Here is a 72,089-nt window from a genome sequence, read left to right on the forward strand (position 1 = left end):
AAAATCTTTCACATGTTCAGTTCCGGGCAAATTGTTCTAGAAACATCCAACCGCTTTTTGACAGGGGAATAAGCAGTAAAACTTTATACATATTTCACAGCCTTAGACGCTTCTACGGGATTAATGTCTATGTTTATGATTATCTAGATTTTGTGCGCGCCTCAGCTTGGCTAAAAAAAAACGAGATGAATGAGTACTCTTCCAATATATAGGAAGAATACGAGAAAGGCATATTACGTTAAATATATAATTATTATATAAAAATTACGTCAAATATTACCAAAATCCGTTCTGCAGTTTCATCCTTTACATATGCACAACAAACATATCTTCGTCGAGTTTCAAATTTATAATATTACTAAGAAATAAAACTCTGTGCTTATTGAATACGAAATCACAAACATTTGGTGAAACAAACTTGACACAAAATCCAAAGAAGATACGTCACAAAACACCGGCTGGCAATCTGTACAAACGACATGTAAAAACGGTAACAGCCCGGCTACAAATTATGCAAGCCCCGCATACATTAACTGGGGAAAGTGAGTGAAACCTTAGTACGTGCCGCGTTGGTTTCATGAAAGTACTTTTGTTTAAATTTTGTCTATTGTAACTGGGATTTCATTGTCGATGAGTACAGAGGCCTCGGTGGCGTGGTTGTACTGCACACGTACGGCAGTGCTCTGAGGTCCTGGGTTTGAAGTCAGGCAAAGTGATATTTGGGTTTTTTTGCTCAGTATTCCCGGAGTCTGGAATTTATGTTCGATATGCAGATAGACTCGCCCCCATGACATCATGGGTCGGAACACACTTGGCGGAAATTGGGTGCCCTGGTTACGCCTTTGCATACCCTTCAAGGATAAATGCGTGATGATTTGTATGTGAACAGACGCCTTAGGCAAGTTACAAGCGTTTCTATTTTATTTTCTTTCTAGATCTCTCATCAACTCGTTCATATGAATACGTGACTTATCCCTAGGATGTCATTTCCAATTTTTTGCTGTAATTACCGCTAACGATTTTCGAAAAGGCATATGTCTAATACTTAACCAGACGGTCCCTCGCATACGAAAGACCAACCACAAGTAAATTTATTTTATATTTGACTTCATTATATAGATACCATGCGTCCATCGTGGTCTATAATTAGTTATTCACGATTGAATAGCATCGTACAATGTTAATGGAGCTGAAGCGGTATAAACTTAATCCAATAATACCGTGGCCTCGTTTATAATTCATCAACCACATTAATTACCATAACATAATGTTATATTTCCGTACCTACTGTATTGGTATTTGAATATATTGATTGATTGAAAAATACTAGCGAGTAAGTCTGCAAAATCCGTGTGGGTAGGTACTTTCGTTTTATCTATTTTCAAGCAGCGGTTTGACGGAGTTAGAAACAGATTATAACCTAATTATTATCTTAGAATTACGTCTCTAAGATTTTGTTTGGGTCGGTATCTTCGCTATGTTTAAGTCGACTACCAAGCAGTAGTAGGTACCTATGAATTGTCTGATTTGAAAGATATTCTAACCAATGATATTCTCAGGGATAATGAGCTCGGGGTATTGACCTTGCAGTTACTCAGTACTTTGAAGTTAAAAGTTCTACGTGGCATGACAACTATTTATGACAAATCCAAGAACGAGAAAACTGCTTGGGATCGTTGGTCAGTTTCAAAAAAGAGTGCCATCAAATCAAAGAATTTATATAACTAACTTCTGCTCGCGGCTTTGTCCGCGTGAGTAAGTTATATCACATTAGTTAGATATATCACGAGATAAAAAGTAGCCGATGTCTCAAACTATGTCCATACCAAATTTTATCGAAATTCGTTTAATGCTTTTTAAGTTTATAACGTTCTGATAGACAGGCGCGACCAGAGACTTTGTTTCAAAATAATAATGTAAAAATTAGGAACGAATGTATAGGAAAGTACATCAAACAAAATTGATTAAAAAAGATTAGAGGATTTTCATAAAATAGAAGTGGTTTTCGTTTCCAAACAGTAATTAAATATAGCAAAATTTCAACACCAAATATTTTATGTTAAATATAATTGTTGGTTCCACAAACAACCTTTTACCTTTAAACAACAAATTCCTAACAATTCCCGTTCGAATCGACCATCGGCCCTCATTCAACCTTCGTTTCAAAGCAATCAATTAATATCGCCTTAATACCACTATTTTCCGCTAGACAGAAGTTACCCTTGCTACGGGAATATCCACCCTACCTCCTCATAATAAGGGATAGATAACAACGTATTTAGAATATAATAATTTTGAAATGACAGTTCCAAAACTGGCAACATCCGAATTGTTGTGGAAAAGTTTAATTTATGCGGTAAGTTTGTGATAAAATTGTTTGGGACACATTGCTCATTGGAGTGGTTAAAGTTATGTCGAGCAAGTTGTTCAATAGATAGTACATTATTACTACTACTCAACTTATTTATTTCAATGGATGGTAAATGATTACCGTTATCCAACTACTATATCACTAAAGCAATTGAAAAGGCGGTACAAATATCATCTAATAAATTGACGCTGCGTTAAGTACGGTTTAAGATTGGAAAGGGGAAAAGATTCGTTAGGTCCTAGGGACTCTTGTTTTTAGAAAAATGAACAACAAAGCCGCAGATCGTTTTTCTATGACCTAGATTTTATTTCAGTACATTTTTGTATTCACAACTGTCCGCAGTATGGTTCTTGCATTTGCAAATTCTCCCATTAGTTCTTATTTTCTCTAATGTTAAGTAGGTGCGATACTTCTAAGCATGTTGCGTAAAGTTTTGAATCAGTTTTTACGATCCGTCGCCCCCCTGTTAGTGCCTAATCCCAGAAAACATATTTTAACGGTGCACCAGGACCACCGTCCCCCCAAATTGGTACTCACCCTAAATTAAAGCTGTAGCTGTAGCTAAACCAAGCAGATGATGATCAAAGATGTAAACATTACATACATTGGCAAAATTATATTGCTTACATAATGTAAACATCCAATAAAATGTATTATAAAAAAATAAATAATAGTGAGTAATTTAGAAAACTAAGCATCCATTAAAAAACTTTGTACACAATTGAGATAATGGAGTGCACAATTTGCGAAGATTGTAAAGCTATGAAAGAGGTCTATGAATAAAAGAACACGACAACTTTAGTGTCGCAAATGTGATATATTTTGGTGTTAGCGATGAAAAGAGTATCGTTTTCACTTCACTCGCGCTGTGCATGCTCGAGACTAATGAGATAGGGTGAGTGAAGTGTTTGGATAAATGTTTAATCACCTTTTTGATATTATAAAAGTTGAGTTATATTTGAGAGAACTTTAGTTTTTACACGACGTAAAAAAATCATTTTTGGTGGCGAGATTGCTCATTAGCAGTAACGTGAGCTTGCAGAAATTTGAAATATAAAAAAGTGTGGAATTTATACTTGTTGCTGGAATAATCGATGTTAGGTCATCACTCCCAGTAATGGCCTCTGACTACAATGTCTATCTAACTGGAGCACAATACTGCTTGTACTCAGAAGTTAGAAGAATTAGATAACCTAAAAACTTTAAACTCCTAAGCATCTAAGCTTAAACGATTCTATTTGTTATCTGTCAAGAAAAAACACGCAATTACGCTAGTAATGTACTATGAGCCTACTTTCACACGAGAAGAAACATTACCTTTATTACCCATAAAATTTTGTAATGGCGTTTAATATTTCAACAGAATAAAGGTCAAGGTAAGACGGTATTAACGAGTTGTTGAGATCAAAGTACTAAAAGATTAAATTCAAGCACAAAATAGCGAAATTGTGTCGTGAATTTTAATTAGAGGCTGATAGAGTGTTGATACATTGCTAGGGATTGGTGGTCGTTGCGGCGAGAATTCTTGCGGTAGAGATATTCGGTTCAACTAAGTACAAATAGATTTGCAATACATATTACCTATAGGTACATACAGTATTACAAATGGATTAATAGGGGAAATATTCTCGGAAGGGTAGGCCGAATCGGAACCAGTATATCGACTTTTCACCATGCCTATTCCGTCCCATGATGTGATAGACTGTACTTGCTAGAAGTAAACGCATAAACCGCTAATTTTGATGAAATTTGACATACAAATATGAAAAGACTTAAAAAGAAGCACAGCGTGACTTTGTTTGCGGAAAAATATCCGAGCTCGCATGGAAAGCTAGTCCATACTTACATAAGTAAAACAGCAGTATGTTAATTAACTCGCGTATTACGTAGATTGCAGCGGTATCTATGTATTTCCCAAGGGATTCTAACCCCGAGCTTATTTCTAGTTATAGTTATGTGGATCAATTAAAGTTATATTTATTAATTAGTAAAGATCGCTGACTATGGTAAATTGGTAGGTGATTTATTAACAAAATAATTCCTAGTAATTTATATAATATAGTATTTGATTCTGCTGTTTTAGAATGAAAAAAAAATTTGAATTCAAATTGAACAAATGAATTCAACACCATATTTAAATCAGGCCAAGCAGTTATCTAAATTAGGATTTGTCGTCGAGATAAAAGATGACTTAGTCCTAAACAGAAGCATTCCTCATTTATTCCACAGTATTCAACCCGAATCCCAACCCAAAACACTTCAAAACATCAACTGCAACCCTCGTAATGATATACAGTGACACATTTCTTCCCGCACGGTCGGAAGCGGAATCTAATACGAGCGACCTTAAGCTATTTACATTTACTTTGCCTAAAGCGTTTGCTTCAGCGACGCTAAAATTTCGCTCGTGGCTACAGTTTGGTGTAGAAAGAAAACGTTTAGACTAGATAGTATCTGGTGACGGTGTATTTGAACTATGAACTGGTTTGCTTCGTTGAATTCTGTGCGGTGTGTTTTGATCGACTTCCAAATACAAAAAAAGTTTTTCATTCATGTTTGTAATTTAGTAAGTAATCTATACTATTATATAAAGCTGAAGAGTTTGTTTGTTTGTTTGTTTGTTTGTTTGTTTGAACGCGCTAATCTCAGGAACTACCGGTCCAAACTGAAAAATTCTTTTTACGTTGGATAGCTCTTTGTTCGTGGAGTGCTATAGGCTATATATCATCACGCTATACCCAATAGGAGCGGGGCAGTAATGGCTAATCTCAAGAACTATCGGTCCAAACTGAAAAATTCTTTTTGCGTTAGATAGCCCTTTGTTCGTGGAGTGCTATAGGCTATATATCATCACGCTATACCCAATAGGAGCGGGGCAGTAATGGCTAATCTCAGGAACTACCGGTCCAAACTGAAAAATTCTTTTTACGTTGGATAGCCCTTTGTTCGTGGAGTGCTATAGACTATATATCATCACGCTATACCCAATAGGAGCGGGGCAGTAATGGCTAATCTCAGGAACTACCGGTCCAAACTGAAAAATTCTTTTTGCGTTGGATAGCCCTTTGTTCGTGGAGTGCTATAGGCTATATATCATCACGCTATACCCAATAGGAGCGGAGCAGTAATATCTAATCTCAGGAACTACCGATTCGAACTGAAAAAATATTTTTGTGTTGAATAGTCCCTTTGTTTGTGGAGTGCTCAAAGTGATATATCATCACGCTATGACCAATAGGAGCGGAGCAGTAATGTCTAATCTCAGGAACTACCGGTTTCAACTGAAAAATTCGTTTTGTGTTGGATAGCCCTTTATTTGTGGAGTGCTATAGGCTATATATCATCACGCTATGACCAATAGGAGCGAAGCAGTAATGGCTAATCTCAGGAACTACCGGTTTGAACTGAAAAAATCTTTTTGTGTTGGATAGCCCTTTGTTCCTGGAGTGCTATAGGCTATATATCATCACGCTATGACCAATAGAAGCGGAACAGTAATGAAACATGTTGCAAATCGAGGAAAAATTATTAGTTTTGTGAGCTTCCGTTGCGTGCGCTGCGTAAACGGTTAAAGTTATGCAACAATGATGTATGACGGGATTGTTCCTCTTAAAAAGTTCTAAAAATATATTATAAAACAAAAGTCCCCCGCTGCATCTGTCTGCCTGAACGTGGTAAACTCAAAAACTACCCAACGTATTAAGATGAAATTTGGTATGGAGACAGTTTGAGACCCTGGGAAGAACATAGGCTCCCGGGAAACTACTACTTTTATAACGGAAAACTTTAGCCTGAAAAACTTTATAACGCGGGCGGAGCCGCGGGCAAAAGCTAGTGTGAGAATATATCTAACAATGAGTTCGATAACCACTGAGTTCTCTAGAGTACTAAATTTTATATTATTAATTTATGTTTTGTTACTGGTAGCACTTGATATATTTATTCCTTTATTTTTAATGTTCGTACTTACGTCTATATGTGACAAATAACTAAGTTTTCTTACTTTATTTATTTTAAAAATTATTGGATTAATTTCTCTTTAAGGATACGGGAGTAGTCATAAGCAATGTTCTATGTAAACAACATATTATTATACTGTAAGTACTTTGGCTGGTAGTATAAAATGTAATATGATGTCAGAGATTGTAGTGACGAAAGCAGTGTATTGTACAAAGATCTCAATTGTGCCATTGCTGTTCAAGGGAATACATAGCATTGAGACAACGCGTAGACGCTGTTAACTTGTTTCTGAGAGACATTACTATGAATTTTACAGTTGTATATATTGCTCAAAAATTTCTTGGTTTCATTGCGGTGCTTGGCAATACGAAATTCATATCGTATTGACGAGCTTGATTTTTATATTAAAATATAAATTATATTTATATTATTGTATATATTATATTTCTCACCAGCTGTTAGTAGCCAAACTGTGTGGCCGTGTGTAGCGATTATCATGGCAAAGCAAAACAATTACATTTAATAAACTGGTCCAAAGTTACACACAGTCGGTTGATGTTATTTATCAGAATCCATTGTTGTGATTTGTTTTGTTTGGATCGTGTCACGGATCATGCTGGGACAATGGTAAAAGCAAAAATGGTAGGTATAGGAGTGTTAAAGTTGCTATGGCAATATGGATCCTCAATGGTTTGATAATATGGTATTTTTTATAATGTAAATTAAGTTAACGTGCTTACCAGAGAGTGGATTGCAGAAATTGGGAATGTATTCTTCGATAAGGGTACTTGGATTAAGATTGAATATAGTGATATCATTTTTTTATATAAAGGAGATGAACTAACGTAGATGGTTTGAAAATAAATAATATATTCCCATGAGGACTCCCATTTACATGGTCTCCCAAAACAGTTGTTCTTCATCAGTTTTTTGATAATGTTTCAAGATCCTTAGGAAATAATAGACGTGAATACAACCTTTACAATAACAATCCTTCGACATGTAGACACTCCTTGAAAATTGACGTATAACAATCCACAAATCTCAATTGAATTTCATTCCTATATACAATTCAAATGATTGAACACGCGTATAATATCCAAGTTTATTCTTCACCCCGATGCGGGAACCTTCAGACGCAGTTACGGTTCAAAATCGTTTACACCCAGGATTCTGACGAATAATTTGGAAACTCCATGTAACTTACCTAGGAGTCAGGTGGCGTAATTTGTACAGGGTTCAAATAGAATAGCTATATTATGCTGTTAGTTTCCTTAATGGTTCCCAGTTAATGTAACCTCTGGTTTTGAAGACTAAAACTTTAGATGCTAGATGGGTAAATGGTAACATATTTCTAAGACATTTGAAAATAAATAGCTATGCAATTTTGCTCTTACGTGGTTTGAGAAATGCATTTTAGATACAAAGAGAATCTAGCATAGTGATAACGGTTATAATTTTATTTAATTCCAACGGTTTATTTGGAATATTGGTTGTTAAAGAGCTCCCTAAATGAACAATTTTGTTAAGGCCCATAAATTTTCATGTTGTAAATTTGGCGTAATTTTTTGTCTAATTAATAACAACGTATAGTTTGAAATACGATAGTAATGAAATTACTCTCGCTGTTAATAGTCGTATTAATGTATCAAGTATGGCTTTAAGCACACATTAAACCATAAACAAATCATTGCCAGATGATATTGTCGTAAAGATTTTACTGTTGCAGTCTGGTAATACGGTAAGCAAAAAAACAACTTCACTGTTCAAGGAGGACAAGTCATAAATCACACCGTGGAGGGACGCTATCCACAGGAATGATGGGGCCAAAATCTCAGTTTACAGAACTTTGTGCGATGGTGATCTGGAGTTAATCCAAACAATACCTCAGAACAGGTCAGTATCATGAATTCCTGTTGTTATTCAAAATAAATGAGCCAAAGTTTTCATTTGTATAGGCGGCTTGGATCAGTGGCTGAATGTTACTGTTTGCTATTGCGTTTGGCGTGGTAAATGAGATGTGTATGAAAGGTCAAAAACACATTTTTTTTCCTTATTTCCTTTTTCTTTCGCTTAAGGCTGGCAGCACCTACATGGACTTGAGGCATTTAGATACTGGAGATGACTTAAATTCAGATGATTACCTACTAATTTTCAGGCGTATGCAATACGAAATATGTAGCTAAGGGCAGTAAAAATGGAATACAACGGTTTACGTACACTATTATGCTTCCAAGATAAATCATTAAAATTATACAAATGGGATTTTGGATTCTCGCCTCTCGTATACCAAAGCTGACAAACGTGACCATGCCGTGACATGATCATTTAAAAATAACTTCGTCTACAAGTTCCAGTTCTAAGTTGTAACTCGGAACAAATTGCTTCCGACGCGGCCGGGCGTGAAGTACGCAGCATATAAACTTTTGCAATTAACGGTTCGGTACACGGCGTCGGTGATTGATGTTTCCTCAGCATATAATTTTATCTGTGCCTCGGTATACGCGGCCCGGTATACGCGGTATGCGCGTACAACGGATCCCGTATTTGTGAGAACTTCCTGCGGCTTCCCGTTCGGAAGTTTTCATTTGATTAAATTGAAAATTTGATTTGTAGCTTCGATCGTGTTTGTAGTTGTTAACTTTTTATTTTTATTTGTATGAGTCAGTGTGTGTCTTGAAGTGTGAAGTGTATCAGTTTCTATCTTTGAAACGGGATAATATTTAGGAAATAAAATGTGATAGTATGAGTATGACACCTGGATCCATTTGAAACATATTTTAGCTATTACCATAAATTTATATTTTCTTTATTTCAGAATAAATCTAGGATTTATCTTAGGTCGATAGTTAATGGAACAGTTCGACAAAGTCGGAAAATTATCACAAAGAAGATTTTGTTGAATATCATGCGCGGTTAGTGACACTTTCGGAGGCCCAATAAAGGTCCTCCTATCTTAAATTAAAATCCCTTAATTCTAACAACACCTATAATTTATCTATCATTGCTGGAATTAATAATTTACTTTTTATCATAAGAATTTACTAACTATTATAAAAAAATCTGTAATCCCACAATTGCGTCTAATATCTGGAAACCTCCAGACACAACGAATATGAAAGATGCTTAGTATTCTTACGACGTCTTCATGACACAGAAAGTAATTAAATACTGACACCAAGCCCGCATCTTTTCCAACTCAATTTGAACAACAATAACATTTCATTAGAGCTCACCTTCAAATAACGTTTACTTTATGACCAGTAGACGAGTCAAAGAACAGTTTAACTTCTTAATTCTTATATTGTCTTTCGATTTTGGGGTTTAAATATGTACTATGATTTTTGTTCTGTATAGACGCGACTAATATTTTCGCTGACTGTACTTGAAAGATCAATAACTAAATGTATGAATTCGCAATTAATGTAGCTTTCTCATCTATTTACTCTTATTCTTTTTTAACAATGACTTTTTTTAAGAAGTATAAATCTGCTGACGTAATAATTTCCCCGACGAGGCAACTATTAAACAACCTTCTTTGTCTACAAAAGCTACCATCATCTATAGATAGAAACAAGCCTATTTACCCATAATCTATATACTCTACTTCATTTAAAGCAATAACATTTTAGAGCTCCTAAAGGAATTTATAAACTTTAAAATAACATTCACATACAGTGTACAATGTAACCAGTTCGCAGGCCGGCCTGTACTCATGTACGCTTCTTGCGAGAGTATCGGCTCTTGCAGGCTATTACGAGCGGCCTGCGAACACGGGTGACCCTAATACCCTGCACGTTGTAATTCGAACGCTCTGCGCGCCGGGCGGATTGTACCCGTGTTGTGGTACATGTTTACCTAGAATGTTGACTCGATAAACGGGTTATAACATTTGTTGATATCCGATTATCGATTTTTCTATGTTTTGATTTGGTGTGTATTGTTTGTTCGGTAGAAGGGTTTTAGATAATTTTGTTTGTGCAAGTCTACATTTGCGATGTTGCTTAATTTTGACATTTGCTATGCCTTCTCTATCATACTGACCTAACAAAATAGTGTACATAGACTCCACAAACCTTTCTAACTGCTTTAATCAAATTTAGCAAAATAATTGTCGAAGCAAGATTCACAACATAGAACTCAGAAATATCATCAAACTTAAAAAGACCAGAAAATTCTTTACTGAAATTCAACGTAGTTTCAGACATATTTAATTTAACAGCAAGATTTCCCTATGCACTCCTAATGTTCAAATTTACTTCAGCACTGTTACGTGGAAATAAAAATCGCGGTTTACACCAAATAACAGTCACCTATAAACATTGAAAACGGATTTTACGAGCCGGCGCCGACTTTACTTGGAAACATATTGTAAAATTTTCATATTACCAACATGCATGGAAATAAATGCAGGGATTTTAGTTCATATTTTTTTTGTGTGGCAATTAAGTGAAACTGATTTCTAATCTAGAAGAAGTACAACGAACTGCCGAGATGCAGTTGGGTTGGATCTTAAGACACACACATTAACGCTTTTCGAAGCTATGCTTGAATTTGTAATATACATTGTTTACTGGTGGTAGGTCTCTCATATGTGAGAGTACACCTGGCTAGGTGCCACCGTAATGTTTATTTCTACCACCAAGCAGCAGTGTGTAGTCACTATTGTGTTCCGGTTTGAAGAACATTGTAGCCAGTGTAACTACTGGGCATAATAAGACTCAGTCTCATGTCTCAGGATTGCGAGCGCAGTGGAATAACAAAATAATAAATATAATTTAAGTTGTTGGATGGTGTTTCTATTGTTTATGGGCGGTCGTATCGCTTACCATCAAACGAACGGCAAACTTGTCTCGTCAATCAAAGCAAAAAAAAAGTCAATTATAATGGCAATCCATATTTCTATTTTAGGTAACTTGTAATAATTCAACACATTGTTTTATTCATTTTAATATTTCAAACGTGCTGCAGCAAAAATATTTTTATCATAAATATCACTTCGGGGATTTCAATGAAATTAATCCTTCAAATGGTAACATTTGACTTGTTTTTTTTTTTATAAAGTTACACGCGTCCAACCCTCGTAAATGTCAGTCGGCTGTCAAATATTAGTTAACAAATTGGACTGCGTTAATCAGGCTTCGATTCCCGATGGGGTGAGTTGTGAAAGGGATCTTGCTTTGGGAATTTCGGTTGCAGTGGATTTTGGTAGTAGTTGTGAAATTGGTTTTAGATTGGGTATTAAGATTAATTAAGTTGTTCCTAGTAAGAATTTAATTGGTATTTTACTGCATAATTTTATATCCGCGCCCATAGCACACGTTATGAGTTTGTCAAACTTGAGATAATGTTGTTTCGGTGGGTCGCCAGCTGAGTTCAATATCTATACATATTATAAAACAAAGTCGCCTTTTCTGTCTGTCTATATGTTATCGATTTTCTTAAAATTTACTGAACGGATATTTATGAAATTTGGTATGGAGATAGTTTAAGACCCTGGGAAGGTTACAGTCTACTTTCTATCCCGGGAAAATATATAGCGAGACTTATCCCGTACAACTCCTTCATGCGGGTGAAGCTGCGAGCAAAAGTTAGTGTATTAAGCAATTGTATACGTTTAGATTTTGTCAAACTTGAAATAATGTTGCGTTCAACGAGATTGTTCTGAGTTTAATAAGTATATTATTATATGTATTACACAGTATAGCAATACTCACAAACTTGATCGCCTCTGTGGCGTAGTTGTAATGCGTACCTACGCGGTGCGAGTACGACTAAAATGCTGAGGTCCTGGATTCAAATCCCGGGTCGGGCCAAAAATAATTGTGACTGGGTTTTTCCATAATGATTTCTTATGTTTACGCGAATGTTAGACATTGAAATAAAAACTATTTAAACGGATTTTATCGCGGTTTTTTATATTATTATTTTCTCCCGACGTTTCGAAGACTTCAAAGGCTGAAAAATGAAGGCTGCAAAGTCTTCGAAACGTCGGGAGAAAATAATAATATAAAAAACCGCGATAAAATCCGTTTAAATAGTTTTTATTTCAATGGGTTTTTCCATCTTAAAATGACAATTGCAGCTTTGAATCAAGAAGTTTGCTGTGGATATCCCCAGGCTTCGAAAATCATAAAGCCTGTTCTGAGTTCGGTTCTGAGCCTGATTTCTCTCCGGTCATGTCAGATTGCCATCTCAACGGGCTTTATGAGTAATACTTATAACAGGGAGTGCACTTATATATTGCGCACACATTTGTGTCCTATAATATCTCCAGCGTATCTGGCTGATCTATATTGAGCTTGACCATCGTGGCCGAAATTCGGCCAGTAGAGATTCGTTCACTGACAGCCCTTGAAGAGAACAATATTTGTGATTGATCAAGATTACATTTAATATCCTAATAGTATCCCAAGATACAGGCATAGCCTAGTTTGGGGACCCCTGACAATAATTGAAATGCTTAAACTCAGATATGCCAATTACTGTTTATGTACTTCGTAATGTTATTATTTCTGTGTTCTTTTTGTTGCAATAAAGTTAAGTTATTATTATTATTATTCTTTAGTTGTTACATTATTATCGCAGCTGATTAATTTAATTATATTGTTACTGAAATAAAAAAAAAAATAAATTTGCACTTACCATTAGGGTACAGGTTAATAGTTATCGTAAGGTATCTTCAAAGAAAAATAAGCTTAGAACGAAGATTTATGACATAAGTGCTAAGAAACGTGCTGTGTTAGTAAAAAAAATGTTTACTGAACAAATATTGTATATTTGCAAAAAATAAAATATAGAAAATAAATTTTCACTTAAACTGAATTATTTGATACACAGGTCACTGTCCCTGAGAACAACACAAATAAAAGTCGTTTTATTTACAGCTCAAATATAAAAGCAAGATACAACATTAATTAATGTGTACTAAATGTTAAAGTTCAGTTTGAAGTATTTGTTTGAGTAATAAAATAATTTTATTTGTTTTATCTAATGCTCAGTAATTTGCTGTTTATATTTTTATTCTCGAAATAATATTTACCATTAGATAGTCTAGATCTCTTGTGTGCGAATCGCTTTAAGAGCGTAGGTATCACCATTTTTTTTATTAACCGACTTCAAAAAACGAGGAGGTTATCAATTCGACGTGTATGTTTTTTTTCTTTTTCTACGGGCATTCAGTGTGACGTAACAAGCGGACAGAGCCGAAGCGAAAAGCTAGTGTCTACAAATTCAACACAAAACGCACGAACAGCTAATAAAGGTGAACCAAAAAGTTTAATCTAGAGATATAAGTCTATATACACGTCCAGGCATTTCACGGTTCGCTGGCGTCTCAAACCTGGTTAGGGATTATAGTAATAAACCTACGTGTGTTACGGTCTAGATTCCAGAATGTTCTAATACTGAGCGAATGCTTTTGTATATTGCGACAAGCGGGTTTCTTGGATTTTAGTGCCACGCATATACAAACATAGTAGGAATATGTATAAAAAATGAATTCCTATTTCCCTTGGTCACGCCATCATGCGTGAACGACTGGAGCAATGTCACTATTTTTTTTGTTGTGTTTGTTATTGTCAGGAGAAGGATCTTATGAAAGAAAAAATTAAGGAAGTTGAGCGGAATGTTAGAAAATTAAAAAAAAAGTTAATTTCAGCGATTGACAGAAGGCGCGCTGCAAATTAATAGTTAAGACGGGAAAAAATGCAAGACAATCAAGCATAGGAAAGTTAAATAATACTTGGCCTTTATAGATATATTGTTTAAATATTCTCAAACAAAACTACATTTCATTTTGAATACCGAATAAACATTATAAGGAGCGAAGAAATGTAGTAGAGGTGTAAATAAAAATAAAATTTGGAAATAAAAATAAAATTCCAGACAATCAACTTTTAGTAAAGATATCTAAGAAATTCATGCACATTTAGAAATAAACCGAGGAAAATCACAAAGGTGTAACGCTGTGCGGACCGATAAAATTTGGGTTTTATGTTTATTAAAGGGAATTAAGTGAGTTCGTTCGTGTCCTGCGATGCATTTCAGAGATCTGAGAATAAAAATATTTGGATTATTTTAGGTTGATTGAAAATGATATTTATTTTCAAACTTGTACTGATGACTTCGTTTACTTGGAATTATAATGAAGACCTTCTGTCTCTCTATCTCTTCGTATTTAAAGAATTGTCAGAAGCAATAATGTATATTGTAGTTTTGGTCAACACAATTTGTGTACTGTATTTTTTTGGTGATTATAAAATCTGCATAAGTTTTCCGATTTTTTAAGTAATTCCCGAATAAATTTGCGGACAATAGAGTTTTATTGTTTACCATTAACTGTACCAATCGGAAGATCGTGCATCGAGGAGAAGATTGCTGAATGACCTTGGAAGGGATCACAATGCTCAGTAGTGAGGGTCCGACAGAAAAGAAAGAAAGAGAGAGAGAGAAAGAGAAAGAGAGAGAGCGTTTTATTATAATATTAATAAATCAAATTTCAATTGAGGTGTTTATACACCTTCATATAAATATATCTTCAATTATAATTGAAATACAGTTTGATAATAAAAAATCAAAGCACTATACGAACAATAGTCCAAAACAGGCGAATATAAAAGCGACAACAAGCTATAAATTCACTCGTACCGTCCCCAAGTACCGTGGTTACACAGTTTTAATAGTAGATACAGTATTATTTAGTGTCCCAACAGGTTCAAATGCACTTGAATGTAATATTACTTTCGGTTTAGTTTAATGTTTTGTTTTAAAGTAGTTTTGTTTTGATATTGATTGTTTACAGTTATACAACTTTGGTGCGAAAATAGATCTTGTTTTCAAAGACTAAGCGATGAGAGGTGTAGACATTGCAGGAAGTAAATAGCTCTAACCGCGGTATTAAATAAACGATCTCAATCGCTTCTTTTAATATATCTCAAAAGACCATTTAGAACAAGGCCTATTCTTCATTCTTTGGTTCATTCTTGAAATCGCATTGAAGATTGAAAACGGCCGTAAACTGGCATAAGTATTGGTGATGGATATATTTGTTAGTTTTGCTCGTGTTTAACAGACCTGTCTAATTTAATATTTTAGATGGTTTTTCTAACGCCGGGCCGTAAGGCACGGTTACCCCAGCATAACCGCTCAGTCGCCCCCCACGAAGGCTGGGCGGTAGTAATAAGGGACATTCTTAGCGAAACCAAAAAAAAAAACAAAGATGTTTTTTCTACCTTTGAAAAGTCGTGTCTTACCATAAAGCGCGTAGCCTACTTGTCTCGTCATTAAATAGAAAAACATTAGTTTTCCTGAAAGCATTTTAAATTTGTTCTATTTTAATCCTCTGGTCATATTTTATTCTTTTCCAAGGCACTCCAACCCCGCCTCGGCTTACCCATTTATATTTTATTACAAAGTACTTAGCCTACTTACGTTGCCTCCATGTTTTCTTCTTCAAGTTATGCAACATTATCACTTCACCATACTGCGTCCATGTAGCGGTTTCTAGAGATCGAGATCTTGTCTTCAGCACCCACATGTGCCATTATTGAATTTGGAGTATATCCAAAGTTCCGATTTGTGTCCGCCAAGTGTGTTTGCCAGATTTACGTGCGGCCACGCTGTACGCCATTAATTCTTTTGATAATTGTGGTCGTAAAATTATTGCTAAATTGAATATGGTTCTTGATGCGGTAATGTTATGCAATTCAACCGTGGCGTCGTCTACCCTTTAGGGAGATAAGTGGTAGTAAGCCTTGTATAGTGCAGGAATTCTCCTTTAGTTATTTTTACCACGGCAAAAGAACTTAATGTGCTTATAACTGTTTGACTTTTCTGCCGCCTATCTTTTTCAGTGTGGTAAAGTATACCACTTTTTTAAACATATTATAGAAGATTGGATTTACCTTGGTTTCTACGATCAATACCTGACGTCAATCCATCTTTAGTTCCGGTCAACAGTGCTAGAGAAATCTGCACGAAGAAAGTTCAACAGGGATTCCAATCTAAGACCTTTCAGTCCACAGCACTCATACGCTACTACTAAACCAAGGAGTCAACTGTAATACTATACTTAGGTACTAAGTTAATTTATTAATGCTGTCCTAACAAACTAGAACTATGCAAGACATTATATTCTAACCACATTTCAAATGAACAGCGTAATAATTTGTCATGTGGAATATCTATGTCATGTTTAGTATTAAAAAATATAAACACCGCAGTCACGACACGCGTCACCCGGCTTACAATGATTGATTACTTTGTACCAATAAAGGGCCGTGGTGTGTGTGGATAGAGTAGGTCGTGTTGGATATTGCTTTACTAGAATTATTTACTTCATAGGTCTAGCAGTTTTACTGTTATATTAAGGTTGGTCTACTGGATATCTAGATTATGAATTTTCAAGGCAAATCCATTTATCCGGTTCCAACATGCAGGCATAATTGTGTCTACTGTCAAGGGGTTATCATCTGTCGTTAGTCGATATATAGTTTATTGGACCCCACTTAACTTACCATCAGGTGCAGTAGGGGCACTTTACCTGTCTTTATAAAAAAGACGATCAAAATTAGTGCATATAAATTTTGAAAACAAGAAGATTTTATCTATCGAAGAATTTGAAATACAGAGACCTATACGGGTCAATTTGAGGGAAAACAGCATATTCTATCCACATTATTAAATTGATGGATATCAATAGGAATTCAATGAAATAAAACACGTCTTTGTTAGCTACATCTTGTAATCGACTCCAGTTGTTCACTATTAACGTTCGAAGATTAAAAGTAGAATAAAATATATCTTGACCTACCGTAAATTCTTCACCGTGTCACCAAAATGTAATTTTTCAGAAGCCGTCTCATCGCTTTAAACGCTGTGAAATCAGGGTGTCGCGAAACAAAACACAATTCCCGCACAGTCATCATTTACCTTTGAGATGCTGTATTGAAAGCCCGCTGTGATTACGAGCCCACCATACATCTTGGTGTCACGAAAACGTTTTAAAATCCTTTTGTTAATTATTGTGAAGGATTTGGAAAATGCTTTGGTTCGTTTTAATTATACTTAAATTTACTTGATCTTTTAGTTAGGTCGTCTCGGTAATTTTGGCTATTTCATTAGTACGTAATATTAATAATTTATTTTAAAACCTGATATTTGTGAATTGTACACTCGCTGCAGGCTGGATTTAGTGGGTGAGATGGGAATGGCTTCGTTCTATATCAATTATGAAACACAAATAATTTCGGAAAATTAATTTGCCACAAATAGTCCATTTCTTCTGGCGATTGTGTTTCTGTTTGATAGATTATTATTTCTTTGATGCTTAAAACTACTAAAATTATGATTTTTTGTTATCATTTTTATTACTTTCTTAGGATAATAATTATAGTTTTGATGGCGGAGACAAAATATTGATTTCTTTTATCACTAATTCAAGATGTTTATTAGTAAAGTAGTTAATACTAAATTTTAATAGCTCATAGTAGTCATACGATAGATTGTACATCATGATTATTCTATAACAAAAGAGCATTTTAATCCCAACTAATTACCAAAGCACCGACTACTGGAATTTCACTCTTTTCTCCAAATTAAAGTGTACCAAGAACAAAACGAAGCCGTATTTTTACCAGAAAAACAAAGGTGGTACAATTCCGTCAATCCAGCTTGCGTTATTTACGCCAAGCAAGCGTAAAAGGGGGGGAAAAGGCCAGGTTGAAACACGGCAAGCAGGCGGACCCGGCAGAGACACCGTTTGTAAAAAGCAACTAAAAATACTAGTTAAAAAGCGTAGTTTTAGCTGAGAGAATGTTTGCTCGACCCACTTTATTAGGGCCGGTGTTCTTGTGGCCATAACAACGGAACGTTTTTATTCTAGGATAATTAATAGTTTCCTGTGTGGTTCTTATGTGTATTTTATATAAATAGAAAATGTAATGCTACTGAAATATTTCTGCGAAATCAACGACTTAGGCAAAAAAGATTAGCATGACAATAAGTTATAATTAATTTACTTCAAATATTGGTAAAAAAATTAAGATATGCAGGTATTGTAATTGCCCTATCTCTATTTATTTTAACCCGTTTATATAATTTTCCTTATAATTTATTCATGTTGGGCATAATCCTATTCCCTTCATACCATTTATCGGGCCTATGCTATCCGCATTTTGATTCTGAATTATATTTTAACGATGTCGTCTTCCCATTTAGCACTCAATTAAGTAAGCCGACCATCATATCAGCCTCATTTTCACTTGGCCTTGGGCCACTGCTATGTAAACTTTGCCTTTCAAACATCTTTTCGTCTTGCTTTCGCTTTAGTTCCACAATTTTTTTCTTCCATCAAACGCTGTAGCCAGTGTAACTACTGGACATGATAAGATTTAACATCTCATGTTTCTGGATGGCGAGCGCACTGGAATATCAAAAAATACTTTGATATTTAAGATGTTGGATGGTATTTCTACTAGTTATAGGTGGTCTCGTCATTCAAAGCAATAAAAAATATCACATGGGTTTTTTTTTAAATTAAACTATTTTTCGGCTTTTATCGCGGTTTTAATACTTAAAACCGTTTAAAACCGCGATAAAATCCGAACAATAGTTTCATTTTAATGTCTAACATTCGCGTAAACATAAGAAATCATTAGGTTTTTTTTCAGTCAATCCCCCCCGTGACCATGAAAGCTGCAAAGTCTTCGAAACGTCAGGAGAAAACTAAAATATAAAAAACCGCGATAAAATCCGAAAAGTAGTTTAATTTTAATGTTTTTTTTTTTCAATTTATTCAGCTTGTATTATCATATACGCTCTCTGTTTTTGTGGCCACTCATCAGCGCCTGCAAGAGCGAGTTTCAACGCAACAGTGGTTTGTTTATTCAAAACTTTTTCCCGTCAGGTGTGCCAGCCCATTCTGCAATCTGATGACGCTGCTGAGTATGACGGATCGCCTCAATTATTACAGGGAGGCCGTAAAACTCTGGTAAGGTGTTATAGGGTATACAAAGTGATAGATTTATAGCAATAATAATGTATCGTTTATTTCATATCTTTTCTTTTCTTTTCATGGTTTGTCTTGATGCAGTACGAGTAACTATTAATCAAAGTTTAAAGGGACTGCATGCGTAATTTTTCGTATTGGTTCTAAAGACTATTAAAATTATAAGAAATGAAATTAAAATAATAGGCAATGACACTTTGTGTCTCAGGCTGGACAGGTAATTTTTTTTAGGGAATAGACAGGCAAATGAGATCAGTCGACCAAGCGAACTGTTTTTGTATGACTAGCACATAACGTAATATTTTGGCCCCTTTTTTATATTTTTACTATTAAGTTCAGTGCAATTCCTTCAAAATAATGAAATACTGTTATTCGAGTAAACTAAAAAATAATCCGCTAATTCCCTCTGAGTATTTTTATTCCGTCCCTCTCATCTTGTTTTCCAACAACGAAATGACACTTCAGAAAAATGTTATATTTCTCTTTGGTTCGGGCAACTGTCACGTTGATTTATGCCCGCAACGAGACCAAATTTGGTCCAAATGGTTACCTGAGGAAAAATACTTTCCCCACTCGTATATTGACCTTAAAGTAATCAATCTTCGTTTATGTCATTTCGTTCGCTGATTGATTTAGTTATTTAGTTTTAAAAGAACGTTAGGGTGGTACAATAATTTATGAGGACAGGCTTAGCAAATGTTGTGGAAAGAAATATAGGTCTCTGGGGTAGTAAAAATCTATATTTATTCCAGGGTAGAACATATGACGGTTTTTATATATGAAAATGTTATAATCCAAAGTCAAGATGGAAATATTACACGGACTGTAGGTATCATCATTTCGAATTACTAAGCAGAGCATGGCATATCTAATAAAAATGGAAATTTCAGTTCCTGTTGGTTTAAGCATCTAAGTTATTGCTACTCTTACTCATCATGGTACAAAACTCGTATTCCTATTATAATTACACAAGAAACACACGTCATGACTTTATCTCCAAAGGGGTGGGCAGAGTTGCAGCTAGTGTAACTTTTCATCCTTTTTTTTTTGTTTCGCGGAGAAAGTCCCTTATTACTACCGCCCAGCCTTCGTGGGGGACGACTGAGCGGTTATGCTGGGGTACCCGTGCCTTACGGCCCGGCGTTGAGCCGCCTGGATTTGATGGTGACCTTCGGACGACCGCCGGGCCGAGTCCCTAACCCTATATACAACTTAACCTATGCACGGCCTACCAGCTAAAACTCCGTGGTGGCCCTCTTCGGCGCATTAGGGACGGTTGCGGGCTTCCTCTGACGTTGAAGTGTCTAGTCTGCGACCGCAGCCGCCCCTGCGCGGTGCCGCCTTGTGGCCCGTCTCCTATGGGGGGGGGGGGGCTCAGAAGCACCCGTGCACCAAAGGACGCCCTCGGCGTCTACGGCAGCGTGAGGCCAACTACACACACTGCCGTCTAACCCGGGGGTTAACCGACAAATGTGCAAAGATGCACAGAAATGCACTAGGGCGGACAGCCCCTGCTGCCCGCCGACGACCCCCTTCGTGGCCCCTATTAGTCGCCTCTTACGACAGGCAGGGGATACCGTGGTGGAATTCTCCAAACGCCCCCATTCCACAGGGCGGACCGACTTTTCATCCTATGTGTTCCGTCCCTATATATATATGTGACAGGGAGTGACCCTTTCGTACTACCAGACTTAAATTCCAGACTCCAGAGTCTGATCAGTCCGGAGTCATACTGAGAGAAAACCCCAATACCGTTTTGCGCGATTCGAAATCGGAACCTCAGATGAGTACCACACACGCAATACGACTACGCCACCGAGCCAGTCAAAATGAAACGAATCGCTTTTATAAGTCAGGATATAACGTGTACGTCATAAACCGAGCGGTCTACATTTTGGAGACTATATCTAAATTAGTAACTACATATACACACTATGTTAATCACTGGGGGGAGCGAGTTGCGTATCATACTGCGGAACCTCCCTTCCCTTGCCCCCCTCCGTCACCATCACGAAAAAACAAATACGTACAATTACTAGTTATATCATTAATATTGTCAGCAAATTAAATTAACTGCCTCGGTGGCGTAGTTGTACTGCATGCGCGGTTCGACAGCGCTCTGAGGTCCTGGGTTCGAATCCTGGGTCGGGCAAAGTGATATTTGGGTTTTTCTTCTCAGTATCAGCCCGGAGTCTGGAATTTGTGCCCGATATGGCGATAGGCTCGCCTCCTATCACATCATGGGACGGAACACACTTAGCGAAAAGTGGGTGTCTTGGTTGCGCCTCTGCATACCCCTTCGGGGATAAATGCGTGATGTTGTGTGTGTGTGTGTAATTAAATTAAGAAATATTGTGAAATCATTAGAACAACAAAAAATTATCCACACGAATACCGACCTAATATCTACCATTTTAGCACAAATGTCCCTCAGTTTTTCCATGCCAGGATAAAAAATATGACTTAAATATACGGAATCTTTAAGTGGCACTAAACGATGTCACAGTAACATGTCTCAATATACGAGACGTTTACATTGCCATGAGCCGGGTCGTTTGTCTTCATCATGATTGGCCCACTTAGGAGACACCTTGAAGACTTTGCCTTAATCTCTTAAGGATTTTGTTTTTGTCGACTTAAAATTGGGCGAAATTGATTCAGTATTGATCACGTTACGGAGATTTGCGCGTTTTTATAGTCGGCTTAAGGAACTTTATTGATTGTTAAATAGGCATCGAACTTGAGACGTCAATCCACGGATTATTAAGCAGCGATCTACAAAATGAGTTTCAAAAAGTTTTTAATGTTTTATTGAACCAACAAATAAAGTTATTAATGTTTACCGTTTAGTAGTAGCCTTACTACTATTACTATTGGTTTAGGCTATTTTTTCCCGATAACTTACTCCCGTGGGAAACAATGGGATTATTTAATCAGGTTCTTCAAATTCTGACGCCAATAGTGTTTAAGAAATTTTACAACGTAAAGGCTTTTACGTGGGCGAATACGCGAACAAAATCTAATATTATATTACATTTAATTAATTTGGTTACAATAGTAACTATTGCCGAAATTCAGAATACAAATAACAATATAGATGGCCGGACGCAAAAAGCATTATGCCAAACAATACAAAACATCAAAACAAACGGATTTATTGGGGAAACTGAATATTTTTTACGCTATATCTAAACGATCTAAACGCCGGCTTTGTTTATAGTGCGTATGAAACATCGTATCCATAAAAAAATAGTGTTGTGGGCCTGTGTGGATCAAATATTGCATAGATAGAGGATTTTATGGCATACTAGTTCCAGTTGTTGCGATTTACTGATGAACAGTAATAGTAGCAAATCGTTCTGACCCAAAAAGATACGTCATATGTGGTAGAAGTACTAAGAGAGATAGATCGAAAAAAGAACGATTTTATAAGAAAGTGGGTAAACAATTTTACTAGTAATTGATTAGAGGAGTAAGTCTCAAGAATGTAAGCGATACAACTGACCATAAAAATAGTAGAAATATTAATAAAGCTGAACAAAAAAATTCTGTGTTGGGAATATTATATGCGATGCGCAATGATGATGATGCGATACGATGATGATAACTGATGATGCTATGTGCCTTTAAATACATAGTAAAATTATTACCGTTTTTTTTATTTCTTTGTATGACGAGACGAGCTTGCCGTTCGCCTGATGGTAAGCGATACGACCGACCATAAACAGTAGAAACACCATCCAACACCATTAATTACAAAGTATTGTTTGGTGTTCCACTGCGCTCGCCATCCTAAGACATGAGATTTTAAGTCTTATTATATCCAGTAGTTACCCTGGCTACAGTGTTCTTCAAACAGGAACACAACAGGGACTATACACTGCTGCTTGGCGGCAGAAATAGACATTGCGGTGGTATCTACCCAGGCGGACTCTCTATACACCATGAGACACCTACCACCAGTTACATTCAGTGTTCTTAAAACGGAAAACTACAATTAATATTACTACTAAGCAGTAGAAAAGGGGCCCTATAAACACGATATCTCGCGTACGAGATCTATTAAGAAACCCTTTAAAGCTTTGTATTTCCCAAAACTCGCCAAAATCTTACAAATCTTTCGTTTCCCTCACATCAAAACCTTTTCGTATAATATTTTATACAAACATTCACGAAATGCGAGCATTGACAACAATATTCCGGAAAAAATCAGTCATCCATACTCGGTTGTGAATTCTCACGCGGTGTGCGCCTGAAAAGCGAGTGTGCGTGTGGCGAGCCAAATTCACTTCAAATGGCCTAGTGTAGGGAGTAATAGTGTTGCAAATCGCATATCTAATTTATGTCGTTAAAGTCTATAATTCGTTACAAGGTAGCGTCAATGTACTCATGGAACACAGCCTTGTGTCTCTTAGCAGTCCATGTTTGGGGCTCTCTCAATTTTTGACAATCTTTAACCGATGTCTTTCAAAATTATGCTTGAGCTGTACTATACTGGCTATCAGGTCCTATGTTCTTATTAAAATGGCTGTAGATATCGCAATTGAAACACCGTCTTAATTTGCACTGTGTATATTACCTGAGCAAGGAAGATAGCTTCCACCTGTAACAATATGACCGTGTCGCACTATCTGGTACTTCCCGGATAAACGTAAACGGGTAACTTTCCTGTCGATTACCATACAATCACACGACGGTCATTGAGAAACGCTAGCTTCCTGAAGACACCCCATACAACTTTGTGATCTGTAAATATTTACTTCCTTACAGTAGCGAACGGTGAAATTTTTTTAAAAGGGTAACCCGAGCCTTAAAATTTGCCATAGTTACATATCGCGGTTAATTAAACAGAAAACAAAAACTAAGACAAACGAAAATAAACCTAAAAGGGAAGCGTAATAGGGTTATATGGACGTTTCGCCACTGCTTCCTTATATTGTTATAGCTAGTGTCCTTTGTACGGGCATAGGAAATTGATCTACTGCATCTGGTGGTAGCGGAGCGGGTCCAGATAGACAAGAGATGATTCTTCGCCTGTTACAATTATGCCAGCCTGTTTGAACCGGATAAACAAGCTGATCCAGGTACGTGGCATATTTACGTGGGCCAGTATGGCGGATTTTATCACTCCGTATACGTTAGTTGCTATCCGCGGGAACATAATATTATACAGGATCATTTTGACATCGCGTTATTAAATGAAGCCACATATTACCTACTTGGAAAAAACACTTTACAATAAGATGCTTAAAAAAGTGTAAGTTTCGAACGAAATAAATATTAATAAAAGTAATTTTAATTTTACGCGCCCTAAAGCCACTACTACTACTCTAAGAGAATTCGTTGCAATGGCAACATCATTTTTTTAATTAGAAATACGCCCAGGCACACGCCACATTCGCATAAAACTACAAACTTATTAAGAAATCAGAAAACTAAAACCAGGATTTTTTGGTGAAAATATTAGGTTTTAATGAATGATTTTTGGCACAATGTCAGCAAAGGTGAAGACGAGTATGTGGTTTGATTTAGTAACGCAAAGTCAAAATGACCCTGTGTATTTTATTACTGGCACTTATCACTCTTGTATCTCATAAAGCTAATATAATGTATTATCTTCATTATTGCGTTTTGTACTATCCGATTGGTAAGATTATAAGAAGCCCAAAATTCCTCAACTTTTGTCACTAATATTTATTTCTTGCAAAGTTTATCTGGACTGACGATCATTTACCATCAGGTCACTTAGTCGTTAACTGTACTTCAACTACAAAACACAATTCTTCACTAATGCCATATAATAAATCTTGTACTTTATATCTAGAAAGCTTATAATTAGTTCGGCAACCAGCAATACTAATTTACCAACTTAATATCAAGTTGAGAATTCAACAATAGAAATTTCATGTATTCATCACGGATCACTTATCAAAGAACTTACAGAGAATTAAGCAGAAGCCCTTATGAGTCGTGGATATGAGGACCGGATTAAACGTCAAACTTATGTAGTAATACGTTTTGGATTTACTTCGAGCAGCAGGTCGTCTAGGACAGAAGCTATAATATATGAGATGGTGAATATGTTAATGAGTATTTTATTATAGTAGGAAACTGACTATTATAGTTATCAGTTGTACATAATAAAAAGCCAGAGGAATCGCCAGTGTGTTGACCTCTACGGAAATTAATGTAAGTTGAGGTAGAGGGCAATGTATTTAACAACGAATACGGTATAGGTAGTTTTCAGCCTTTGTTGACTATAACGCACCAAAATAATGATGATACCAAAATAGGTGAAGAAATTATATACAGATTGGAACAGCTATATGCGATAAATTCAGAAAATTACTTATACTATTATTAAAGATGATCTAGTGATCACTGAATATCGAGTAGTTTGATACATTGATAAAAAGTAAGCAAACCTCAACGAGACATCTGATCAGGAAAAATAGATACACACAGCCCCGCGGGAGGTTGAGGCAAAATGTTCCATCATCTCCAAGCGATGTAAACCTGTCTACAAGAATTTAACTTTATCACATTATTCTGCATTATTTAATGCAACGTCTTGTCAAGTTCTTACACTGTTTAGTATTCACAAGATGCGCATATAAATGAATAATTATTCGTTCAGACTTGTCGACTCCTTGTAACAGTTTGTGTTCATAACATATTTTAGGCTTAAAGTCTATGTCTTCATGAGGCAACACGGTTAATTATCTATCAAGATTAGATCTACGAAGCTAATTTAAAATTCCAAGTAAAGTAATAATTATGTAAAAAAATGAATGTCTTCAAAAGGAAAGATCGATGTAACAAGTTAAAATAAAAATCATTAGTACAGAAAACCCGTTTATAGGCGAATCGAATAGTAAAGTAGAATACTCTATTATGAAATCACATCTATGACCTTTCTTTGACAGTCCTCTCATTGCTTGCTTACTTCGAGCATTCAAATTTAAATCGTTTCCTAACTTGTAATTACATATCTTTATTATTTTCACCTCAAAAACTGATACGAACGTATTCTCTCAGTGTTTATTTGATTCATAAGCAGATTTAGCGAGTAATTACAGCCAAGTTCAACATATCAGATGTTTAAGAACAAATATTTAATATTGAATTAGGGAACATCGCGTGCTGGCAATTTTGTGTAACCTTCTGATATGCGTTATTTATACACGGATTTATTTGCTTTACGATTTGTTTTTATGTCTAACGAATTGTGTGACCTCGTCTTCAATTCCCAGGTTGTGTAAGGCACCGCGCATTTGCTGTATTGCATCAGACACACGATACAATACGTCGGTAATGAACTGTCAATATTTGTAATTTTAATTAATTAAATCAGTAATTTCGTTGAAGGAAATCACTGTTGATTAGTTGATTGCCATGAGCTGAGGAATCAATATTGATAGACAGTTGCTGCTATTTAGTGCTGAATTTCTGATATAACAAGTTGACAGTCTACGCAGGGCTTAATAATCACCTAATAATTTCTAATAACAAAATCCAAGATATTGATAACAAAAAGAGCTTCTGCATGGTTTGAACTGCCAACAATTATTATATAACTAGCTTTTGCCCGCGGCTCCGCCCGCGTTACAAAGTTTTTCGGGCTAAAGTTTTCCTTTATAAAAGTCACGCTATATATTTTCCCGGGAGCCTATGTTCTTCCCAGGGTCTCAAACTGTCTCCATACCAAATTTTATCCTAATACGTTGGGTAGTTTTTGAGTTTAACACGTTCGGGCAGACCGATGCAGCGGGGGATTTTCTTTTATGATATATTTTTGTAGAACTTTTTAAGAGGAACAATCCCGTCATACATTATTGTTGCATAACTTTAACCGTTTACGCAGCGCACGCAACAGAAGCTCTCAAAACTAATAAATTGTCCCCGTTTTTGCATCATGTTTCATTACTGCTCCACTCCTATTGGTCATAGCGTGACGATATATAACCTATAGCACTCCAGGAACAAAGGGCTATCCAACACAAAAATATTTTTTCAGTTCGAACCGGTAGTTCCTGAGATTAGCGATTACTGCTCCGCTCCTATTGGGCATAGCGTGATGATATATATAGCCTATAGCACTTCACGAACAAAGGGCTATCCAATACAAAATTATTTTTTTAGTTCGAACCGGTAGTTCCTGAGATTAGCCATTACTGCTCTGCTCCTATTGGGTATAGCGTGATGATATATAGCCTATAGCACTCCACGAACAAAGGGCTATCCAACGCAAAAATAATTTTTCAGTTCGGACCGGTAGTTCCTGAGATTAGCCATTACTGCTCCGCTCCTATTGGGTATAGCGCGATGATATATAGCCTATAGCACTCCACGAACAAAGGGCTATCCAACGCAAAAATATTTTTTCAGTTCGGACCGGTAGTTCCTGAGATTAGGCATTACTGCTCCGCTCCTATTGGATATAGCGTGATGATATATAGCCTATAGCACTCCACGAACATAGGGCTATCCAACGCAAAAAGAATTTTTCAGTTTGGACCGGTAGTTCCTGAGATTAGCGCGTTCAAACAAACAAACTCTTCAGCTTTATATAATAGTATAGATGATATAATGATTACTTTAAATTAATTTATTTCGCAAAAGGTCCCATATTATTTCAATGTTTTTTTAATATTATCAATAGATGTCCGAAAAGTATGACCCACATATTAATATGCTCTCAGAACCAACTCAAACAATCACTAACAAAACATATTCTTGAATAATTCCACCGAAATTATATGAAATAATATGAAATAAATTCACTCTTATAAAGGAATGGGCGAGTGGAAAAAAGATAAAAGTGGATGAGATATGAAATGCGTGCGGTTCTTCGGATTTTTTCTATGCTGCCATGGAAACGGGAATGTCGGATTTTGTATAAATTACTGTAAGAAAATAGAAGGGACATTATAATTGATTTATATATTCTTTTAAATTGTTCAGCAATAAAGCTGTTGATTTATCCTGATAAATACTTTTAAATATATAGCCACTGTAACTACTGGACAAAATAACATCTCATGAGACTTAACATCTCATGTTTCAGGATGGCGAGCGCAGTAGAATACCAAACATTTTTTTGTAACTCAATGTGCTGGATGGTGTTTCTATTGTTTACGGGCGGTTGTATCACTTACCATCAGATAAACGGCAAGCTGGCCTCTTTATTCAAATCAAATAAAAATGTTCCTGACGATAGTAAATTACCTACTTACTTAAACTGCAAAACGGCTAAGTTTGTCTCATTCCGTCGTGGACTGTACAAAACTTGCTACAAGTATTCAATGAGGTAGACCGTCATTTTTTATTGTACTTGAATGACGAGACGAGCATATCGTTCGGCTTATGGTAAGCGATACGACCACCCATAAACTGTAGCAACACCATACAGGACTTTGAATTACAAAGTACTGCGTCGCATTGCATTGCGCTCATCATGCTGAAACATAAGATGTTAATTCAAAATTACAGATATATTTCTAATGTCCACCAAGAGTTAATTCTGATAAGTGATTTGATATTCGGACAAGATGTATATATTTACAAACAATATGTTTTAGTATTTCGATCGTATAAACAAGAAGTGGCTGCTCTTCTTAACCATAATCTATGGTCTTAAGGGTCCTTCACTTGTAACAAAAACCGCAACGTCCAAAAAGTTCTTTCAATTTGTGATGAGTTAGCAACATCGATGTTCTTTTGACAACTAATGACATTATGATTGCCCTGACGTTCCTAATGTGGGTTTTGATGGAGTTTATTACTTCATATAATATGTAATTTGTGATGTATTATGTTTATTTTACAATTAAATTCCGAGACGAGCCAGTTGCTCGTCTAACAGTGGTCCATACTAGTAGATAGTAATTTTGTGTTTCAAAGTACTCAAACATAATAATATCAACCCTGTGTTATATACTCGCCCACTGCTGAGCACGGGCCTTCTCTACTACTGAGAGGGATTAGGCCTTAGTCCACCACGCTGGCCTAATCCGGATTGGTAGACTTCACACACCTTTGAAATTCCTATAGAGAACTTCTCAGATGTGCAGGTTTCCTCACGATGTTTTCCTTCACCGTTAAAGCGAACGAAAAATTCACAAAGAATACACACATGATTTTAGAAAAGTCAGAGGTGTGTGCCCTTAGGATTTGAACCTGCGGACATTTGTCTTCGCAGTCCGTTCCACACCCAACTAGGCTATCGCCGCTATAGCCTTAGCTATACTCAAACATTAGAAGTCTCAATATGCAACGTAAATTCACTGTCTCTATTAACACATTGAAATACGCCAGCACTCGCATGACAAAGCCGTTGTACTAAAACGTATTCATCAGAGAATTGCCAAACTACAAGTCGTAGTTTCTATTTCTCTACACTGACCTAAAACTATTTTACGGATTTTATCTTGGATATTTACATTATTATTTTCTTTCGACGTTTCGAAGACTTTGCAGCCTTTTTAAGGGGGATGATGATAATGATTTAAAATTTTGCATAATTGTAAAATTAGGTAGATATTATTTTCCCCCGTGACCATGAAGGCAGCCAAGACTTCGCAACGTCGGGAGAATATAATAATATAAAAGACCGCGATAAAATAGTCTTATTTCAATGTCTAACATTATTGTAAACATAAGAAATCATCTCTGTACATATTCAATTTCAAGTTAAAATTTTATTTTAGCTTAAGCTAACCTTAATGAGGACACAGAAATTACAATAAATCAAAGGTTGACTAAACCTTGACCGGTACGTGCCGTGGACTGTTCATTACGTATTATTAGTAGTCATTAGTCAGAAAACATCAATAAATGAAGATAAACAGCAGTAAAGGTACTTCGTACTATAGCTTAATTTTAGAAACTCTGCCTCGAGTGCGTAAGGGTAATGCTAGCGTGGTGCGACAATGCTCTGAGGTCCCGGGTTCGAATGTCGGGTCGGGAAAAAGTGATGTTGTTTTTTTTGCTTGGTATCGGCCCGGAGTTTGAAATATGCGGTAGGCTCGCCTTATCATGGGACAAAAAATTATAGCGAAAAATGGGTGATGTACAATTGTTTTTTATACACTGTCTTATTGGATACGATCTTTACTAGTTTAGGTTTAAAATATATGTTGACGACATTATTTTCGTACCCTACGATATTCCGTCACGACTGGAATGATCATTTCAAAAAGCGAGAGACCGTACAATTTTTTTTATTGCAGTAAATGACGAGACGAGCATGCCACTCGCCTAATTTTAAGCAATACAACCGCTCATAAACAACATCAATTCGCTATGAAGGGAAGTGCACAATTAATATTTCCAACTCCTCCCTTTCTATTTGATTAATTTCGTTTTAGGATAATTACAAATTAGTGTTCCCTGAGACTCGCCGAGCATCACTGCTCGGTGTCATAAAATGTGTGTCACTTCTGATCTTAGCTTACAGGAGTTGTAGTGGTAGTTGTGACGACGGGAAAGTCTCTAAAACAGCATCAATACTATACGAAACTTGGAATTATAAAATACTGTGTGGCACTCCATTGCGCTCGCCACTCTAACACAAAATATTAAGTTATATAATGCTCAGTAATTAATGTTACTAAGAAGATTTATAGAAAAGAGAAAAGATTTTAAACACCAGGTCCATTCTTTAATTGTAATACAATATTACATAGTGTGGTACAATATTATACCAATAATAATATAATGTCCTATCGTGTACCTGACGTTTGGTCTCAAAGGCTTTTTGTCCAAAATGGTATTAGGAATTGGTACAGATTACATACTTCTAAAATTCCTATAATATAGGTACGCAAGTTCGATTTTGGGAATCAATGCTGAGCTATAAATTATGTCAAAATTTATTTTCTTTTGATTGTTTCACTAGAAAGAGAAAGACAAATACAGAGAGAGAGCGAGAAATAAGAAAAAAGTGTTAGTATATAAACGTAAATATCCATAAATACTAATACAAGTGTTAAATAGTTTATTGATATTTTAGTTCTGAACAATCTAAATACAAAACCGTTTTGTTCGATAGAGCCTTTGAAAGTTTTATTACTGTTTTATCGACATAGCATAAAGACAATAAGTTTATGAATAAATTTTGTTTAAACTAGGAGATAAAGTTGTGAACAAAGTTAATTTATTTTCAATCGATTCATTGCTTTTGTTAGTTTTAGGTATTGAAAAAAATGCTGTATATTTTTTAACAAGGCGAGGTCGCTAACCTGATGGTAATAATAATTCTTGCAATAAATCATAAAAAATTACGAAGGTAGAAAGCCCAATTTTATTGAGCCCTACTAGCATTTATATCTTATAATAAACTTTACTCTATATGCAAAAGTGTAGGCAGTTCCCTTCTAGAATGAATATTGGTAACTACTTCTTGCAGTTGCGTTTTGTATTATAAAGTCTCAACGAACACGACTCTCGCCTATCTTTATGCACATTACACTCCTTTATGATCAACAGCGCATTCTTTTGATATTGTGTATATTCATTCTAACTGCCTTTGTGGCGTAGTTGTAATTGTACGAGTACGACTACAGCGCTGAGGTCCTGGGTTCAAATCCCGGGTTGGGCCAAAATAATTGTGACTGGGTTTTTCCATCTTAAAATATTACTCAGTCACAGCTCGGAGTCAGGAAGTTGACGGTGTGACACCCCGTGCTTCGGAAAGCACGTAAAGCCGGTGATTTTGATCCCTCTCCGGTTATGTCGGATTGCCGTCTCACCGAATTAAGAGAGTGAAGGAACAGAGAGTGCATCTGTGTATTGCGCACACACTTGTGCACTATAATATCTCCTGCGTACCTGGCTTCTCTCCGTTGAGATTGGCCGCCGTGGCCGAAAATTCGGCTAGGAGGATTTCATTTCATTTTATTTCTGTATGCATATTACTTAATTAGAACTGATCATTTACAAGGTTAACCCAAAAACAAAATCGAAACAATTTTAATCATCCTTACTCCCAAATATATTTTACATTCATAAAATTTAAGAGGATACAATCAAAACTCCGAACAGCCAGTATATTGAGATTAATCCTAGTTGACAGCAGTTTGAGGGCCTTGATAATGAGGACCCTCGTTATTCTGACGTCACAACTTGGCAACAAAGTGTGGAACTACTTCGAACAACAATGGGGTGTTATTGTACGTTGATGGATGGTAGGCGTGATTCGGTTATGCTGAGATTTTTGGGGCCTTTTGAGAGGTCGAACTGGGCTTAGTCATAGAGGTTTTAGTAGAAAATCCTTGATGTCACGTCACGCACACCAATTGATTATATCTATCTATGTTGATCTGAGACAGCTCTAGTTATAAATAAACATATATTATGCAGTTTTTAATACCCCATTACTAGCTCTTCGCAGCACGATTCCCACTGTCAAAGAACTTTGTGTTACAAAGCAACGCCTATCACTGCATACGCATTATCTTTTGATTCGCTGATACAAACTAAAGACAATAAGTTTTTTATTTTCAGACTCAACGGTTATAAGTATAAAACCAGCTCATTCCTGTTACAAAAAATTCACCGAAACCTCACAAATTCAAAGAAATTCACGAAGCTCCACAAAATCTGCTTTAAAATAGCTCATGTCCAAATTTGTTAGAATCAGCTTTCTGAGCTGCTCGTTAGGTGGAACGCGACGAACATACCACGAAATCCTTCCCCTGGGCGTACAATCAAAATAACAATCTTAGTGGATTCTGTTTGGGGTCGCCGTAAGCTGGACGGAGTGTAATCCTTTTAGTTATGGAATATAAGCTTGCCGCAAGACGGGACCCGTTAGCTTGGTAATTCGCTTCCGATTGTCGCTCACAAGTTTTTGCACGGTTTATTTGGTTTTATCGTGTAGGTAAATTGTGGATGAATGCGTGCTTTTAGGTATTGCAGCTGTGTATTTCTACTATACATGCTGTTTCATTTTGATAAGTTTATGTAGTCAATGTCTTTACTAGGCATTACCAGTCTCACTTATAAACTGTTTTAGCGTTAGGAGGTGGTTAAGAATTGCTTAAATAGCTGTCAAAAACCTCACCGGTTCCTAGTTTAACCTTATTAAGAGGCAAGATGGCGGGTTTTGGCTTACAGCTGATCGACTAAATTTGTGTTTTTACTAAGCATGGCTTTGCGAATTTTTTTTAAGTAAGACTGTATAAATGCACATGTCAGAAACTGAGGAAGGAGTTAATTCATTAATTTTCGGTTATCAATTGATTTTGCAAAATGCGATAGTAAAATGGCAGTCCAATTCACGGGTTTTCTATGGAGATAACGCTTAGATCTTAATTACAATCCAGAATCATACTGTAGACAAAACTGTCTACAACAGCTATAATTAACAAAATTTATAGCTGTCGTAAACATTATAAATATTCAGTAAAGTAGGTTCCATACATTTATATCTCAGAACAAGACGAATAAGAAATTTACCAGAATGTAGTGCGGCTTGAATTAAATGAAGGAGATTTAAGGCGAGTAAGAATTTCGTGAATCGCTCATTATACACCTCATACGAGAGAGCGACGAATTGTCGCGGAGCGTAGTACAGATGTGCAGACAAGTGTTAAGTTATTTTAAAAAATTTTCTTGGCTAAAGACTGTTCAATAACGAAGCAGTACGGTGGCTCTGACTTCAACATGAATGGAAGATTTGAATAGTACGCAGCATGTACTTTGTTTATGAAAAATTTATGTTTAGAGTGGGTACGTAGATTCATGATTGCGTGTATAATAGTTAGTGTACTTGCCCATGGTTCAACAAATCGCACACTACATTCCAATCTTCGTTTATATTTTAAATATTAGCAACACACTCCAGATATTTTTAGTCATGTGAGTAAAAAGTCTTTAACATCAGAACCACACATTCCCTATAATTCTCCCAATGATAAAAAAAATATTTTCCGCAAGACTGAAGTTTTTAAAAAAGGATAATTTTTATTGGTTTTGAACAGCCTCCGCTGTAATTTAATTTGATAAAAAGAAACAGATTAATCAGAAATAATTAGCAAAGAATAACCAGCAATAATCAAAAGAAAAATCAGTCATAATTTGCGCATCAATAAATATTTGAAAAGATAATTCTAAATCACATTAACACTTTTCACTTCAACTGTATGGACCCTTTATTAATACAGAACACGGAGTTAAAACGGGCAAGAGTGGTGCGATTTTTTTACTTCAAATTCTCCCTTCTAATTTGCAGGAATTCACTTTGATGCGATGTTTTTTCGCGTCGAGCACACTCAGCCGTCCATTCCTTAACATTTTTCATTATTAATTAATGAAGTCTATTTTGTATTTTTTTACGATTCGCCAAATTATGATTTATTGTTGTTTTAAAATGTACGCTTGAGTTTTTTGTGCTTGAGTGGATTGCGCTTCCGGCTGTCTAATTATTTTTATTTTGTCGCTGCTCGAGTTTTTGTTCAGGAATTTTGGTCAAAGCAAATAATTTGTTAAGGAGTATAATTGTCTTTTTTAACGGAGTTTGGCATTTGCTCGTTCTTTACATTTTGCTTGAGGAAATTTACTTATTCTTATGAATTTCTTCTTTCCATTATGATTGAATTCTTATAGCAGGTGATGACTACCAGCAAAAGAAGAGAGCAGCATATTTTTGCAAATCAATATCGACAAGTCTCTTAAGCTCCAGCAAATGCTATGGCCTATAATGCGCTTTTGCATTTCTTTCTATTGAGAATCTTAAACAATGGAACGGACACCTTTACTAAATAATTTAGTACTCTTCATAAAGCTCAATGAGAAAAATATTATATCAACTCAAAAAAATAAAGTTCACTCTCAGTACGCCGTATGATAAAACTACAACAATATATTGTAAGTGGAAAAAGTAGACGCAAGACCCGACTCAATAGGAGAAAGAAATGGTTCCAATAACAGAGCTGTCATAGCTTTATAACTTCAACAATCCGCGACAAGTACACTGCCATGTCTGCTTACATTGTTTTAACGTAGATAGTGAACCTATACTGAAATATTTTAGGAACGCTTTGTCCTTAAGTAAAGTAGGCTATACTTGTTGTTAGTTTGTTAAGTTTTCTTCAAGGCATTATAGTCTTTTTTGTCTCGGGTAGATAGGGTATGGATTGTATCGATCGATTGGCCACCAGCCACGGCCGCGATTTGCTTAGTAATGAAAAACAACGTACTTAATTTTAACCCATCCTGTAATATATCAGAAGAAAGTATTGGGCCCACCCTAATTCTAAACGGCTTGCGGGTAGTTGAATAAAACTTGCTTATGAAAAAAAACCTTAAAACTATAGTAATTAAAAGCTAATTTGAAACATTACCCTATTGGAATTTGTGTGTAAAATTACTACTTTGCAAACAAACTACTCAAACACATGACATATTTCGCAATAGAAGTGAGTTATTGATAGGGTATAATTCGGATAAATACAGAATGTCAGCAGAACGTCACTCGAAACTCGACCAAGTACTCTCGATGCGCTCCGAAAATATTATGTGTCACAACATCTGTGTTTTTTTTTATTCGCACGCTCATGGGATAATATTTTGTAGTTTGATATACCTCTTCGGGTAAAATGAATAGGTATGTTTTTGTTCGAAATTTAACAATAACAAAGATTCAATTACAATGTAGAATTTATTTTACGTTCGGAAATTTAAGTATACATATTATGTTACATATGAATACTTTATTGTACAACGCAATCTAGGTTCGTTTATGATGCAATATTTAATATATAAAATAAATCAGATTAGATTTTCAGCATTAAGCCTCTAACAATATTTCCAATACAATTTTGATCCTGATTTCAAACAACTATTTTGTTTCATGTACAATAATGTACAAAATCAAATATGGGAAAGTACCCAAATTCGAAATAAATCGATCATAACATAGCGGTAAAATATATAACTTCAAATATTTCGACAACCAAACGATGCAAGGGTCAAAATGGAATCGAGGTATGTTAATAAACAGACATACCCCGATATTTATAAATGAACAACAATATTTCACCGTCCGTTGTATTTTTCCAGCGACAATTCTATCCTTTATGTACCAGTTCCTTCCACTTCCAAGATATACTTTCCGTTCCGAATATTGTTTCCACAATCTCAGTAAAGCGAAGTTGTTGTTTTAAGGTTCAAGGAAATTTATTAGTCTGCCTTATTTTACTAGGTATATTTTTCATTGCACTTTCTCTGTTTAGTTTCTTACTATTTTTATAGACTTTAGTTGGTTAACTAATTTTAAATATTTTGTCTGGTGAATGTTGGGGTATTTCATAACTTGCACCTTATCACTGGCCTATAATTGCAATTGCCTTCGATCTATGAATTTTTCCTATAATCAATATCTGGCTATATCAATTTCTTTAACTGCCAGGAGCTCAAGAAATTACTTATTGAATTATGTTTTGAAATTGAATTTGCGATCTTTTTTTTAACCGTAGGCCAATTTATTTTACAAGGAAATACAATACAGCACCCACCCTCGGGCGAATGGTGGTTATCTTCAGTTCACTCCTATTATTATTGAACTGCATCTCACTTATGAACGGGGAAGGAAAACATTTTGAGAAAACCTGCATACGTGAGAAGTTCTCTATAAGAATTTTTTTGTGTGTATGAAGTCTACTAATCCACACTAGGCTAGCGTGGTGGACTTAGACCTAATTTCTCTCAGTAGTAGAAAAGGCCCCAGCCTAGTAGTGAGACAGTATATAATACAAGGCTGATATTATTATTATATTATTATCTAGCCCGTGGTAACTGAAATATCATCAAGTTTTTACTCTTTATACTGTACGCCTCAAACAAAGCGCAATAGATTACTAGATACCCCATACAGATTTAAAATCCATTCTTTTAAGAAAACTACACCTTCGGGCATAAACGTACCACGACAAGATTTACTTCGTACCGAATAACTGAAGGCATTTATTAAACTAATTGTAGTTTTACTCCATAATTACTGGGGCATTGGCTAGGTACGATCGGTGGATGCGCACCTCCCACGGGTCTCTGGCAGGAGATTAATAGCTTTGCAAACAACAGCGTGGAGCGCAGATACTATAAATGCTTGTAGAGGATTGGGTTACGTAGTATCTAGGGGTATCTTTCAGAATGGGGTATATGTACATTGTTGGCATTTTGTGGAACTTAGATGGGGTCGTTATAGGATTTTAAACTTGATAGTTATCGGTCTCTTCAAAACTTTTTAGGTAGTGTCAGGTTAACATTCAAAACTACTTCGAAAAGTACTTGTCGTGTTTTTTTGATCAGACATCTCAACATTTCCACAGCAATGGGATTATAGCATTATCTTAAGATGGCAGAAGTCATCTAACAAAATGGCACATATACTGTAGGCAAAAGCGAAGAAACTTTTTATAGGAAAGATAGTATCTATCTCGTATGAGGGAGCACATATAGGAAGATATTAAATCATTTTTTATATTCAACAATACTGTGCTAGTGTAACTGTAACATTAGGTGTTACGGAAGACGATGCTCATTAATTACGCCAGCTACTATGTCAAATTACTGGGAAAGAATAGTGTCCGCACCTCTTTAGACTAATGGCCGTACAAAAATAATGTTTATGGAATGAAATAGTTCAGTATGCTCTCTGTACCTGCAAAATAGACAGAGATAACTTTTAATTAAAAATAACATATCCTCGCAGCTGACGTGCGACCACGCGTCCACTTACGCGTCATGTAGGATTTTATAAAATAAAATATTACCCAACAAAATTCAGTGGTATGTTCAAAGCTTAACAAGGCGTTAAGTAGTACACTTACACAGGTAGCAACAGAGCGCATCCGTCCTACTTGCATGTTCTTTCAATTTATCCGCCTACCCTACGTCACATGCTTTTAAACAAAGAACAAAGGAGCTTGAATGTGTTTTCAATGTGTTGGGGTATTACGGTGGAATTAGGGGTAATGAGTAAGTGCTTCGTAAGTACTCGTAATAAGATAAATGTATGGATTTTAATGCTTTGACAGACTTGTAACAGGATTATTAATAAGTAAAAAAATAAACGTGGCCTGATTTAAATAATTTGTGTAGTTTTATAGTTTCCAAGTTTAGCCGTAAAAATGCTCCTTACGTCATATTTTTATCAAAAACATTACCTATGCAGTTTGTTCGAGTTATACTGTTTCTGTTTTAAGGAAATGAATAATTTTGTTTTTAGGTCGGCAGAGCTAAATTTCAAATGCATACGTTAATCTATATTTTACGGCATATTTAACATCAGACCATAAAATACAGTTACAAGGATCGATTCTGAAATTAATTTCACACACAGATATGAAATAAATTACCTTAATTTACAGATAAAAAGACTAGAAGCCGAGCTAATTTCTACCTTAGTTAATAACGTTAGAAAGCCATTTGTTAAATCATGTTTTAAATTATCCATCGGAAAAGAACAATTTGTATAAAGCTTGCAAACTAACCCTTTTAGTACGTTAGCAAATATTTGCTCAGAATTTGTTACAAAGTGTGATCAGTTTAAAGCAAAATGTTACACGTTTCATATGAAATCACCGTCGAGTACAAAGGATTCGATAAGCTCTGTCCATAAAAACAGCTTTTGTTAGCTCATTTTACAATGTATACACAATTTGTTCTTAATACTCAGTGTATTTTGTGTTCACAGGATGTTGAAAATATGATATTTCATATTTTCATTTACATATTACTTTTTAAATAATAGAAATAGAAATATAATTTTTTTACGTCTCATTTTGTTATATAAATATTTCTTTGATAGAGATAAAGCACATTATAGAGATATTGTAGATTATTGTAGGTAGCATCAAAAATGTGCCATCATATGATAAAATAAACTTAATACAGCGGCGCTTAAGGTCCGTTTTTACAAAAAATCTAGTAATGCCAGCTAACAAAGTAACAGGATTTAGTTCGGCTTATCCCCAAGCCCGACAGACAACTGTTTGACCGATAGGTATCCCGTATTTGATCAGAAATAATACGATGTAATATGAGGTATTTCTCTAGAAAAAATCATACCTTTACCTAGCCTTTTTCTTATTATATTTTGGTACGATTCAATGAGATGAGAAATTCGTTCCCCTGACGGTAAGTAGTAAAGGAAATGTATCATTACTAGTGGTCGTCAAGTGGCGAAAGTTCGACCGTCGAATTAAATATATTTGTAACATATTGTTACGCGCCGCTATCCTAGCCGATGACATCGGGCGTTTCCGGAAGTATTCGGCTGCGCGCGCAGGCTGGCAGAAGAGAAGATATGTCACGCGGCGACTATTCTATTATTATTCTCTCTGGCTGGACGTTGTCAAAAGAATGTCTAAAATTGTATTCTGTAATTATTTTGCTAATATAATGTTTACTGTAAAAAGAGCGTTTTACATTCAGAAGTGGGATTATACAAATGATAATTTGAAGTTACATTGAATTCGAATGTGAAGAGAACTATCGGAATAAATCTGTGATGAATCATTGAATGCCAAAATTAAAATTACCAGATTCTCAGATTTTAGTTACCATGGCAACGTCTACGTCTGTTGAAGTAAATATGTTGGGAATGCATATGGAATTGATGTCTGCACATTAGTACGATTCACGACATTCATAACAAAACTTCGTTATGCCTGCTGCTTGGCTCACTGGAGAGGGTGTTTTCTTAGAAACTAAATCATTGGAGACAGGAATGACTGGAGTCATGTGAAGTCAAATCGGTGGCGCAACACTTCAGGCTGACAATGCGAACGTGCGTAACTGTTTATTTTATTTAATCTGATCTGTCTGAGGCCGTGAGCCTTTTGATAATATTCTATCTGCAGCCATGACCATTCTGATCATATTCTGTCTGTAGCCATGACCATTCTGGTCATATTCTGTCTGTAACCATGAGCATTCTGATCATATTCTGTCTGTAGTCATGAGCATTCTGATCATATTCTGTCTGTGGTCATGAGCCTTCTGATCATATTCTGTCTGTAGCCATGAGCATTCTGATTAGTGTTACTAGGTCCTATTTGTTTGAAATCGGGCAACAGGTAAAACAAATCGGGATCCAGGTTGAAGGTCGAAACACAAAAAAATACTGCAAGTCATGCTAATGTTGGTTTTCATTGCAATTTCTGTTTTAACATCGAATCATAGATCACGGTACAGTCGCGTGTCTAAACAACAGAACAAAATAAAACTATACCTACAGGGCTAGTGATGTGATGTGTTGTTTATTTTTTGATAATAATGTCTTTTGATAAATTTATTGATTTTCGGGACATTTAATGTCCCAATCAGTCGCAAATCGGGACGCGTCTCTAGAGCTCTGATAACCGGCATATTCCGCGCACATCGAGACACCTGGTAACACTATGTCAGAACATACTCTGTCTGATTTGACTGCTTTATTTTACTGATCTGCTTCATTAATTCTGTTTTACTTAATTTCTTTTCTGTTTTTCTATTTCTGTTTCTGGTTTAGTGTTTATATTTAATTACAAACTATATATATCTGTGAATTCATTAATCTTACATGGAAAGCTTACAGTCTGACATAAAGAGATTAAGCTACAATATACGGCAGGAGTACAATATTATGTGATTTGTGGTATACGAGGTTCCAAAATCCAGTCAACTGTGCTGATGTATAAATGCAATTTAGGAAAACAGAGTAAAGAAAATAAGACAGAGCAAACGTTGTTGTTTAGAAATGTAATATAATAATATAATATAACATACATATCTTCTGTTCCAGATACCCTCACTGATCTGGTTTGGAGCATGATAAAAAACTATTCTGTCTGTACTTGGTCTGGATAAATTGAAAAGCACTGGCTTATTAATTGAAATGTTTGGTATTCTTATATAGCACTTACGCAATGGCTCTGAACAATTGATGCTCTCTAAGTATACTAATAAGGTACAATATGTGAGCAATATTTCTGCGAATGAATAAGGGTACAATATGGTGACTCTGAAATGGTATACTGGATTGTGTTGCCGTACTAGCTGTAACACTAAGCTTGGTTGGTTAACCTTCGCTCAATTTTTGATAAACAGTGGGAATGGTAATCTGAGATTGCAAAAACATTTGTATTTGTCTTTGAGTATTCTTGCAATTTTGAAGTGTACCATGGTGGTGGTGGTGGTTTATTGTTGGTAATAACATTATGAACAAAAAAGTAAAATATCAGATAAAACCTTACGACTGACATCTATTATACTGCTTATGATAAGTTATTTCCTGTTAACCTGTTGAGTTGTAGAAATATTTTAACCGTGGTTTTATCGAGCAGACATGCACAAGGAATTCATGTCATGATGATACTTCAGAGATGGATGTCTTCTGATTTTAGTGGGTCATTAGAAGTTGATGTTTTAATCAAATAGTTAAAAAAAAGTATGTTTAGAGTTCAGTTATTGTCATTTTGTATATATGTAATGATATGGCGAGAAATTACAAGTAGTGTTATAATAATAAAAAAGTTGAAACATATTCGGTAGAAGTAGCGACGGATGTGTGCTTCAGTATCGATACTATTTACGGAGCCCAATTTACGGAATGTAAAATTGACATTACCGAAAATTATGTACAAATCCTGGTTCCGATGAGTTGCCAACATTGTGTAATGCATATGAAAATTGCTGTAGTTGTTTTTATTCCATGTTGGCCATGTTCTCTCTGTGCTGGTTGTTTATATAAGCGGAACATACACGTGTAGCTAACGCTGTACTTGAGTAGTGTAATTGTAAATCACATGTCTCCACATCGGCTTCGATCGCCAGTGACAGTTTTTATAAACACTGGGGTAACGGTTAAGCCTGCTGGTTCTCTTAGTTGAATCTGGTCCAGTGTCTTGGTTATGCCTGCGATATAGAATCACTTTAGCGAGGACTTTATAGATATTTGACATCAAGTTGTAGACCTATAGTTATTTATTCAAACTGTTAAGATTTATAGTCTTCTTAGTGTTTCTTATGTTCTAAATAATATCCCATTTAGGAAGTGTCTTGACACGCGTGGCTTAACTGACTATTCGACTCATAGTTACGGAGTAGGCTGCGCTTTCAATTGGTTTTCTGTCATAACAAACGAAAGTTTTGAAGATCCCGAGATCTCTGTCGTCTTTTTAGTTGTTTCGTCCGATTTGATCTTGAATGTTGCTATACTCTCTGGAGTCCGTCATTCATCGAACATATTCAGAGATTGGTGAGAGAGCCCAGAAGCAGTTTCTGTATCATTTTTCACACGTGAATAACCACTGCCACAGTTTACAAAGCTACGAATCTAGACTTGCTCAATTTAAAATCAGTTTTCTTGAATAAAGACGCGAGATGGCAGATATCATTTTTTTATTTTACAAAAATGGGTTAACTTTGACATTGATAACTCTGTTTTGCTAATGAAACTTAATTTTGCTGATTCTCGTTCTGACAACCGTCTCCATAACAGAGTGACTTTCAACTTGCCAACACGGCGAATCAATTATAGTCATCACTTGCCTTTGTGGCGAATGTGTCAGTCCACAATAATATGCTTCAAGAAATTTGTATTTTAGCGGTAAAGTACCTCAGATTAAGAAACTTGGAATAATAAATTCTGTCCCTAATTTGTGACTTCAACTAATTCGTTATTACTAATTCAAACACAATGTAACTTGTTTCCTAATTTACTTTTATTGCATGTAGAGTTCACTTCTCGAAAGTCGTGCACCCAGTTCTGTTGCTAATGTATCCGTTCTTAATTTGGAGTCTGTACATCTTATGTTATCGATTAGGTTAGAAGAGCTAGTAATAAAAAAATGTTCTTTTCAATCTTCTTGTGTAGTCGTATAATAGTAATTGTTGTCCACTGACTTGAAATTAATTTATTCTTAAGACCTCAGTCAATAACTATGTGAGTGTAGGTGTTAATAATGTCCCTGTTCTCAATGAGAAGTTTATTGCTGATGTTCTCTGCACCTGGAGTTTTATTTGACTACTTTTATTTTTCAGAGATTGTCTCCGGTACCGGTTCTTTAATGGTCGGATCTGTTGTTTCTGTAGTATTTCTGCATGTGTATAATTCTTGGATGCATTTAGTAGCTTTGATAAAGACTCTCGTATTGTGGTTTCTATTATGCCGTTTTTATCCTTTATGCTGGGGATCTACTCTCTTTTCGCTGTCTGTATTTTCCCGTCTTTTTTCTTAATGCCTCTGGTCGTTTGAATGCATTTTTTCTGTGTTTATAATCTGGAAGCATGGCAATCTTCCGCATGTTAGTTTTAAATATTTTATTAATTTCAGTTATGACTTTTCTAACGCTTCTTGCCTTTATGCTGTGTTACTCGTAAACCATTTGATTAATTGATTTGATTGAGTTGGTATATGTTGCGTATGCTTATTTATATGTATGAATCGTGTGCTGATAAGTCCTTATTGTGTGTTATATTATCTTGTGTGTTAACTTTCTTTGCGACTTCTATGGATTTCTTTAGTTATGCTTCTCATTCCTTTTCATTTGCTGCTGTCTTACTAATTGGAGGTTTTGCTTTGAAAGGTTTAATTGTTCTGGGTGTTTTTAAACTTAAGTTTGGTTCTCAGCATTCTATGATTGCTACTAGTATTCAGCATTAACTGTGTGTAAACTTGGATAAATAGAATGAAGGTCTTTGGTTGCTGGGAATGAAGTAAGGAAACGGGGTTTAGGTACTAACGAAAAATAAATTATATACACATATAGCGTGAAAGTTAATTGCAAAATGGATAAGTTGTTGGATATTGTGGATACGCAAGACTTGATTGGTTTATTAAAGAGTTAATCGATCAGAAATAGTTATTGATTTACTGGTAAAATGTTTAAAATATAAGTATCCGATTCAGTTCTGCTTTCTCAAATTTATTTTTGTGAATACCTTTGGTATTCACTTTGCAGGATGGCCGATGTTACGCGCCGCTATCCTAGCCGATGACATCGGGCGTTTCCGGAAGTATTCGGCTGCGCGCGCAGGCTGGCAGAAGAGAAGATATGTCACGCGGCGACTATTCTATTATTATTCTCTCTGGCTGGACGTTGTCAAAAGAATGTCTAAAATTGTATTCTGTAATTATTTTGCTAATATAATGTTTACTGTAAAAAGAGCGTTTTTCAATATATTACACATTAATGTTATTTTTGTACACTCCTCTATACTGCCATGCTAAGCGCAAAAGCGGTATGTCAGGGAAACCTTATTTCGAGATAATCGAAGATTTGTAAATATAGTTCTGTATGTAAAACTGAGATAGAGAAACTGCTTAAGCTTTTTTTTAACAAGTTCTAAACAAGATACCTTTATTTTGGTAAGTTCATTGGATGGGTATTTCTTTAAGGTATCTGACGATATAAAAATCAAGATTTTGATTTTTTTTGAGATACCGCTTTTGAGCTTAGCACAGTAGTATAGGAAATTTAATCAGGCCAAATTTCATACTCTGTCGTTCGCGTAATGATCGTCAAAAGGAGTACAAAGTTTTGCTGCACGTATACACTACTTTTTAAATACTAAAAATAATTGTATTATCTACTACTGTTAAGGAAATCATATTTTATAATACAAAGTAGGTACGATGACATAAAATTCCTAAAAAAAGGAAATTTTTGGTCAAGTTACATTGATTCATAATTCTAGTTTTTCAATTTATAAAACTTAATAGTTTTTACTATGTCTTATTGCATTAATGAAATAATCGTTTCTTATCGTTGATGTATATGCTACCGAATATACCGTGCGTACATATGAAGCCACGTTTCTTACGCACTAGTATTCATCGATGAACGTCAATATGACTTGTGAATTTCCTAATGCTTGTTAAGTTTTATTTGCGTAATTTTAGGCAGGATTTATAGAGATAAAAAAAAATCTCACCATAGCTTTATCATATACATATAAACAAAAATTACGACTGCACTTTTATGATGTCTTACTTTCCTTGTTATCTTTATATACCCCATTTCTTTTTTGCTAATTAAAAACTATTGGTGTATAAAGTATTATTATAGAAGTACCGCCCTGATCCAGTTAGCAAATGTCATATTTCTGAACGAAGTAATAAGACACCTTTTGGTAAATCATCAACATATTCCATTCCTGTCGGCTTCCTTCTATGTAGAATTTAAGAAGAATCTAACTACTACGTAACCCAAGTTAAATCTTTTTTTGGATACCGGATGTTCAACAACACTTTTTGCCTTTTCATTACCAATTGATGATATAAGTACGTATTCTATGTATTGTATTGCTTTAGTTGAGTTCGTACCATTCATATTTTTGGGGAAATAAAAAAAATATCGTTAGAACGATTTGCAGATCGATTTGCAAATTAGTACCTATATAGGTATATTGCGTTGTGTTCACTTTCAGGAAACATCACCTTTCGCTACTGGTAGCAGGTTGAATCCGCGGACCGAAACAATAATATGGATGATTCATAAAATCGAAATGAAATCTATGAACATTTGCTTCGAGTCAGGATTTTGTTAGTGTCAATACTGTACTTCTGGCTGAGGATCTGCAAGTCAAGCAGAAATCGTCACATAGATTTGATTCAGAGTCGACGTTCTACGAAGGCTTATTTGAAGTCAAATCTCTTTCTACAGCTAATGTGTGATATTCACTTGTGAGTTTTGTACCTTTTTTAGAACTTGATGTGTAGTGTTTCCTGTCGAATACGTATGTTTATAAGTATATTTGTGTATGCCGAGTAATTCCTGATTCTTATATGCAATAAACTCAAACTGTTATCATCATTATAGGCCTCCACTAAAGTTTTCCTGTCTATCCTTCGACCTTTACCAAGTTATCTGTCCACCTTGGAACGTACAACACTACCCTTGCTGATACGTGTTAAGTATTTCACTGTTAAAATCTATGCGTACCTATAATTTCATGTTATATTTCGTGAAGTAAAGCCTTTGTATATGGCCGCTGGGCGTTATTTATTACTTGTTTATACATAAAGGCTGTCTCTCAAATAGCATAATGATAGGCATAACGGCTAATAAAAAGTAAATAAGCGTCCATCTTTCAGCGAAACGACCGCCATGGGATCGATTTAATAAAGTTAAATACGGATTTATGTCGCAATAATCGTTGAAAAGTTTAATTGCTTCGAGAATTACTCTTTTTTCTGTGTACACTAACCGATGGCAGCAGAAAACAAGGTTCATATTTTCCGAATTTGTATTTTAAGTATAGTCTGTCGATTAAATGTATTTACATGGGAGAATAGTAAAGAATTTCCAAACCCTTCTTGGCATCACTGTCAAAAGTGTATAGTACCACTGATAATTCCTAATACCTGAATTTATATATTGTTAGAAAACAGATTCTATTTTAATTATAATAAAAAGAAGTATCATCGTCTACAGAAATACTTTCATTAATATTTCACCAACTAACCAACCGGTACGACTGTCAACAACCAACTGACTCGATCTGTCAAACGCTCAGCGTTTTTATAGCAAAAAGTGTTACAAATACCCTTACTAAAATGTTTTATGCTAACAATATTGTAATTTGCTTAAGATGCTATTAGTAGTAGATACTTATTCGTTTGCCTTTCTATGGTGTCAAACTATTTGGTTTTCTTGTAGATATTACTAAAATATTAATTATACTAGCTGACCCGACAGACGTTGTCCCGTCTTAACTATGAATTTGCAACGCGCATTCTGTCAATCGCTGACAGTTATTTCAAACAATTGACAGTTTTATTAAATTAATATTTTCGTTAAGTTTTCTAATTTTCCGCGCAATTCATGATTGTTTTTCTTTCACAAGAACCTTCTCCTGACAATAACAAACACAACAAAAAAATAGTGAAATCGGTCCAGCCGTTCACGCGTGATGGCGTGACCAAGGGAAATGGGACTCATTTATATATATATATATATATATATATATATATATATATATATATATATATATATATATATATATATATATATATATATATATATATTTGTTTCAAACTGGCACGGCATTTCGCCACTGCACCTGGTGGTAAGTGGAGTTGGGTTCAGACAGAGTGTCGACTGCCATAGATGATTACTCTCGCCACTCCATACAATTATGTCGGCCTGTTTGAAACAAAACGCACATAGGCTGGTCCCTGAATTCGACACTTTAATGGGCCTCTATTTTGGGTTTAACATCTTGTGTACGGATTGCTGTCCAAGTCACAAATACACTACCACCAGCAAATGATTCATTTGCGTTTAGTTAAAAAAAACAGCCGCTTTAATATGATAAGAAACCTTTAACATAGCTTCATTACAAAGTAACAAACAATTCATACGTAAATTCACGGCTTTAATAACAACATTACAATATCTATGAACACCTTCCGCAGAGCACCGAACAATCTATTACACTGGATCGTAATTATTACAAATGTACCGCAGTTATTACAAAACCGTCGCTGAGTAACGTCTACGTAGATTTTGTTATAAGCCTCATCTTTGTACTATCCAAACTACTAGAGAATTAAGGTTGGGGATATAGTGGTGAGAGTAAGTGAATGGTGGAAAATTGGTATTATTATATAAAAATTCAAAGTTAAAGGAAGGTATTTGGATTTTTAGGTTGATGTTTGTTCTATTTGTTATACTGGATTATACTTGGTGTGTTTGTAAAAATATTGGCGCCGTTAGACAGAGCAATATCGACTTTATGTTCTTTATATACAAAGTTGATGTTGAAACAAATAAGGCAAATGTTCGTTCCAATACGCCAAAGGTGGTGCAAGTATAAGAAGTAAATGTATGGGGAGGAAATTTGAGACTGTTGTGTTAGACCTAGTCATGGAATAACAAAAAAGGATAGCTACTTCACATCGTGTATAACATCTATAGTAATACTTCCATGAAAGATCTTTCACATAGAACTGCGGTCAAAATCTAGTTATTATAAATGTTGTCTGATAAAAAATCTATTGTTACCCCACAATTAACAATAGCTCTTATTTTCGTGGTGACTGCCTCGGTGGCATTCTATTACCCGCGCTGCACAACCTAGTTGAGATTCCGGGTTCGAATCCAAGGTCGGGTGATATTAAATTTTTCTGCTCAATATCAGCCCGGAGTCGGGAATTTGTGTCCGTTATAGCGGTCGCTAGATGCTGGCCGTTTCCAATTAGTCGATCTGGAAATCTTTGGGGAGGCCCATGTTCGGCAGTGGACATGCCAGTAGATGATGATGATGATGATGATGATAATGATGATGGTGATGATGATGATGCTGATGATGGTAATGATGATGATGATGATAATAATAAGCTTCTTCCCTATCATATCGGACGGAATACACGGCGTAGACTGAGTACATTTGTAGCAACTCTGGCAACCCGTTCCACGATAAAGGCTCGATGTGTGTTTTTATTTTCTCCGCTTAGTCTACAGTCCGGTTCCCCGCTCCCGCTCTCGCCTCTCCCACAGACGCACCATTACAAAAACACGATCTATCTCCACCGCCCAAACGGACCCAGTCATTAATCACTCTGTTCAGGTGATACAAGATGCGGGCTCATCACTCACACCATGGATAACGGAATATGATGCAATTATGCAAAGACTGGTTTCACTAGTTTTTAGTTTAGCCCTTTAAAAGAAATAATACGAAGATTTTCGTGGAACCGCTACGAAAATTCTCTCGGTCTTAATATTGTTGTCATTTAGTCTTTATCGTATGCCTCTTAAGGTTTGAATCTTATGATATTATTTTTAGTTTGATTTAGTTTTTGTACACATGCTGACGGAACCTCTGTATAACTTCAATATTCTAGTTCAAGGGTTTGAGCCGGACGTTGATTTGCGTCATGGAGTGTGTAATGGGGCTATTATATGGATTTTTCCCACGTAGATACGGTCGCAGTTCCGGAATCAGCCTTTGTAGGTAGTTTTTATACCTGTTCAGCCTTTGTATACCTAGTTGAAAAAAAAAGACAAATCAAGGGATAATCGATTCTCATTCAAGACCCTATCTAGACCAAGTATGGTCTAGAACTAATGGTAAGTGAAGTATCACTTACCATTAGTTGCAGTAGGGTTACTTAGCTCTGCTCGTAAAAAAAAACCCTGTCAAATTATGTTAGAAATATTTAAACCCAATTTGGGAATCAAATTCAGTGCTCAGTTATGAGCATTCATTCAAGGGCGCCCTTTTTATAGCAAAATATTAAGTGATAATAATATATAATTCGCATTTATTACTTAAAACTATTTCTCTAAGGAATTAAAGTTTTTTTATGTTTCATTTAGATAAGTAAAGCCTTTAAGTAATTGCTGTAAAAGTTCTATAGGCTGAAATTTATGACTTGTCTTTTTAATGTTCTATTCAAACGATGAAAGTTGTTTGAAGAACAATTTAATGTCTATATTTCATATTTTATAGACTTTTGACCAGTCTAATACAAGTTATGATAAACAAAAGAATATATTTACTAATGGGCTTTATTTTTATTTCTCAAAATGCCAGGGAAAATTATGCTTTACCAAAAAATACATTAGAGAAAAAACACAAAAAATATTATAGAACTAGCTTATGCTCGCGGATTCGCCCGCGTCAGGGAGTTTTCCAGAATACAATTTCCGCTATATTTTTTCCCGGCATAGTAGCTTATAACCTTTCCAGGGTCTTAAACTATCTCCATACTAAATTTCATAAAAATCCGTTCAATAGATATTGATTTTCTGTCTGTCTGTATTTTATTGATTCAAAATAATATACAGACAGACAGAAAAGCGGAATTTGTTTTATAATTTGTATAGATAAAGCCCCATTTCGAGCCATTTTCAATAAATGTTCTCAATTTCAATGTTCAATCCGATTCCTAGAATTAACCAATACATAACTCACTTGTAAGCATGTCAAACAAGTTTGTTCTGATTGGTCCATTTTTGAGATAAATAAAAAAAAATCGAATGGGGTCGTTTATTTATAATGTCGGTGAGACTGATCGATTATTGCTAACAATAATCATTTTTTGAATATCCGTCAAAAGTTTCACCGTCAATGCGGGCGAGAATCGCCATTGCGCATGATCAGACGGAGTATATTTTTTAAAACAATGATTGATCCTTCTAAATGACGCTTTAGATTTGAATAATATAATCCTTAATATTACGCCACCAAAAATCATTTAGGGCAATCAAACAACGATCATACAAAATGTGACAGAAGAAAGGCATTTAAAATCCGCGGAATATTGGCCCAGTAGCTGGAAAATTCTAGCTGTAATAATACTGCATCACTAACAAACTTAGTTGCTCAATATCTCCAATGCTAAGGGTTAACGCCACGAGTCGCCCTTTAGGTAGCTAATCAAGATTTTATGGAAGGAAATATTCAGTTAATACGCTCGTTATATTGTGCTCTATATTAGATAATAAAGGAACTCGGGATAAAATGGTATTGTGGTATATTTTTTATATGCGAAAATCTGTCTATCTATGTACAATTACACGCAGGACTAATCCCTCTCTGTAGTAGAGGAGGCCCGTGCCCAACAGTGGTACAGTATATAATACAGGGCTAATATTATTATTATTAGTATATTTACAATTGGTCATTAATAGTATGATAATATTTTCGTAGTATGTATTTAAATTCATGTTTATGAGGAGTCGTGATGTTTCTTGTTAGCAGTGGAATCTCTTCTTCACATTTAGTTGTATTAAAACGTAGAAATATTTTTGAAAACCAAATACATATCACGATGATAGAAGTCCTAATTTATAGTCAAAGATAAAAATAGTGACGGTAATGCGGGAATGGTGATAAATTTCGTTTCGTTTTGCACATGCATACCTCATTTAGATTATGTTATATTATACAACGATGCAGCAAATGTTCAAGCATTACTGACAACTCTTTCATTTTCGAATATCTAAATATTTTGACTTCGTTTTTGTTAGGTAAAGTGCAATCACACTGTTAATTTGTTGTTCAGAAAGACTTTGATGATAAAACTGATACTTCCTTAAGTAATTTAAGCACCCGTCAGTTTAATAATAGTCCTATATACATACATCACGCATTTATCCCCGAAGGGGTATGTAGAGGCGCAACTAGGGCACCCACTTTTCGCCAAGTATGTTCCGTCCCATGATGTGATAGGGGGCGAGCCTATCGTCATATCGGGCACAAATTTCAGACTCCGGGCTGATAATGAGCGGAAAAACCCAAATATCACTTTGCCCGACCCGGGATTCGAACCCAGGACCTCAGAGCGCTATTGTACCGGACATGCAATACAACTACGCCACTGAGGCAATAATAGTGCTGATTGTTAAAAAAAAATGATAAAATCTGCATCATCTACGGAACGCTGTCAGTATGTTTTCCTACAGCAAATCGGTTTAGTCACCTGAGCGACTTATGCCGATCAACAAGAGACGTGCCGCCACAGTCGCCAGTATTACATTAACCTGGCTTTCGATTTATACCAGTTGATCCCGGAACGCGATGTGCTGTCACGAGTCACTTACCGGTTTACCGGTTTGCTCACAATGTTTCTCTTCATACTTGGAACAAATGATTTAGCATTGACTGGATGCAGGCCTAATTTTTTTATTGCTTTGATTGACGAGACGAGCTTGCCGTTTGCCTGATGGTAAGCGAAACGATCGACCATAAACAGTAGAAATACCATTCAACACATTGAATTACAAAGCATTGTTTTGTAATCCACTGCGCTCGTAATCCTGAGACATGAAAAGTCATGATCAATAGTTACGCTAGCTACAATGTTTTTTAAACCGGAATACAACAGTGACTATACACTATTGCTTGATGGTAGAAATAGACATTACGGTGATATCTACCCAGGCATACTCTCACATATGAGAAACCTATCACCAGTATTTGTATGCATGCACAACCTTATAGTGTTTTGATTTGAAAGATTATAATCAGCGTATTTATTGGGCATTATGAGATAAAATATTATGTATCAGGGTGACAGGCGCAGTGGAATGACATACAGTGCTTTGTAATTCAAAATTCTGCATGATTTTGCTGTTATTTATGAGTAGTCATCTTACTATAAGGCGAGCGGCATGCACTTGTCACTATCCAATGACAAAAATTAAATGTTAAAATATACTATAAATACACAGATATAAATAAAATATTACAAGTGCCACTCGAATTAATTCGTTCGTTTTTAAATAATTCATCCAACCGATATCATTTGATTTAGTTTATAAATGTCATATTGAAATACGACGACCATTTCCGCCTAAACTCGAACCGAGCGCGGATCACAAAAGCTGCGGTCGGATGCAAAAAAACATGAGATTTATAATGAACAAATATGTTATTTACAATAATATATGTATTTATTAAAATTTACTTGGTGGTGGTTTCCGATGTACTTTGTATTATTTATTTTCTTTCACAAATGGCTATCCATTTTAGATTTAGATTATTCGAGCCTACGCTCTAATCATTACATAGATAACAGTAAGTGAGCTTGCTGGCGGATCAGACTACTCTCCTTTCTAATCCTCATTCTGAGATCGGAAACGCGTACGTCCTTCGGGTATTGTAGGTCCAGTTGTGAAACAAGAAACCCTTGGTTAATTAACACGTGCACCTTAGAAAAACATGTCTTGCTTATTTGCGCCCTTGACCTTCTATTATCTTTGGAAACTTTTCCCATTTATCATAACAATTTGTGAAATAAATAAACATAACCGAACGCAGCAATTAATCGCTCGAGCGTGGATAATAAATGATCTCATATCCCCCAAGCGATTCTTATAATAATAATGCCTCCGCAGATGCCACGCAGCCGCACCGCGATCGGCCCGCAGACGTCCCGCACCCGCACCGCACGTGGCTAAGCCTATCAACCTATTACCCATCTTGTTTGTGATTATTCAACCGTAGTATATACGTGGATTGGATTAATGAGATTTTTTATATCGTTTGGGGTTTAAGCAATTGTAACTTATGTTATATGAGAATAAAGATTCTATTAGATTGTAATATATTTAATGGTAATTTATGCAAAGAACTTGATTAATTACATATTGGGCTATGGTCTAACGGGAAAAAACATGTACTGCTAAGACCGAGGTCCAGTGTTCGATCCTAGTTCTTGGATAATACAAACTTTTTGTTATAGGTATTCATTGTCGAATTCACTCTCACATTGAATTGAAACCATACAGAGTTTAAATGGTATGTAAATACTATATTTAAACTATATAATAAAATTTATTAAAATTTCTAGACTTTGTTAGAAGAAATCATAAAAGAAGCAAATAATGATGGTAGTGTAATAGACTAGCTCGTTATTATAATACGTGTTCCAGTAACATTTACAAAATAACCATTAAAAGGTTTCTAAATGTTTTTTAGTGTTCCATTTTGTTAGTGGTAAGTATTATGAAACGCTGCCACTTGTCCCTAATTTTCCAACATTTTGACGTAAAGTACTACATGGAATTGGCAGCTCCATATGCGCACAAATATAAAATTGTTTACCTTTGCCCTAAAAAACAATTTCTTAGAAAAAATATTTCTGGAAACCTATACGTGATGTTGGTAAATTCCAAATATTTTTAGACACACACACACACCCACACACACACACACACACACATACATACACCCAGAGCGTAGGCAGAGGCTCAACTAGTGCACCCAATTCTCGCCGTGTGTATTCCGTCGCGTGATGTGATAGGGGGTTATTTCTAGAAACATCCATTTATAATATAGCGCAAACACTACCAAAATTATCTAATATTATTTTTACAACCGCAGAAAAGCCCAGTACAATTACAATTTTATTTCATAGTAGGAACAAAACGGCGTATAATGATACGAAACTTAGCAGACAATGAAAATGAATGAATGTGGAAATTTTACTATCATCCGACTAATTGAATCCATCCGAGTCCGAGTTGGAGGAGGCAATTACAGAGGCACTCCTCGCGAAATGACGTAACTGCATTGTGACTTTATTGCAGTGTTCTCTAGGGAGCTGGTCAAGCGTGTACCAGTTGCAGTTTTTAATTCGTCTTTTTGGATGTCAAATATTAGCAAATAAATACGATAAATTGTACTAAATCTGATGGATGGGTAGTCCAAATATAATGACCAAGAAAAGATACTGTGTAACTAATTGTCGTGAGAATTATATGGGATAGTGTACAATGCGAATAATTGGATCTAACCTCTATTTCATTTTTACCATGTGAGCGGAGAATGCTATTCAGTTGTCAAACTTTAGTTTTAGAATAAGAAGTTTTACATTATGTATTGGATATTAAAAAAAAACGTATTGAGATATTAGTCAAAGTAAAATAGACTATTTAAGTCAACTTCTATTTCATCTGGAGGCGAATATATTATAATTTTGTCTTAAAGAATGACGTCTGGGTCTTCTGATCTTAATTTTCCTCGTACCATAGTAGTTTATTATTAATGGTCAGTTTTTTTGATCCTTTAAATGATTAATTCTTTGATATTGGAAAAAGTCTTTACTTCACACGATCGCGGAGGCTTAGATCTTAAGACATCAGTAAATCTAGATCCTATTTTTAATTTAAGAGTTCAACTTATATTGGCCATTCAAATGCACCGTTGCAAGCAAAACCAATACCTAAAAGACAAGGTGCAGTAACAATTCAGATCAAAAAATTCATTTCCAAATTTCATCTGAAATCTGCAGAATTTTCATTTGGAAATTTCTTTACCAATATAAAGTGGATTTGCTGAGGAACTCAGTCGATATAAGTTTTGTAAAGTAAACGATGTGGTTCGAAGTGTTTAGCGTCGTCGGACCAACTCTAACCTCTGTTGCTATTGAAATAGTTTCATAACTCCGCGACTGAAATATTCGATATTTTTCAACGGGAGAACAAATTATATCGAATTTTGATAAATCATTTTGAATCAGTTTCCATTTTTGTTACTGTTTGTATTTTTTCAATTCAATACTTAATCAATATAGCAATGAGAACTCTCGTGGTTGTTATATTGATGTATTAGTAAATAGGCCATACGAAGAAGGGACTTCGAAACGGAGATCTTCGGTTATAATAGTTTTACAGTACTTAAATTGTGTGTACTACTTGCATAAAATTACAATTGAAAGGTTTTTGTAAACTGTCAATTGAATATATTAAAATATATAATAATATCTACACGAAAATATTGTGAAATATAGTCTACTACCTAGCTGTGAAATAATTAATACAAATTATTAACGGAATTACACTTATATCTTACAAAATAGCTGGTATTCAAAATGGTGTTAAATGTAATACAATTGCATGTAATTAAAAAATGAAAATATACTTTTTACTAAACGATAACACACAGAAACGGAAAATATCGAATGGAACGCGAAAGAAATAATTTTTAATCTCGCTGAACGGAACTCGATACATCTCGCGGATCGGACAAATGGTCAACAAACGCCGGAGTCTGATTCAGGTGAAATACTTATACATTAAATCGAAATAGAAAAAAACCGCGGAAGTAAATCAAATGCAATATTGTCATATAGGCAATTTATTCGTGTTGTTGGCTGTCGTCTAATAAATCTGGTATTAGGCAGCAGCGTACCTAGGAAATGAAATATAAAAAGTGTTTAATTGCAAGTTCGGGCGATTCAAAAGTTAAACTTATTTTGCGATCAGATAATTCTTGAGATAATCGACATTGTAATTTACGTTTAACATGATGATAGATTCGATATTAAAACATTTTACATTCCACAAACAGTGAATATCTTTTCAAAGGCAGAAAACTGTAAAACTACAATTCGAACCAAATATATACCAATAATAACAACAATACCTGCACACTGCTGGTGAACGAGATAAAAATCCGTTATATAGACAGAATTTTACAAATTAATTCACGGTTAAAATACATGTATCATCATCATCAGCCACATAAAATCCACTGCTGAACATAGCTTCCCCCAAAGATTTCCAGACGGACCTGTTGAAAGCGGCCTGCATCCAGCGTGTTCCTGGGACTTTTATCAAGTTGTCTGTCCACCTTGCAGAACGCCCAACGCTGAGCTTGTCGGTAATTTAATAAATAAATGGCGGTAAATAGATGTATATCATGAAATTGAAATTAATTAAACGTTAAAATTTAACAAATATATACTCACAAACATTCATAAAATCAACTACTACAAAATATTGTTAATTATTGAGAGTATTTTCTTGGCAGCTGTCCTGCTATTAACTATGTCAGTCCTTCACCCAAAGCAGTTAAATTGCCAAAGTACACGTAGCTATAATTATGTATTAATAATTATCTATTGTAAAATACAGTCGTGACCTCCTTTCAATTTTTATGATTTAGACAAATAGTCTGTCGTCTAGGTCATTGAAGACACCTGTCCTTATATAATATAAATGTAATATATTTTATAACCACACTGTTTGAAGGTAATATCTTGATAATCTATCTTCGTCTCGGCGGACACCCCTGTCTCTCCAAGTATAGCCAATACATTAAGAATTAAAAAATATATATTTAAAAATATTTATGGTGCTATGAAGACCTTATTTCAGAGTTTCAAAGTAATTTATTTGATACGTGGAACTCCTGACTCTAAAACAACAATTAGTAACCATTGAATACATCAAAAGAAATGAATAAATAATACCCCAACGTAGATAAATGGTCGCGAAATAGAAAAAGTGAATCGTAACGATCGTCTTCGTGACACCACTCCCTCGTGTACAAGAGATATTGTATTATAAATTCCTTGATTATCAAATGAAAGCATTAGCGAAGTTGTAATTAAATAAGAGTACAGAATCGGCAGCGCGGCGCCAGTGCTCGCCCCATCGATCAATTACTACGGCTGTCCAGAACTCGCCTCTGCTTTTTCCACACGTAGAGTTTTATATGGCACAGAAATGGTATAAATTCTGTGGGCATGCAATTTAGTATTAAATTCAATACACAAGGTACGTTAGAGAACTGATGGATTTATATTTTGTTACTAGCTTTTCCACCAAGAAATTCGGTTAGAGAATAAAAAAAAGCAAGTCATTTTTTTCCCGTTCAAATTTTCTCAATACCAAATTTTATCGAAATTCAGGGCCCTTATTCTGTATGATAGTGTAAACGCGTAACGCGGCCGTGTCATGTTATCTTCGAGAAATGTGCGTGGAATGGTATTCTGTAAGCCAAATTTCTATAGTCCTAAACATGATGCGTTGTGTTCCGTGCTTGTTACACACTGTTAAAATAACGTGCGGGATAGAGAATAAGGCCCCAGACTGTTAATCTGGGATTTAAAGTTTGGATTTAAGTAGTTATTATTTACAGGATATTATCTATGTATAAAATAATATTTTTAAGTCTTGCGATATTGCCAGAAGGGTTGTTCGCGTCAAAGTAAGATCTCGTGCTACATGAAGTTGCGATGTTTCAGAGCTATTCGCAGTGTTAGGGCACAGGGGCTTATTTATTTATGTAGCACTTCATATACAAAAGTATATAGGCGGACTTAATGCCATAGGCATTCTGTACCACCTTAGGGTGCTTATTCTGATTGAATCTGATTCTGAGGTGGTATAGAGATACCACACGTTATTTTGACAGTGCTTAAGAATCACGTAACGTACCGCGTCACGTTTGTCAATAGAAATTGGCATACAGAATATCATTCCACACAAATTTCACGAAGGTAACGTCACACGACCGTGTTACGAGTTTACTCTGTCATAGGGAATAAGGCCGCTGACGTTCCGTAGGACAGCTGTTATTGCATTATCTGCAGCATCTTGTCTATCGTATGGCAGTTTAGGAAGTTTCCGCATATACTTACTAAAATTTTATGCAGGAATATATAAGCAATGAAGAATCCGAAACTATCGAATATCAGGCAATGTCGAAAAATATCAAAAGGGTCGGGACGATTTCGATATAAAAGAGACCTGGATTATGAGATTTAGGAAAATGTTAAAAAATAAATTTATTACTGCACTATTAAAAATATTGATTTGTTGAAAATTAGAAGAAAAAAGATGTATTATTGCACTTTTTGATGCCATCGATGATAAGAATCAAATCGTAGGAAAAGATGAATCCAGCCCTATTACTATAAGGGACTTACCAAAACTGATGAAATATGAGAGTACCATAACCATGCCTATCCCTGAAAAGGCTTACCTTTGCGTGATGCTACGCTATCCTATCTAAGTAATAACCCAGCTTATAAAATTAAATTGTTGCTTTTTTCTGTTCATTGATTCATACTTTCAAGAATGTGCGCATTATCTATATATTAAATAGGAAATTTTATTGAAACAGTGAAATTTTTTTAGAATGTTTAGTTTTATAACTTAATCATTGAAAATTTTTATAATATGCAATGATTATCATTAGCTATAAAGTTATTTTCTAGCTATTATTTGTATTATCCTACAATTAATAATGCCATATTCGTCACGCTCTGGTCATTTACGGAAAAACAAACGGTATCACCAAGTGCGTTTTCCAGTTTAATTCAGTAGTAAGAATAGTATTACGATATAGTTTTTTGTATTATACTAAAGTAGGTTAAGGCGAACTAGCGACACTGATGTAATAATACAGTGTGTTATTTCGTCACTTACAAAACTGTTACTTGCAAAGAAAATTAATTTCCTTCTTTGAATATTATGAAATATATCTAAATAAAATCAGGAACAGCGTATTCTCAAGTCTATTCTACTGCAAACCTCTTCTACGAACTAGCACCTCGAGTGAAAACAACAAATTACTTCCAATATTTTTAATACAAACTTTGATTCTTTCCGGTTGGCAATTAGTTTCTGTTCGCGAGTTCACTGAGGAAGTTACTGGCGCGTTGCTGATGGCTGGTGTGTATGGTTGGGGTTTCTAAATATTATAGTAAACTTGTTTGGCTTTATTTGTGCTGGTGGTACGATGTATATCAGCCCGGATAGCGACCAAAGTACACAAGGTGTTAAAATGTTAGATATAGGATATTTTGCAGAGTAATAACGCTCTTAGAATTTATAAACAGAGCAGACTTTATTTACTGTTAGCTGAGTTTTACGCTACATCGTATGTATCACCGTTACACCATTTTTGTTCTCATTATTTTCCATCGCTATGGAAACTACAATGACATTTTCTATATCAGCCAGCTAAATTGATATAATATATATAAAACCGGCCATAGTGGCTTACGTAAGTGTCGCGTTTCGGGATCAGCCTGTGTATATCCGGTTCCAACAGGCCGGTATAATTGTGTCAACTGCCGAGGGTAGTAATTTCTCGTTAGTTGAGATTCTATTACGCCCCACTCCATTTACCATCAGGTGCAGTGAAGTCATTTTACTGTGCCCTTGTAAGAAAAATACTACAACTGCATAAGGACCTGACTGTGATTTTTCTTGACATTTTTGTTGTGTTTTGTATGGTGTTTCGAATATTATTTCAGTAATGCACCGTCTCTGTGAATTCCGATTTTTGCAGTATTTAAAGATCGTTCAAATTAACCGTATGACATTAAAAATAATTATTTGTCTGCGTTAAAAATTACCGACGCTCGTAAACTAAGCCTCTGTTACGACTTACCATCACATCATTAACCTCTTACTCAATTTGCCTGTTTCTATAGAAAAAATCCTATAATACATTTATAAAACATACATTGATTTCAAGAAGGTTACCTAATGTTCCATTTTCCACATCTTCTATGTTCAATTCAGTGTTCTATTTTTAAAAAACCTATTTCACAAATTCGACTGTCATGCCTTTCAAGTGAATAGAAAACGAATCTTTAAAGATACATTCCAACATGCTAATAATTTTGGAAGCTGGCTTTTACATGACATCTTTAAAAATGCAAGAGTACACATACTTGGCTACCTTCGTGCTCCGTGCATAATGGATAGACGAATTTTAGAAAGACGCGGTTTTGTCGTACGCGCTACATCGATCTTTGTTGGCAAACATCAATTACGGGATTATGTGTCTTGTTTCTTCCCATTAAGGGTGATTATGCGACTAGCTTGGTTTGAGTTTGGGTACAATTAGGGATCGTTTGCGGTTTTATATATTATCATTGATATCATTCTTATTATAGTGCTCGTAGGGTTGGTAAGCCTGATTTTGGTTGCAAGTATTGGTTTTTATATGCCCGGCCTATTGGCTCAAGACAGTCTGAAATTACTTACAAAACCTCAAATAACTTATTGCTAGACCTGGGAACCTAACTAAGATAAATGACAGTATATTAAAATCACAATTGATTTTAATATGTCACGAAAATAAGAAAGATAAATCAAAATCAAATTGTGCAAATAATTATTTCATACAATGAAAATAACACCGTATTTCTTCTAGGAGAGTTATAACACGCCTAAGCTTGTCACTTGTACCACATGCTATGGCGCTTAGCGTTGTTCAAATAAAGAGGATTAAATCATTAATTAATTTACAGTACTTGCTAAGTACACGTAACGCTACGCGCGGATATAGTGCGTGCGACACGTGGTCGCTATCGCTTGTAACTTGAAATACGATTTTTTTATTTTTTTGTTAAATTTACAGTTACAAGTATAAATTAAGAGCTTGTAAATTAATAAAATCCAAATAAACAATTCAGTCGATTGATATTTACACGAAAAGATATGTTTTTAATTCGTCACAATTTTCTATAAAACAAAAGAACTGATCAAGTCGGAACAGCCGATACATATCTGACGAAATTAACTGTAACGTGGTTCTACTTTTTACACATCCTTTAAAATTGAATACTTACACTTACGTATACAAAAAAGTATAGCAGTCATTCCATAATACATTTACCTACAAAGCCGTATCAATTTGGTGTTCGCAGGATGAGCGTTACATGTTCGCTTAATCCTGATAAATCTTCGTGATGTGGTAGCAAATAAAGAGATTATTCCATCATTTTAAACTAAGCTGCATTATTGGATATTTTGAAACGGAGTTATTGTCTTGTAGACGGTGTATGCTGATGACGGAATTACACGCAATTTTTTTGTTAGGGAATATGCAGAAGCTGTTACTAAGTTCATATATGCATTTAATAATCAACAGTACATAGATATAAAGTAAAAGTCATAGCTACGATACTTTTCTGTAATCGTTAACGCTAATAGAAAACAGAAAACTGTTTGGGAATAGAAATAATGTTATAGATACAAATATTTGTAAATATGTTTGAATGTTTGTTACGAGTAAATACAAAAATATCTAAAAAAAATTGGATGAAATTTGGCTCACGGCTAGACGATGTCTCAGATAAATACATAAGTTAAATTTTAAGCCAGTAATTTGCTCCCGTGGGAAGATATAGAAATTTTAAAGTGATTTTTAAATAGAGAGCGCTGGTATCATATAGATGGCGCTGTGGGACGCTACAGTGATTTAGGGACTTTTGTAGCGAGAAAGCCTTTTCACGTGAGCGAAGCGGAGAGCAAAACCTAGTCCTATCGATAAGTGTATAGTTAGAATTTGTCTTTTTTATAAATAACGTTAGCGTTAGCGATTATAGAGACATCTTGGCTACGGTTCCAGTAGAATCATCAGGATAGTAAAATGCTTGACGATACTTATACGCTCATGGATAACGCCCAGTATAAACGTGGTTGATGTTGCAGGTTTTATACATATTATATAAATTTCAGCTGGCTCTGATATTGTAAGTGTCATAGTGGCTTCCATAGTTATGGAAAATAACGAGAAGGAAAAATAATGTTACTGTTATACATTCGATGTAGTGTAACCCCGCTAATAGTAAATAAATTGTCCATTATATTTTCTGTTACAGACGCCATATCTAACAGTTGAAACCCTACAGGAAATCGTTTCGACTTTGCAAAGTCAGTCGGCGTTTAATATCCAGTAATAGCTTGAAGGTAATATGGGCGCCCAACGTGGGACGCAACCTCTCAATTAGAAAGCGTTTACAACAAAATTATTTTTTACTATATATAATATAATCACTTGACTATTCTCTTCAGTTATGAAAATGGTGGCGTCCTTTAGGGCTCACACTTTGATTGCATGAAACGTTACAAAAACCCACCTCCAATAGCGACGAGTGACATTTCTTGAAAGTGACCCCAACACAACTTATACGTACTAAAAATATGCATAAATGTGGTTTGGAAATCGTTCCAATGATAATTAGATTTTACATAAATTAGGATAGAGAAGCCGGCAGGAATCGAGTTATATCGTCCCTTCTCCACTGTTAGTCACTTCACGATGGCATATAACATAAAAAATGGTTCTTCAGTTCATAATAACCATATAAAATGTTAATAAAGCTATCATTCTACGAATCACGACGGTTCAAATTAGTCAGACCAGTCGTATGCACGTGCAGAATTCTGGCTACAACCCACGTTTACCTCAATATAATATAGTACACAAGTTAACCCCTAAACAAGTACAACATTCTGGTAATAACATAGTTCAACGTGTTATAAGTTTGATACGGAGGTCTCTTAGCTTCTAAACTTTCCTACGAGGGTTGGTGTTCGTAGATTTATATGAATAATATAATAAAAACGCCTAATAATGTCATGTAGAATTAGCCTTACTTTAACATAAGATTACTTAGTTTTATTAGTAAAGTACCTAAACCTTTTTGGATCTCATTGGAAAAAAACCAATGGCATCAACTAAACATTTATTTCTTTTTATATACTCATAGGTAGCGTCGTCGATTATACGATGCTGATTAATATAAATGCTTTTTTTTCAAGAGTCAGAATGAACAGGTAAGTTTCTTACATACAAGTACTTAAGGCATCTAAATCATGTGTTATTGTGCTCATAATGTAGCCTTATCAAAATAAATCTCTTCTATGCCGTTTTCTTCATGACTGAAGGTCGTGCCCGCTTTGGTAAACCTCTATGGTGGCGCTGACTAGCTGCTTCCACTTCATCCGGTATTGTGCCTGCCGCAGAGCATTCGTGACGTGACGGATTCCCATGATCTCTCTAATGGTGTCAGACCATAGGGTGGCGCTCGGCCTCCAGGTCTTAAATAAATAACGTATGAAATATTACAGGATCCTATGTTATTTATTATTCATTATGTTGACAGTATGAGGTATAAAACATTTCATGTTGATGAAAATTTGAAAAGTCGATGATTTATGGTTTTTTATTTATCTTTTGGGATTATTGATTTTTTTACTAAAAAGACACAAAAACGTGTGATATCTAATACAATTTGTGAAAAAAAAAAATTAGGACCTTGTAATAGTAAGCAAGCGAAATGTACACATACTGAAACATTTAGCTGGTAAATAAAAAATTAACTCATAAGTGACAACCCTGAACCGTCACTCAGTTCACCCCTGGGCTATACTAATGCCGGTGGAAACAAGTTCCAAAGTAGGCTAGGCATAAGAGCGTATTACCTAAGCGTTTCAGTGCAGTTTGCCAAACTAGCAAAGTAAGGAAATTAGTGTTGGTATAGCAATTTTATAACATTTTTCACAGACAACATTCAGTGCCTATGAATATTACTATTCCTTTCATGCTAGTAGCTGTTAAATCTCATAATCATCTACTATTTATCGTGTTCCTTGAATCGATATATATGTACTACGTACTAGATTTGCCGTTCCGAACATTTACTGTGTTCAACTGAATTGAACTGTCATCCATTCAAACTGATTTTAGTATGGTGTCAATATTGATGCCTGTGGTTGTGTACGGAGTGGTGCTTATAATATAAAAACGCGAGTCTAAGTGTAAACCTGGATTTGAATAATAAATATTAGTCAAATAAGTAAAATTATTCTTTTTCAAGTGAATAAATAGGTTATAACATAGGTTGCCATTTTAGTTCAGATTTGAACGAAGAGTTTATATGGATGTTCGTATTTATAGAAAATACCTTATAGTCCTATAGTCCTTTAAACGGGCTTAAACACAGTGCTTACCTCCTTGTAGGCAACGGCTTGGCTGTGCCTCTGGCATTGCAAAGCCCATGGGCTACGGATGCTGTTTACCATCAGAAGGACCACTAGCTCGTTTGCCTATTAAGGCAATAAAAAAAATTATAAAAAAACGCACATTTCGCGTTACCCACAAAGGTGTAGGCAGAGATGCAACCAGGTCACTTATCTATTAAAATGTCCATTCCCACGCATCGCAGGAGCAATGTCCTTTCAACCTTACAAGGAATCCCACTCTGTTTTAACGCTTGTGGTTTTAAACCCACTTTATTTTTCATATAGCAAATACATTTGAAGATGCACTTACACTAGACTTGTGTAAATTTATATGTTAATAATTTGATCTCCATTGTTGGCGGAGTGGGCTCTGATGTCTCTCAGGTCGTAGCGAGGGCTTTGCCTCTTATATTGTTATGGTCAAAGATTGTGAGTTTATTTACATAGGCTCATCTCGTGCAAAGTCCTACGTGGATGTTTGGCTGGTTGATACGTGATTATTTTATACAGTATATTGGCTGTATGTTTGTGACTAAGGATGTTAATTTAAAATGAGAAGTCAGTTAAGTCTGAACTGTAAAGTTTATATATTAAGGTCGATATCGTTATATATTAAGCGTATGTCGGTCGTGAATTGTGAGGGTTTTAATTGGATTGCCAAAAAACAAGCAAAATTTGTGAGTTTTCGAAAAGTGGTCCAAAAGAGTAGAAGTTCAACGAAGTGAGGTAATATTTGCGCCCTAGATATAAAAGGAAGGAAGAAAGGAACACTTTTCTTTTTATAATGTATTAAAAAGCTTAAAACAAAACGATTGTTATATAATATACTAGCTTTTGCTAGCGGCTTCGCCTGCGTGAAGGAGGCGGAATAGAACGTAGTCTTTAACCTTCCCAGGGTCTTAAACTATCTCCATACCAAATTTTATAAAAACTCGTTCAGTAGATTTTAAAAACATCTATAGCATACAGACCGATAGAAAAGGGGACTGTGTTTTATAATATATATAGATTTTATTGTATGACCTAATTCTAAAACCAATTTACGTCCACATTTTTTCATAGAAAAAATTTACTAAACCTGCCAAAAACGTGGATGTAACACCTGTTCGACAATTTCTAACGTTAAGCTATGCAGCTGTGCTCCAATTGTTTTTTTAGCCCCAACAAATTTAGTTTATTGTTAAAATGCTCGCATATTTTCAGCTCTATATTGAGTTTTGTTTGGCATATTCGGTTGAACTGTTTGACTGGGCCGGTTATATTTTCTGTTATGGCAGTCAGTCCAATGCAAATAAAATTTCCTTTACTAATCCCAATACATGAATTCAAAAACATTACTTCTTGAAAGATGGCTAGACTCGTATACTGCTGTGGTAACCGAGAGCAATAAGTCCAAGGCGGCCATTTTTATTTATTACTGATTTGAAATGTTAAATTAAGTTTCTTCCTATCTAGTTAAATTAGAAATGTATTTTCTTGTTTGATAAACAGTAAGAACCATAAGATAGACTAGTTAACCGTGTAATACAGCAGAACCCCCTTTTCTGACTTACTGCTATATGGATTACCAGGGCAGGATAATTCCTCTGGCAATATCAATGTTAATGAAAGTGCTGATAACTCATATAATAATTCAATAACGGGGCTCAATCTATAAGTCGTAGAAAGTGGACAGCTTTTAAGAATGCCACAAATTTGTTATTTGTGTAAGATCTCTTATTAGTAAGGGTCAATGTGACATTGTGTTAAGAAATGAAACCACATCCTCGTCTTTCCCTCTGCTAACGTTGTGCCAAAAATCATCTATGAATAACGAATATTTTCACTAAAAATCGATGTTTAACTTTCAGATTTTTTAATTATTTTGTAGTTTAGTGCGAATCTGGGTGGCGTGTGCGTCAGTATATTTCTCACTGAAAGTGTGATATTGCCGCTACTTCTCTACTGCTATTCTCTTAGAGCACCAGTAGAGTGGGAAAGTTACTTTTTATTGATATTAATTTTGTTCAAAACTGACACTTTTTTGTTTTACATCCATTGTTCGAGACATTTATGGTAAATTCTTATTTTCAAGACGATATGTATGTGGTTTCATTTAGTAACGCAATGTCAAAATTATTCTGTATAATAAGTCGATATACACCTCCCCTTCCCTGAAAATATCTGTAAGACTAAGAAATCTTGCGGCTCATTAGCCAGCTGCTAATACTGCTGCTGTTATAAAAATAACAAAATATATTATAAAATTTAAATACAACTACTAAATTATTATTTGTATCCATAAGCGAGGTAAGCCCCGTCGCAATAAAACAGAAAACAACAGTTTTATCAACGCAAACAAAAACGTTTTCAAGTTTGACATAGTTTCGCTCCGTTGTTGCGACGCTGACCTCGTCAAAAAAGGTTTGAAGACTCCATTTGTACAGAAAAAAAGCTAAATGCAAAATTCAAACCAGTAGGCCTAAATTATTCCGTCGAAGTCCGCTTGCGAGTTTTCCATTCATACATGCATCACCAGGCGTCGTGTGTCGTGTGTGTATCACTATGTTCACGCCTCGTATTCCATCTCTATTAATGGTTATTGAATTTTGTTTTGTTTTCCTAAGATAAATATATTAAATTGGTAAAGAAATGGAATATATGCCAGTATTAAAAGAATACAGTTTTTTTTATATACTGGAACGACAAAGTGGCCTCACTGCACTTGAATCTAAGTGGAGTGAGGTCCAATAGAATGTCGACTGATGAGAAATGATTACATCTTGACAGTCGATACAATTATGCCGGCCTGTTAGAACCGGATATACCCAGATCCCGGAATGCGACACACATACGTGGGCCATCATGGCGGGTTCTAATACCTTGTGGTCGCTATCCGGGGGATATAAAATATATCCTACCACCAGCAAAAGGTTAAACACGGTCTAGATCTTTATGGTATTGTAGTTCATAAATTGACATAATTATAGAGTATCAGGTCAGGTCAAATATTGTGTCGACACTGAATATTTAGACAGTTTATTGCATTTATAAAGAAACCGATTAAAAATATTAACTCACTTCGAAATGTAAGAAGACTTTAGAGAGTGATTGATTCTTTGATATTCGCCTCAACACTCCATTCCAAACTGTCATCGCGCTATTTTATTAGAATAATACGATTAATAAACTTATGTATGAATCAACAAAATTTCCACAATTCATTGAACCAGAAACATTTTAAATACCATGGAAGAAATCGAAATAAATCTAAAAAACCAACCCGAACAGTAACCACTCCACAAATCGGAATAGAATTCGATTAAAATTCTTTTTCCGTCGACAAAGTTAGGTGTGAAAATGTGGAAAACGTATAACGAGTCCAAATTGAAACTTGTGTAATGTGACTTTTTTAAACAGCCTTAGAGGACTCGCGCAGTTTTTTTATCTCCCTGCACTGAACTATTTATCAGTTCTACCATATCAAATAGTGAGGGGAAATGATAACTCAAACGATTGAGTCATGGAATTCACTCAAAAAGTTCAGATGTTTAATTATTGAACTTAAAATAAAATATTAATATGAAATCAATATTCTTTCAATTGAAGAAGAGGTACGTGAAACTATTATTAGATTTATTATAGGTTCTTTTTATCGAAAGTGTTAAGTCCTTTTCTGAAGATATCATTTGAGAATTTTAAACATTTTCCTCATTTCTGGCTATGGCAGTCTCATAGTTAACACAAATTGTATTTAATACATTATAATTTTCTTTGCTTGTGAATACAAAGTTTATTTAATATTAGCAGCTTCTAGATAGTCTATGTCCATATACATAAATTATTTTGCTGCTTCTAATGTAGGTGAAGATAAAGTGGTCTTAAAACACTCACATCAAACGAGTTTATATTGAAAGGTGCAATTACTACTTGTCTTCCATGAGGTTATAAGATCTTCTGCATATATATATTCGGTAATAACTTAGCTATGTCTATATACGCGTAAAGGTTTTAAAACAAAATGTACTTTAGAAATGAACGAATGAAGCAAACTAATTCAACTAAGAGGTATACATTGTACCATATCCACAGTGACATCACAGCACTACGTTCGAAAACTTGTAGGAAACAAGAAAACTTTCCTTTCACTTGAATTAAAATCTTCAACGGGGATGACTCGGCTTTTTTGTTGTTTACGTTTCACACTTTGATAAACTGCAGTTCGTTTCATTTTAACCATTGTGCTAATTGTGTTAAGTCATAGATTTAGTTTGTGTTGTTAGTTTTACTTTGAATTTAAATAGAAATATAAATAATTTTAATAGTTAAATGGTGTTTTAAGGACTCAAGTTTGAATAAATGGTCAGTAAAGAAAGCAATGAGGCCATTAAATTTGACGGCCTTCTATACTTTGACCTCAATAGTAATCAAACGAAAAACAACAGCGATTACACAAATCCACGTACAATCGGCAGTAAATAGCTTGGAATCTCAAAATAAAATAACATAAGATCACGCCTTTATCCCGAGGGGATTAGGCAGACAAACAACTAGTGCATTCAGAACACGCACAGTTCTGAGATCCTGAGTCAGGGTAAGTGATAGGTTTTTCTGCTCAATATCAGCTTGGAGTCTAAATTTGTGCCCGATATGGCGATAGGCTCTCCTTCTAACATCATGGGGCGGAACACACTTGAAGAAAAGTGCTTGCACCTCTGCCTCCCCCTTCGGAAATAAAGGCGTGAAGTATGGATATGGTACTGGTATGTTTATTTTAAATAATTCCAAAGTAATGAAGCTGCCCTTAGACTAATACGTATATTCTGCTAGACTTACATTAATAAAGTGTAATTTCTTTCAAATACACTTTTTTCATCTTTATGTGAATGGTATAACTGAAAAAGTGAAATTTCCTATCTTACAGCTGATAACTGTATACATACAGTATCCAATACATAAAGTATTGGAATCCAATGCTCCTGTTACGCAAGTCGATGATATGTTCCAATACGCATAGCTAAAACATTTACTTTATAACCATACATTAATAAAAAAAATAATTAATAATATGTAGTAGAAGCTAAAGAATAATATAATGGTATGGTGATGGGTGAGTTTTTTTATTACTAACTAGCTTTTGCTCGCGGCTTCGCCCGCGTGAAGGAGTTTTCCAGGATAAAAGTCCCACTATATATTTACCCGGGATAAAAAGTAGCCTATAACTTTCCCAGGGTCTTATAATATCTCCATACCTAATTTCGTTTTGTTATACCACGTTTTATGTCAGGTCCCGTTCCCATGGGAACGTAAAAAGTATCCTATGTCCATCTCCTGGTTCTAAGCTACCTCCCTACCAATTTTCAGCCAAATCGGTTCTGCCGTTCTTGAGTTAAAAATAGTGTAACTAACATAACTTTCTTTTATATATTTAGATTAGTTAAGTTTTTTTATATCATACTTTTAACAATGTTATAACTTATAGGATTAACAGGAATAAATCGAGGTGCACGTTACAAGTCATTTATTCCTAAGTAGACCTTGGGTCACTCTCGATGACACGTGTTTTGCGTTGCTAGTTACGAACTGTCCAAACATCCGAATTTCAATAAAGATGATGGTTAGAAGCTTGCCGAAGCCTGAGATCCTGTTCTACGTTTATTTAAATCGGAACCAAAAGACCGGCTGCCGGACTTCAAGATACTGTGAGCTCATTATGCACATATAGATCCGGCAAAAGCAAAAAAAAAAAATTGTATAAATGTAAAATGTGAGTAGATATTGTACCTTTGACTTTACGGATGACCGACACCAGGGCCTGGTGATCATGAAGGCTGCAAAGTCTTCGACACTTTGAGAAAAATAATAATATAAATAACCCCGATTAAATCCGTAAATTGTTTTATTTTAATATCTAACGTTCGCGTAAACATAAACCATTATGTGTGGGAATCAGTTGTACTAACGCCTAGTCTATTTCTAGGATATGTCTTTCCCATACCTTTTTATCTATTAACATTAATCCAAGTCCAAGTATTTGTATACTGTCACATTAAATACCATTTTAGGCCAGCCAAACCTCGCATCCCATTTTAATACCATAACAGCTGGAATATTATATTGTTAACACAAAACCCATTGTATTCTTTTCATACTTCAACACTGGAGATGGAAGCATTAATTTGAGACAATGGAACGAACTACAATTCGTCACTTAGGCTTATAATGTATAAATGACGTGTATGCTCTACCTTCCACACACAAAGGAGTTGCAGGGTACATTGTTCCGCGATATACTGCCGGCCAAATTTCTTGTTTCTTTTTTATCTTTGCTAGACAAATTATTGTAGTTTTTATAGCGTCTTTTTGGATAATTTCCAACGGAAAAGAAGATTGTTGTATCTGATGAGTTTATCGATTAAATTAGTTTTGTAGTTTTATATGATTATAATGCTGTGAAACACGTTCGGTACATGTATTAATCTTGTAATTTTAAGCCCTGTATACTGTGTGAAGAAAAAAATAAGTAGGTTGTCATAAATCTGGAAATCATCGGAAATTACAGTGCTTTTAATCAACATAATAATTATAGTATTATTTACTACATACTATTTTATCATGTGAATGTATAATACGGCTAGCAAAATACAATCTATGGAAGTAAAGCGATTCTCATGATCACATTTTATGTCAGTACTGAATCAAATTAATCTGTCGAGATAAGCTTTAGAATTAATTCACAAACCAAGTGATCCGCCGGACACACTCAAACGCAATTCTCAAATAGAGTTATGAGAATACATAAATTACCCAGTGCTTGTATCTCCGAAGGGTTGATAGCCATACAACTTTTGCATGATTCACCGACCTCATACCCGTCAAAATAGTTGAGTCTTATCAATATTTTTCCATATCTAACACAATTTTTTTTATTGGATGATTTGTTCATGACTTCTAAAAGCAAAAATGCTAAATGCAGTTAATGTCACTTTGACATACAAAAATGATACGTACATTTTGCATCAAAACGTTTAAAATGCAAACTGTATGAAAATAAAGCGGACTTAATGACGAATTTATTCGTCTTTTGAATGTCGCTCGAAAACTAATGAAATTAATAGATTAAACTATTCCCATCATGTTCCGTGCATGATGGAAACTGATATTTTATGCGTTTTTCTTTCAATAAATAAACCTTTTTCTGTCATGAAAGCAACGTGGAATGACAGTGCTGTATCGTTTCGCTTGGTGAGTGAATTCAAACAGGCCGGCATAACTATGTTGACTGGGGAGGGTTAATTAGTTATTTTCATAAGATACCTGGACCCTACTCCACTTGCCAAATGTGAAGTGGGATCATTGCCAGTAAAAAGTTGCACTCCCTAAATTCTTATCAATTCCCATTTTCTAAATCCCGGCGGCGCAATGATAGTTCTCTTTGTATATGATTATTGGACGGTGAAGGTTACTCCACATTTCGGAACCCATTTATTTCTATATTTTAAAAATTCAACTGTCCTCATATTATATGCAGGAAACCTGAACCTAACATCATATAATTAGGTTATAATATTATTTTAACAACAAAATTTTTGTCCGTCAGTGTAACCGACGTAAGCAAATTGCGCTTTTGCGTTCGTGTCGACCGCACAAAGCTGGTTGGCATTAGCAGAGCGATACAACGGTGTTATAAATTGTAATTAAAATGTTTATCGCCTCTGTTGCTGTACACTTATTTATGGACCACAAGCGTTATATGAAAGTGTTAAGG

This window comes from Manduca sexta, chromosome 28 (genome assembly GCF_014839805.1).
Source record: "Manduca sexta isolate Smith_Timp_Sample1 chromosome 28, JHU_Msex_v1.0, whole genome shotgun sequence".
Lineage (NCBI taxonomy): Eukaryota > Metazoa > Arthropoda > Insecta > Lepidoptera > Sphingidae > Manduca > Manduca sexta.